The 72089-nt window shown below is 36.9% G+C and overlaps 1 protein-coding gene, 1 long non-coding RNA gene, 1 other non-coding gene and 1 pseudogene across 3 annotated transcripts; 2 read left to right on the forward strand and 2 right to left on the reverse strand.

Moving 5' to 3' along the window:
* Nucleotides 1-2516: 2516 nt before the first annotated feature.
* Nucleotides 2517-6532, reverse strand: LOC145565057 (hexokinase-3-like; annotated as a pseudogene).
* An 11909-nt stretch (nucleotides 6533-18441) lies between these two features.
* On the reverse strand, nucleotides 18442-19315 carry LOC145563808 (uncharacterized). The gene is made up of 3 exons (XR_014094614.1): nucleotides 19025-19315; nucleotides 18693-18783; nucleotides 18442-18575 (listed from the first exon to the last, which is right to left on the reverse strand). It is a non-coding gene; the product is annotated as an uncharacterized LOC145563808 (long non-coding RNA).
* Nucleotides 19316-27603: 8288 nt separating this feature from the next.
* LOC145565058 (uncharacterized) lies at nucleotides 27604-30591 on the forward strand. Its single transcript, XM_081625168.1, has 7 exons — nucleotides 27604-28013; nucleotides 28119-28189; nucleotides 28447-28593; nucleotides 28687-28887; nucleotides 29040-29148; nucleotides 29667-29965; nucleotides 30377-30591. Exons 1-7 carry the CDS (start codon nucleotides 27604-27606, stop codon nucleotides 30589-30591), a joined length of 1452 nt encoding a protein of 483 aa, XP_081481294.1.
* Nucleotides 30592-50148: 19557 nt separating this feature from the next.
* Nucleotides 50149-50254, forward strand: LOC145565910 (small nucleolar RNA R71). Its single transcript, XR_014095264.1, has one exon. It is a non-coding gene; the product is annotated as a small nucleolar RNA R71 (small nucleolar RNA).
* The last annotated feature ends 21835 nt before the right edge of the window (nucleotides 50255-72089 follow it).

Consider the following 72089-nt stretch of genomic DNA (forward strand, 5'->3'; position numbering starts at 1 on the left):
CTTGTCTTTCCTTAAGTGACAATGCCCATATAATCTTTGTCCTCCAATTTGGGTCATTCTTTATCATTTCCTAAGCGTAGGGAAAAACAAAATTGTGTGGAAGTTTGGCAGAAATAAAGAACAATTTTGAGGCCTTTTGAATTCGATCAACTTCCTTGAAACCACTTCCGGTTAATGAGCTTCATCGTAGCAACTTGTCCATAGAAATACATCTGCCGCCATCCTTCTCCAACGGTTCTCTAAGCTCTTCGCATTTCTTGGTGGTAGTATTTCTGGCTTCTTAGCTTGAACTATGTCATATGCCGTAGAAATTTGTCGCCAAAGTTCAGCTGCTTTCATGCTCGTACCCGTTATTGCATTTTCACTATATTTTAAATGTAGCCAAATAAGAGCTTCATCTTCTGCTACTGACCAAATATGAATAGCTTTAGTGAGTCGTTGGTTAGAGGTCACTAACATTCTTTGAGTCAACCAGGGGTATTCAGGTGTCTCCGGCACATTTTCTTCTTGGCTATCATTGTATTGAGGATTACTTCCTTGGTAAACAGGATGTGATTGCTCATAGTAAGTGTTTTGTTGATGTATTTGTTGTTTAGGAGGATTTTGCAAAGAGGTGTTGCTCATTTTTGTAGGATGAGTTGAAATTGAGGTTGATTGATGAAATTTTCATCAAAATCATTACAATTTTGAGTAAGTAAAGAGTAAAAGAGGTTATTGGGATCCATCTCTAATTTTTAATTATTTTTTCAAACAAAAAAAATTATGAAAATTGGATGATTAAGTAGAAATTGAGAGAATAGGAAATATAACAAAATCATGTGAATTGTGGAAATTATAAAAATATAACAAAATGGGTCTCTATTTATAGAGAAAAATTAATTTATAGTAATTGATATTATTTTTAATTTTTTTATAAGTTTTAAATCCTAAAAAGACCGTTGTAAAACTATTACTGTTACAATTTTCAACCTTATTTTCATTGGTGGTTGGTGACAGGGCCACGTATCAGTCCGTCATTGGCTAACTTGACGCGTCCAGTCAGCAAGTTTCAATAATTTTTGTTGTTGTTTTAAGTTAAACAAAGTGATGAGTTTTGAGAAGGGAGTGCGTTTGCCTTTCCTCAAAACGCATCACTGTGATGTTTTCCCAGTCAAATATTAAGCCATGTGGGGTACAATAAGTGGGGCTACAAGTTGTTTGTCATGAACTTTATTGTGCCCAAAGTATGAGGAGGAAAAAAAAAATACCCATGGGCATTTTAACTATTCCCCATTGATGTAGACCTTGGGCATTTTTTTTAAACCCAAATTTTCCCTATAGGCAAAAAAATGTCCACTAGTGAGAATGCTCTAGAAATTTTTTCACTTAATATGCATATTTTTTCACTAAATGTGCAAAATTGATTTCTAAACTAATATTTAATTTTCCGAAAAATCAGAAATTATGCACATTAATACATTATGCTCAAAATTTATGCACATCGAATTCTGGTCAAAATTTCTTTTACACATTTAGTTCAAAAAAATACTAAATGTGCAAAATTGATTATTTTTGAAATAATATTTAATTTTCCGAAAAATTAGAAATTGTGCACATTAATACATTATGCTCAAAATTAATGCACAACGAATTCGGGTCAAAATTTCTTTTGCACATTTAGTTCAAAAAATACTAAATGTGCAAAACTGATTTTGAACTAATATTTAATTTTCTGAAAAATCAGAAATTGTGCACATTATGTTCAAATTTATGCATATCGAATTTGGGTTAAATTTTCCTTTCCACATTTAGTTCAAAAAATATGTAAGTTTAGTACAAAAAATATGCACAAATCCTTCTATATTAAGGACCTTCTCATTTAATCCTAAATAAGGTTCGGATCCAATGAGAAGGATGAGAAGAAATCTTGACCATGTAATTTAATCCAATGATCAAATTTCATCTTTGTAAAATTATGCACATTTAGTACAAAAAATCTGCAAAATTAGTTTGAAAATTATGTACATTTACTTTCCAGTTTTATATTAACTTTATCTCCTCCTTGACATTTCTCTTTAATAGATTAATCTTCATTCTTTTATCTTCTTCTCTCCCTCCTAAAAATTATGCAGAGAGAGTGAAGAAAAAGGAGAAGAGAGTGAAGAAAGGATAATAAGGGTAGTTATGTATTTTAATTAATACCCCAAAATAATCCTAACCCATACCAAACAAGAAAATAAAGAGTACAATATTTTTATTCTTATTTCACATTCTCACCTATTAATTCCACCTTGTTATCCCAATTGATCTCATTCCTTATACCAAATGCCTCGTAAAAGTTTGCTATAAAACTGGGAATCATTTTGAAAAATTAGGGGAATAAACACCATTAATGAGCATGGGGAACACCTTATATTATCATAATGATCTATAGGCCTGCCCTAATTAGTTTATAGTTCTCGTTTTAGCCTTAGGTTCTCACCACACATGATGTCAATTCCATATACTATGTATATATAATTGTTAGCCAAAAATAATTAACAAAAGATACCATACATGCCTCTTGACAACATTAGAAAACCTTGAGACTTTATGATTGTATTTGCCCACTCAAAATAACAGGAATTAGTTATGGTCCCGATGATTACTGCAGCAACCGTGTCCTTGTCATTATAATTTTCAAGTGCCAAAGTTCCCATTGTATCATTTACCTAATTAACAACAAATTAAAAAAAAATATAATCTTCAATACATATCTAGGAAAACATCACTGAAGCACATGGTGTGAAAGTTGAAGACCTATATTCTAAACGACGAGTAGCTTAGAAAATTAAACAAATACATGAGCCATAAAAGATAAGCTTACCAAGACATCAATATGCATATCTAGGCCCTGTCTAGACATTGCTTGATACAAAAATTCATAGACATCGTTCCCAACCTGGGAGATACAACAAGCAATTACAAAGACAGTATAAAATATAAAAGAACATTTCATTAACCATAACCTAAGTACAAAAAAAGAAAGATGTCCATTATTTACAACCAAACTTTAATCTTTTATATTGACATTATAGTTACAGAGGTGGCAAATTAATGTATAGGCCTCCCAAAATTTTATACACTGGTAAAAATTAGACTCCTTACAATAAGTACGCTTTAACATTCACTTTATAGTGCTTTATTTAAGTCAAGACAAGCATAGCACAAACACACAAAGAATAAAAACGATTACAAAAATCTATCACTTCATCTGGAAAAGAAACTAGCTATATAAAGCAAACAATGCACGCTCACACAGAGTCACTGACCATGTCATGAATGGAAAACACTTTCGTCCAATTCATCAAAGTTCTAGAAGACATTGAAGTTTTCTTCAGAGGAAAAGAAAAGGTAAAGCCAAGTTCCCTTCTTGAGGTAGGAAAAATATCTAAATCCTTCTCACTCTCTTGATCGAAAAATTTCTTTAGAATAGTCGCAATGAAATCAAACAGATCTTGTCATAAAAACAATCAAATTTTAAATACGACTTAACTCTATAAAAACAATCAGATAAGAGTACACTACAAAGAAAGAAAGTGAGCAATCTCACTGAAGCTAGTCATTAAATGCTCAGGGATTGACTTACTTTCAACATCTTGTCTAATGATATCGGATCTTTGTCCTCCTAGCTGAACCCGCAAGACCCTTAAATTATTGCCTCCAAGATCTAGTGCATAATACATTCCCTTCTCACTCCTAAGGAAAAAATTGCTAGTAATCTATTGAGTGTATAAGACAGTAACAAAAAGACAATTACAACTTTTTACTTTTTGTCAAAATTTAAGTGGATAAAGTTTTTTTATTTGAAAAATCAAACCTAGGTAGTAGCTACATCAATGTTTTCACTCCAATGATAAGAGCATGCACAATGGTTGTGCATAAGGACTCGATAGCAATTTCTAAATTATTGCTAGCTACATGCTAGCCATTGTGGAGGTACAACCTCTTGTAGCTAAGCCAAACTACATAGCTCTATAGAGCTATGTAGTTTCGCTCCACCCAATGCTATTATATTTATTTGTTTAATATATTTTATGTATTTGTTAATATATTTATTTATTTTATGTCATCATGTGGGACATAATAAAATTACAAAAAAAAAGTAGCTTGTCATTGTAGAGGATGTAGCTTAAATCATGTAGCTTGAGAAATAATAATGTGGCAACCCTTAGCTACATGTATATGTAGTTAAGTTGTTAATTTAAGATTATTATAGAAACTCTCCCCACAAAAACCCAAAAGCTCTGTTCTCTCTCCTCAACCCCTTAAAACCCTACCCCTGCTAACCCTAGGAACTCGCCGGAGTTCCGGGGTCGCGGCCGGACTCCAGCGAGCCTCCTCCTCTATTTCTCTTTTTCTCTTCTTCTTGTCCTTTCTTCTCCCTTTACCCCTCCTCCTTCGAGCTTCTTCATTAGTTAACCACCTTATCGCTCCCGCCATCCATCTCGGCCTGCTACTGTCGCCAGAGTTTGGTCATGACTTCGGCGAGCCTCCTCCTCTTTTTCTCTTCTTCTTGTCCTTACTTCTCCCTTTTCCCTCCTCTATTAAGCGTCTTTAATTTCTCACATTATAAAAGTCGACGCCCTCACCTTCTCAAGTTTAATTCTTCTAGTTTGAAGGTGTTTGTGTGAGCTATCCCTATTAAAGAAGTTTCGAGGTGAGTAATTCCGAACGTCGGACTCCGTCACCTTCCCCACCTTAGCGTGCATGGAAGGATATCATTTAAAGGGTCTCTCAGCCGGCAAAACAAGTCCTAAGGACTAGGCCTAACGCTGCCGTCATAGGTCATTAGTAAGTTTGACCGTGACGGAAACGGTAAAGTTAGGGATAGGGTTTCGTGGGTCCTTGCACTGGAGGGCTAGGCGTAACGCCGCCGTCAAGAGAAGTTCGTGACGGAAATGGTGAAGTTAGGGCTTTGGTTTCAAGGTTCCTTGTGTTCGTGGGTTCTTGTTCTTGTGTTCGTGGTTTCGGGTTTTCGGTTTGGACGGTGCTCTCCTCTGGTTTGTTCTCTTTCCTAAGTATGTTTTTTGTTGCTAATTATCAGAGTTTACTTGTCTTAGTTTGTTTTATGTTATTTTTTAGCCCCCTTTGGTTGTTTTCCGGGCTATTGAGTTGTTTTGGCTATAGTATTTTGGATGGTTGTGTGTGCAGAGGGAGTTAGGATCCTTTGTTAAGGATTTTTGTGTGGTTAGAGCAATAAGAGAGTTTACAGGTATGGTTGTTGGGGGTTTGAACAAGAAGTTGGCCTTGGCTAAGGTGAAGTGTGTATTTTGTTGGAGTGGCATTGGTTTGGTTTCTTTTCCCTTGGCTGTAATGATTCTTGGGATCATTACTCTTGAAATTTATTATCTGAAGCAGTCGCACAAATTTTATTTTGGGGTTTCTCGAGCCTCAACGTTGTCAAAGCTTTCTTGCCAACAAGGAAAGCTATTGATTGGGAGGTCACTAGTTCAAGTGACCCGTTTGATGACCTTACTTGGTGATGTATTGATCCCGCCAGGTAAGGATAAGCTAGCCATGGTCCAATAGTTTTGATTCTCTCTATTGCTCTCTTTATGGTGTGTAGTATGTTTTTGCTCCTTAGTTTGTAAGGAGTCACTAATCTGCGACTTGTCCGGCCAATTCAAGTTTAATTTTATTTTTAATGTCAAAAGTTGTTGTAAAGGCTTAAGTGTTCAAAGCCATGCTTTAAGTTTTAGTTCTTGTTCTGTATTTTGTAAACTCTGATTTTATAAATACATTTGCTATTGTCAAAAAAAAAAAAAAAAAAAAAAAAAAAAAAAAAAAAGATATTGTAGCTGAAATCATGTAGCTTGGGGATTAATGATGTGGCAAATTAAAGCTACATGTACATGTAGCTAGCCATTATAGATGCGTACCGTACACCCAACTAACCTAAGGTTAGTTTTTCTCTTCATTTCATGATTAAATGAAAAACTATCATCAAAATGAGAAAAAAATACTCATAGGTGCCCCGGTGTATATAACAACCTGTCCAAAAAATTCATTTTCAAACAAAAACATCAAATTAATTAACCAACCCTGTTAAAATAAGTAAAATTAACAACACATTTCATAAAAAAAAAAATAAAAACACAAAAATTGAAACTAAATACTTTTGACTTTTAAATATGTGCAATAAAGAAATATCTATGTTAAATAAAACTTTTTTGTTGCATATAATAATTAGAAATGTAAATAGTGCTTGTCTAAAAAAAGAAATAAGAAACGTAGATAGTATGTATGATTGATTGATACTCAATGGGAAGTTTATTAACAAATGTGAGCCATATTTCGAGCCTAGAGCCACCTTAGAGACTAAACCACCTCGCATCTCAACAACCATAGCATCAACAACTTGCTTTAGTCTACTAACAGGGGTCCCACAAGCCTCTTCTAATTCCTTCAAAACACCAGCAACTCTCTTCTACTTTCTCCAATATCTTACCTGCTTCCCGACCACCGCCGCCACCGCCATTCCCGCGGCCAAGCTAAACCCCACCTTTCCCATTACTCTCTTACTCTCTCCTCTTTATTACTCGTAATACCTTTTTTTTTATATCCCAATTTAAAGAAGCCTTCTTTCTCAATTTTCCACCTCCCAAAAGGCTCAAACGACGTCGTTTTTTAACTGAGTCGACCTAAAACACGTCGTTTCGAAGTGGTATTAGTTTTCTTTAAAGGGGAAAAAATGTTCGTATTAGTTAGTTTTCATTGGATTCGCCGTTAAGATGCACACCACCTTCTCGACAAAATGTTCAATAGAGAGAAAATTAAAATAAATTGGAGATAGAAATAAAGAGAAAGAAAAAAAAGCGTTTACTCTTTTTTTTTCTTTTTTTTTTGAAGAAACAAAAGCGCTTACTCTTCTATACACTACATTTTGCATATTTTATTGTCAACCAAGTCAAGTAAATGAAGGCTTGGCAGATGATAGCAGAGTAGGCATTGTAGCACCCTTTAAAGAAGGAAAAGAAATGGAAAAATGGGGAAAGAACACGTGTATCAAACTATCAACACCTTTCATTTTTCATCATTTAGGCGAGGGCTATTAATGAGCCGATCCTTCTCGGTCAAAGCTCTGCTTGAGTTTGGATTCGGGTCGAAATTAAACAATACGATACACGAGTAAGATCGGCTATAAATACTTCGTGTGGTATACTCCCTCTGTATTTTAATTAAGTGTTACATTTACCAAATGCGCCCGTGTTTTAGTAAGTGTTATACTTCCTTTTATGGCAAAAAAATAAATTTTAATATTATATCTCTCTCCTCTTTTGGTCCCTACTCAAATCCGCTACTTTTTTTTTTTGTTTCTTTCCTTTCACATTCATTACTTTTCAGTAAATTATTAACCCCACTATCTTTCTTTTACAATTTTTTATTACTCCTATTACCCCACTTACCTCCTATTTTATTTAAGTCAATGAAATTTTCTAAAATTATGTGTCTGTCAAACTGTAACACTTATTAAAACACGGAGGGAGTATGTTTTTACACAATTAAATAAAGTGAGTTAAGCATATAACAAGTGATCAAGTTTTTGTAATTTTCACCCTTTGGTGATCAAGTTTTTTTTGTCACTGCAGACGTCGTTTGAAATGCGCCTACGTAAACATGTGAATATGCTTGGCACTCATAGGAAGTGGGAATTGACATTATATGATTAGGGACAAAGCAAAGTAGGGAGCCGCCAACAAGTTTTTAAGGAACTTGTAAACCGTTCACGGATCATAAAAGGCAACCACGAATAAAGGGAAAACGAAAGGCAACAACGATTGACCCGTGAAGGTTACACCCCATTCATAATCCATGAGATTACTAACTCCATATGGCTCGGAACCACGAAAGGAGGATCGGGGATGATGGTACGAAATGAGTCATGGAGCCACATTCGCTCGTATTGGCCTCTACTTGATTTTTATTGTGAAAAGTATTTCTAGCGATCTCAAAGGCATGCAAAAAAAGATTCAATTTGCTCCAAAATAACATTAGGCTAAATTGGTTGAATATTAATACAACATATAATTCTAAAATATCGTGATCCCTTGATTAAACAACAAGATTAAAAAGGATTCTAAATCGGTTGTCCAAATTATCTTATTAGTTGTGATTTTCAATTACATATTCCCTTACATGTAATATGGTGATCATAATAACAATAGAATAAACATTAATATTGGAAGCAATTCAACAATAATATTGTTAGTCGAATCAAATAATAATAAACCTTATCATGATACTAGCAACAAGAATAATAATAAGAGTAATTAAGTGATTAATTATTCACTTTCCGTGTTTCCTTGAATTGCTACATCATGAATAAACTGTTGGTAACTTCAATAAAAATATAAATCAAATTAAAACAATTAAATAAAAAGAGAGTTGATTTGGTACAAACCCTCTATTAATTATACATTTCATGCCATGGTTTAAGTATAGAATTTCGGGTATTGTAAGGACTCCTTGGAGTGCTTAGGGGAAGTATTATGGAAGAATATGGAGGCTAGTGTTTAGGCTAAAAAGGGAAGAGAATGATTTTGTGATCAAGATTGTTGATGATTGAAAAAGGGGTGATATGACTTCTATTTATAAAGAAAAAACAAGAGTCGAAGAATTAAGATAAAATCCAAATTCGAATCGGAATAAAACTCTTGATAGGCAGCAGTTTTTGCGGTTTTTGTTTTTATCATATCTTTTGATCCAGAAATTGGAATAAGATAAATAATATTTCGTTGGAAAGCTCTTGAAGTCTACTTTCTAACCCAATTGAAATCAGATTAAAATAGTTTGTAGAATAAACGATATGACCGAAATAGTGGGACGGTGTTAATTATGGATAGAGTTTCGTATTTCTTTTATATCTTTTTCGTTATGGCTCGGAATTAATATTATAATATATCATTAAAAAGATAATTTCAATAGCTATCCAACCATATAAGATTTAGATAAAAAAAATATGAGGCATGAAAATCATATCTGACTATCTTTGAACGTCTTTTAATTCGGATACAATTAGGATTTTCAAAAAGAGGAGTTTTATTCAATTTCAAACTCTTTAATTTTATCTTTTAAAAAAGGATAATTAAGATATTTTAGAAACTTATAGAAGCTTCTAATTAATCCTAAAGAACCATCCAACTATTCAATCATTGGACCCATATTATGGACTAAAATAAACTGATCTAAACATTTTTATGAAAAGACATGAAATGAATGATTTTAAGGGACACGAAATGAATTATTTTGGGTTTAAAGGCACAAAAAGAGGAAAATAAGTTATGGTTTGGAGAAATAGGATAGGAATTGGGTTGGTTTATGAAATGTATTGGGATTGAATATGGATTTAAGAACTCTAAGATTAAATACTCAACCCGACCAATAATGGCGGTGAAAGGTTGTTTATCATCGGGTTTGGTTTTGGGGAAACATTTTTAGGTGTCTACAGAAGCCTCCACTTTGACTGAGTTTGTAAAAACGTCAGTTTTGAAAAAGATAGTCAAAGTAGTTGATTAGGACGGAGAATGAATTAAGACGTTCTGCGATCCTAAATCACTCTATATACGCCGATACCTGCAGAAAAATTTTAGTTCTACAAATAAAAAGAGAAGGGATATAATGCTTATCTGACACTGTAGGAGTCGTTTGAAGCGCGCCTATGTTAAAGCATGTTGTGAATATGCTTGACACTCTTAGGAAGTGAGAATTAACATATAAAATTAGGAACAAGGAAAGTAGAGAGCCGTCAATAAGTTTTTAAGGAACTTGTAAACCGTTCACGGATCATTAAAAGGCAACCACGAATAAAGAGACAACGATAGGCAACAACGATTAACCCGTGAAGGTTACACCCCATTCATAATCCATTAGATTACTTACTCCATATGGTTCGGAACCACAAAAAGAGGATCGGGGATGATGGTACGAAGTGAGTCATGGAGTCACATTCGCCCGTATTGGCCTCTAATCGATTCTTATATTGAAAAATATTTCCTGCGATCTCAAAGGCATGCAACAAAGATTCAATTCGCTCCATACTATTATTAAGCTAAATTGGTTGAATATTAATGCAACACATAATTCTAAAATACTAGTGATCACTTTAATTAATAACAAGATTAAAAAGGAACCTAAACCGGTTGTCCAAATTATCTTATTACGCGTGATATTCAATTACATATTCCCTTTAAACATGCAATATGGTGATCAATAAATATAATAAAATTAACATTAATATTGGAAGCAATTTAACAATAATAATGTTAGTCAAATCAAATAATAATAAACCTAATCATGATACTAGCAATAATGAATAAAATAAGTAATTAAATTAATTAATTACTCACATTCTGCGCGTTCCTTTAAATTGCTACATCATGATTAAATTGTTAGTAAATTTAATAAAAATATAAATCGAATGGAAATTAAATTAAATAAAAGTAGAGTTGATGTGGTCGAATCCTTAGTTAATTCTACCTTTTACACCTTGGTGTAAGGACAGAACCTCAAGTCAAGAATGGACTCCTTGGAGTGCCTAGGGTGTATTATGGAAGAATAGGGGAGGCTAGTGTTTAGGCTAAAGAGGAGAAGAGAATAATTTTGTGATCAAGCTTGTTGATGATCGAGAAAGGGGTGATATGACTCCTATTTATAAAGAAAAAAGAAGGGTCGAAGAATTAAGATAAAATCTGAATTCGAATCGGAATAAAACTCTTGCGATAGGCAACAGTTTTTGCGGTTTTTGTTTTTATCATATGTTTTGATCTAGAAATCAGAATAAGATAAATAATATGTCGTTGGAAAGAACTTGAAGTCTACTTTCTAACCCAATTGAAATTAGATTAAAATAGTTTGTGGAATAAAATATATGGCCGAAATAGTGGGACGGTGTCAGTTTTGGATAGAGTTTTGTATTTCTTTTATATCTTGTTCGTTCTAGCTCGGAATTAATATTATAATATATCATTGAAAATATAATTCCAAGGGATATCCAACCATATACGATTTATATAAAAACTATGAGGCACGAAATTCATATATGACTATCTTTGAATGTCTTTCAATTCGAATAGAATTAGGACTTTCAAAAAGAGGAGTTTTATTCAATTTTAAACTCTTTAATCTTATCTTTTCATAAAGGATAATTAAGAAATTTTAGAAACTTATAGAAGCTTCCTATTAATCCTAATTGGTTTAGGAATAGGATTAAATCCTTTGGACCCTCCAAATGATCTGTGAGTTGTAGGTAAGGTGAACTTAGGTTCGTTTTAGGCTCAGTTTAGTATTTTGGCCATAACTTATTCGTTATAACTCGGATTTGGGCTTATAATATATCGTTGGAAATCCCTTTTAAAACCCTATCAAACTATTCAATCATTTGACCCAGACTATGGATCAAAATAAACTGGTCTAAACATTTTTATAAAAAGGACACGAAATGAATGATTTTTAGAGACACAAAATGAATGATTTTAAGAGACACGAAATGAATTATTTTAGGTTTAAAGGCACGAAAAGAAGGAAAATAAGTTATGGTTTGGGGAAACGGGATAGGAATTGGGTTGGTTCATGAAATATATTGGGATTGAATATGAATTTAAGCACTCCAAGATTAAATACTCAACCCGACCAATAATGGCGATGAAAGGTTTTTCATCATCGGGTTTGGTTTTGGGGAGACATTTTTATGTGTCTACAGAAGCCCCCACTTTGACTGGGTTTGTAGAAACATCAGTTTTTAAAACGATAGTCAATGTAGTCGATAGGGAAGGAGAATGATTCTGCGATCCTAAATCACACTTTATATGCCGATACCTGCAGAAAACGTTAGTAGCACAGATAAAAGAGTAAGATAGAATGCTTATCTATCACTAGTGTATCGGTGGCAAATATGTTCGATAGCATCTAACACCAATGTATCGGTGGCAAATGAATTTGGTAGCTTCTAACACCAGTGTATCGATGGAAAATGAGTTCGGTAGCTTTATATGCTTGAAGAAATCCACCAGATGAAGATTGTTGTGTTATAATCGCTGACTTCTTCGCCTTGAGAGATGGCAGCGACCGACAATTTTCCATGCTTGAGGAAAAACTTGTCTGATGATGAGATTGCAAGTTTCTGTTCATCGAGAACCTTACGTCGTGAATCGTCTTCGCTTGGGAGATGATCATTAAACATGATGATGGTTCGATTGTCCCCGAACGTGGCCTGTAGATGGTTAGATTGTCCCCGAACGTGGGTTGTAGATGGTTCGCTTGTCCCCGAATGTGGGCTGTATATGGTTCGCTTGTCCCCGAACATGGGCTGTAGATGGTTTGATTGTCCCCGAATGTGGGTTGTAGATTGTTCGCTTGTACCCAAACGTAGGTTGTAGATGGTTCGATTGTCCCCGAATGTGGGTTGTAGATGGTTCGCTTGTCCCCGAACGTGGGTTGTAAATTGTTCGCTTATCCCCGAACATGGGATGTAATTGGTTCGCTTGTCCCCAAACGTAGGCTGTAAATGAGACCTGTAAAATGAAATTTGCCAAGGGCCTTGTATAGACTGTGATTGACTTGGCCAACTGACTTAACCAAACTTGACTTGACATGACATGACATGTGTATGAGTTGTGATTGTGTGTGTATGTGTATGATTTGAGTGTGTGCAGACACAAGCAACTGACAATGCAAAAAGCAAAAAATTTCCGTTATTTTTGTCATGAGTGGAGGGTACCGACTTTCTCCCGAAAAAGAAATACGTGAAAAATAAGTTTTGTTTTTGAACTTCCCTCAATGAGAAAATTTTGAAAATGTTTTTGAACTTCCCCAAAAGAAAAGACATGAAAAAGGGAAGAAGTTTTAAACTTCCTTGTCAAGCTAATAGAGAAAAGCAAGGTAAATCGCATGAATATTCTATTTGTCGAATTGAATTGCTTTTCTTGAATATAATGTATGCATGATGAATGTTCTTAGGCCAGGAGGCTAAGGAAAATTACATTATGTGACACAATAGATGAATGAACTTAGGTCATGAAGCTAAGCATCATATATAGTGTAAAGAAACAATCTTGAACGTCACTTAGGTCTGGAAACTAAGCACGTATATAGATGAAGTGATTATTGCATAAAAAAAGTTTCTTAGGTCGAGGAGCTAAGCACGATATGATTTGTATGATGACAAATCATTGATATATAAATGCTGTTAAGCTCATTATGCGATGTGTGAAATAATGAACATTGCTCAGGTCAGGAAACTAAGCAAGTATACAATGTTTCTTCTAATGAATGTTGTCTTACAAGATGATGAAGCATGCATGGTAGGGAAGCAAGATTTCATGTTAAAGGTTCCAAAGGAAGGACGATATGGCTATGTATGTGTGAATGTGATACTAAGGCTTGCTGCAAAGGTTGTGGTGATGGAAATAGATTTGAGAAGAGTCAAACATGATGACTCTTTAGGTTGGGTGAGCTAAGTGATGTGGGTTCAATCCCCTAAGTCTAGCTCTATATGGGTAAGGATAGTCATTGGAAATGACTCGATCATGTGTAGATATGAATATGAATGTGGCCGCACCTCGATGTGAAGTTGCCTACATATCCGTTAGGAATCAGGCCGAACGTAGCTCTAACCGAACTTTGCACAAGTTTATGTACACCTCAAAGAGGTCTTTCAAGGGTTGTAATGTGGTTAAGCTGATGGTTTAAGGAAGAAAGGGGTAAAAGGCTCAATTGTGTATTTGAAAATTTGAATTTTGCAAGTTTATTTTCAACATTTTTTTTTAATTTTTTTTTATTCTTTTGATTCAATGTGGGCAATCTCAGATCATGCGTTCCATCACTCACTTAGAATTCATGTTTCTCAGGCACAGTATCAAGCACTCGATGAGAGACACAATTTGAGACGTGTTCATATCAAAGACATTGGAACACTTGCCCTTAGACATTGTTTTATTATTGCTTTGCTGCTTTTTTTTTTTTTAAATGCTACACAAATTTCACACTTTTCCATCCCAGGGTTAGGTGAATGTGGGTTGAATAAATAAGGTCAATCGTTAGACGAGGCTCAAAGAAGTTGATGAAGAAATGGATATGTGATTGAATGGTTAATGGGGAATGACAAGGTTGCAAAGGTGCCTCAAATCATTGATGTACCTTATGTTTAGTTCGATAATTGATTTTTTTTAGAAAGACATGATCGATATATAAAGGAACAATACTCATAATATTTATGAAAATGGTGAATAAGCAAACACAATGATCAAATTACAGAAAGGGAAATCTATGCTAAACTTGAACTAGGGAAAGGGAAACTAATAAAAAGAAGAAATCATGAGATCTCGCGCGAAGGGCTCGCTGTGCGCCTTGTCTTCATTGCTGCTTGTCACTTCTTACCACCTTGAGGGACGAGAAGTTTGTTGGCATCTACTAAGTCTTGAATGGCGTCCTTCAAATTCCAGCATTGTTCGGTAGAGTGACCCCTTCCTTAATGGTACTTGCAATTGGCATTGGGATTCCATTTGGCGCTCCTTTCTTCAGGTTTTGGCTCTGGAAATGGGCCAATAGGTGTGATCAAGCCTTGACCGTAGAGGCGATCAAAGGTCGCATCATAAGTCATTCCTAAAGGAGTGTAAGTTCTCCTTTTCTTGGGCAATGGAGCATCAAGAGCTAACACTTCATTGATATCAACTTGGCTTATATTTTTGGCAGTATTTTCGTGCTTAGAAGACAAAGAAGAAGGAAGGTCGTTCTTCTTGTTTCCAAGTGTTGTTATTGTTACTACCAGCAGTCTTTATTAGCTCATCTTCGATGTTGATGCCGATATCATATACCGCTTAAAAAGTGTTCAATGGCAAAAATTTGAGATGTTGTCTGTACTTGTAAGTTACGTTCTGGATGAAGAGGCGAACCATCTCTCTTTCTTTGGGGGGATCTACCAAGAGTGCATTCGTTTCCCTCCACCTGTTCAAATAAGCGGTGAAGCCTTCATTCTCTTTTTGTTTGAGAATGGAGAGTTCACGTTCAGATGTTCTAGTTTGAATGTTACACTTATAATGATTCATGAAACTATCGGTGACATCTTGCCAAGTTGCAGTATGGTTGGCATCTAGGGAATAAAACCATTGTTGGTAAGCATGCTCTAAGGAGAGAGAGAACACCGTAGGGAAGAGTGTTAAGTCCAATCCCTTGAGAGTCATGGTTGTAGAGAACGCCTTCAAATGGAATATTGGATTGTCAGTAGGCTTGAACTTTGGAATATCAGCAGTGGAGAACTTTTCAAGGACCTTATCCTTCATATCCAAAGGAGTGGGAGGCAGTTCCACATAGGTGAAATCCTCAAAAATCTTGCTCACCTGCTCTTTCAATTTATCAAGGGTAGCAATAGTGACCTTGTTTTGCTCCATGGTGATGACCCTAGTGGTAAAGGTTTGCATCATGGTAGACAGTGCCTCAATGGATTTGTTGATGTTCTCAATATCTTCCTTAGTTGTCATTGGAACGAACTAAAAGTAGTTTGAAGGTGATAAGTAATGTGGAGATGGCGAGGTTCTCTTTGAACGCCTCTTAGATCTAAGAGATTGTTGCGGTAATGACTCGAATTGTATTAATCTACCCCTGCTCCTTGATTAAGTACTATTAAATAAAATAATTCGCTTAATTGTTTGACTCATTGCTCAAGATAGGAAAGGAAGGGGAAAAACTAGACATTTGAAAGCAGGTGAGAAGAACTCCAATCATTTTGATTATTATGACGAAAAAGGGGGTGCATGAACCTAGTATACGATCATAAACGACATGGTGCATGACTCGATTCGGAAAATAAAGAAAGTGTGTGGACTTGACTCGCGAGTGATTAAGTGATGTTATAAGACTCGTGGTATGAACGTAAGGCTAGACATGTGAATAGTAACCAAAATGACTGACGTGAGGACCAAATTAGCACGGAAGACTAAAAAAAAAGCTGACTGGACTAACACGGTGCCACTGTCGTGACACGGCGAACTGTACCGCGCCGCGGTACAAGCTGCCGTGACACAACACTAATTGCCGTGACGCGGCATTTCTGCCGTGGCGCGGTGATCAATTCCAGGTATTTTTGTGTGTTTTTTTCTAGTTTTTGTCAATTTTAGAGTTTGCGCTAATTACTAAGTGAGTACGGTCCATTGGCATTCGTTAGTCATAAAGTAAACCGCCATAGACAAAGAAAACTCGTTAAGGTTAAGATCAAAACGATCACACATAGGGCACGTAGGCACAATGATGCAAAGAAGAGTTCACAACCTAATGTCAAGTTCTATGTTCCACTATGGTCAAGTTTATTTAGTGTCAAAAGGATACCATGGTTAAGAGTTTAGATGCGTTAGCAAGGCAGCCTCCCTTGAGGGTGTATGCCAACGGGCGGCTCTGCAAGTTCGTGATTAAATCGAACTCGACTCCATGGTTTGGGTGATTTTAATAACTCGGATGAACCCTTATTGCCATGAGCGTTTTTAGGTCGACAGAGCTTAAATTCACCGGGGCTAAGACGTATGCAGAACACACACGTTTTTTCAGAAAAATCGAAGGAAGCTGACTATGATAAAAAAAAAAAAAAAAGCCACTGGAAAGATTTCGGGACTGCCGCGACACGGCAGGAAACACCATGTAACGGTACAGAACGCCGCATCACGGCATTTTGCACCGTGACACGGCAGTCAGGAAATGTGACTGGTGCCTCTGTTTTCTTCTTTCGCAATCAGGTTATTCAATTTTTCATATGGACGAACCTAAAAATGACGTTAAAACGTCTATGAAAATGCAAAAATGCCAATTTAATCACAAGAATACGATTCAAGAATCTTTCAAGTCTCATCTAGTCATCTTAATTAAATACCGATCACTCAAATCGATAAATAACCAAGAATCCTCTCCAGTGGAGTCGCCAAATTGTAGGCGTCGTTTGAAGTGCGCCTACGTAAGCATGTTTGTAAATATGCTTGGCACTCAGAGGAAGTAGGAATTGATATTATACGATTAGGGACAAAGCAAAGTAGGGAGCTGCCAACAAGTTTTTAAGGAACTTGTAAACCGTTCACGGATCATAAAAGGCAACCACGAATAAAGGGAAAACGAAAGGCCAACGATTGACCCGTGAAGGTTACACCCCATTCATAATCCATGAGATTACTAACTCCATATGGTTCGGAACCACGAAAGGAGGATCGGGGATGAGGGTACGAAATGAGTCATGGAGCCACATTCGCTCGTATTGGCCTCTACTCGATTCTTATTGTAAAAAATATTTCCTGCGATCTCAAAGACATGCAAACAAAGATTCAATTTGCTCCAAACAAACATTAGGCTAAATTGGTTGAATATTAATGTAACATATAATTCTAAAATATCATGATCACTTGATTAAACAACAAGATTAAAGAGGATCCTAAACCAGTTGTCCAAATTATCTTATTAGTCGTGATTTTCAATTACATATTCCCTTTAACATGCAATATGGTGAACATAATAACAATAGAATAAACATTAATATTGGAAGCAATTCAACAATAATATTGTTAGTCAAATCAAATAATAATAAACCTAATCATGATACTAGCAACAAGAATAAAAATAAGAGTAATTAAGTGATTAATTACTCACTTTCCGCATTTCCTTGAATTGCTACATCATGAATAAACTGTTAGTAACTTCAATAACAATATAAATCAAATTGAAACAATTAAAGAAAAATAGAGTTGATTTGGTCCAAACCCTCAGTCAATTATACCTTTCACGCCTTGGTTTAATTATAGAACTTCGGGTATTATATGGACTCCTTGGAGTGCTTAGGGGAAGTATTATGAAAGAATAGGAAGGCTAATGTTTAGGCTAAAGAGGGAGAAGAGAATGATTTTGTGATCAAGTTTGTTGATGATTGAAAAAAGGTTGATATGACTTCTATTTATAAAGAAAAAAGAAGGGTCGAAGAATTAAGATAAAATCCGAATTCGAATCGGAATAAAACTCTTGCGATAGGCAGCAATTTTTGCGATTTTTGTTTTTTTCATATCTTTTGATCCAGAAATTGGAATAAGATAAATAATATGTCGGTTGAAAATTATTGAAGTCTACTTTCTAAACCTATTGAAAATATATTAAAAATACTAGGTATTACAATATATCTATCTATCTATCTATATATATATATATATATATATATATATATATATATATATATATATATATATATATATATATATATTAAAACATGGGGAAAATTATAATGTAATAAAGTACGATGTAGCATGTAAGACAATGTTTACAAAAAAAGGATAACATGACTTTGTTTATAACAAAAAGTTCACAAATACTGAAATACTACGTACTTCATATATATACTAAAGAGTACTAACACCGTACTACTTGTTTGTTACCCATATAATTTCAATTTTTTTTGATACTTCTTATAATTGAAAAATTTTACACTAAAAAAATTAAAATTATTTTGTTTTAATATTAGTTGAATAAAATCTGTAAATTTTCTTACCTTTTAAACTGTTTAAAGAGGTGTTCCATCGGCCATTGAGTTGCTCCAATGCCTATAACATAAAATTAAGATAGATAAAATAAAGATATTTTTAAGGTTCATATATACTAACAGTGAAATAATTTACAACATAAAAAAAAGGAGAAAATAAGACATTCAGAGATGATACCTTAGTTGTTGACTTGTTGATGAGGAAAAAAATCATAGCCCGTTAGGAAATAGGAAAGGAAACTTTAAATTCGAAAATGAGATAATTCAAACTGAAAGAAAAAAAAAATCATGTAGAACAATAAATATAAATTAAAAGTTGTCAAAAAGAGAAATTAATTTAGAAAATAGAACAATTAAATCAAAATTCAATCGAAACCATCAAGATCGATTAATTTACAAAGTAAAACCAAATCTATATGACAAAATTAAATCAAATTGAATTGCAAATTGAAATCAAATGAAAACAATATATAATTGAAACTGGGAAGCAAAAATTAGAGTGCAACCCACCATTCTCATAGCAATCGCGAGCAAAATAGCGGTTATATAGGGGGATTTTGATTGAGAAAATTAAAAATCAATAGAAAGCTTACCTCTGATAAGCTAACCTTTTAGATGAACAAGAAATTGAGAAAAAATTAGTATGTTTTTCTCCATGTGTAGATAGAGAATTAAAGAAAATGTTTTTAGAAAAGTGGGTTTGGATAATTAAGAGTTGGTGGTTATTTTCTTTTCATCTTTATCCTTTTTTCATTGAAAGAAGTTGGACTTGTAATTTATTGGAGACGTGGGTTGTGTAGCGGTCAAATATACCCCTTATAACAACAGTTTATTGACAAACGTTGTTTTTTTTTTTTTTTTTGACAACATTGACAAACGTTGTTGAATTTCTTTATAATTTCTAAAAAATCTATTCACAATGGTTCCTTCTTAGACCGTTGTAACTAGAAGTTGGATTTTGTAAGTTTTGTAGTAGTGCTTGTTGCACCTCCCATTCCCCGAAGCCATGAAAGTTGCTCTCAATAGTGTTGTGCATGCCTGATTTGCCTTATTCGAAAATGGGGCTTAGTAAAACTTCTATAACTTTTGATTCTGAACTCAAAAGGAGGAAAATAAGAAACCTTTGGAAACCTCTTGATGTCTACTTTCCAAATAAATTAGAATTACACGAATTTGAGATATGGCTAATTTAGTGAAAGGGTATCGACTTTAGGCTTGGTTTAGTGTTTTGATCATATCTTTTTCGTTATTTGTTGGAATTGAGCCCAAAATATATCGTCAAAAAGCGCTTTAGAAGTGATGTCCACACGTATACGTCTTGCACGAAATTTATGATGTTTGGTTAATTGTTTGGCTTGGTTTTCAACAATGTAAGGCCCATTAGACCTAGCTAAGAACTATATTTGACGCGTTTAGTCCGTTATTAATCAAGATTATATGGGTATTTTATGCCTAATTAGTAAGTGGATTGAACTCTAAAAGGATTTGGTCTAAAAAATTACTTCATATGACATTTCAAAGTCCATTAACACTTCAACTTTGATTTAGCTTGAATAACGGTTTTTTGTATCTCATTGCACTTCCTTTTGGGACAAGAGGAAAAGTGTAGGTGTCTACAACTGGACACCTATAGGTTGTAGGTACAATAGCTTGTTTATAGTCTTAAAGCGGATACCCTCCAAAGGTTGTATTATTCAACTCAAATATTGACTTATTTTCAGCGGATGAACCAAATGTTATATTCTTTTTGACAATTTTTCCTTTCAGTAATAGATCAATCGATGACAATTAATGGTGATCAAAGTTTTAAAAGTTTGACTCTAATATTAGCAACGAGGCGAATATTTAGGGACGGAAGGAGTACTCTTTTTGTCCTTTATTGTTTGCACCATCAATAACTATATACTAAAATAGAGACTATAAGTGACACATGTCATCTGATGGTTAAAAGTTTTTCTGCCAAAATATATTCTTTTAATTTTTTTGCCAAATCTTATAAAAATTATTTTATAATCTAAAATAATTTTTTCATGTTTAATCATCAATTCATCATATTAATTCTACATACATTATTTTTTTATATCTTCTACTTTATATATTATTTATATTAAGTAGATGTAAAAAATGATAAATTTAAACAAGAAAATATATCAAAATAATATTATTACCAGTTAGTCCTATAATATTACCCGCTGACTTTATTCTCAGCTCATACCTTAATCTATTTATATACTTTAATTTTAAAATAGTAAAATCATATTTCTAATTAACAATATTATATAGCATCACCACTTTATTTTCAACTTACAAATATTTAGAATACTAATAGTTTAGTTCTCGGGTGATGCATGATTTTAAACAAATATATTATGCGATTTGTTTATAATACGGAAAAAGAAAGTTTTCTGCTTCGTTAATTTTTTGTGTACATGGTAAGTAATTTCTACTATAGCATAATATTTGTAAAATATTAAAAAATAAATTTCACAATGAACACTTTTGTACATTGAAATATTGACATACTAATAAAAAAAGAAATCAGTGGGGACAAAGGATAAAGCATATAAAATGTTTACTGTATTAAATTAAAAAAAACAGAACCCAAGGCAAAGTAAAAAAAAAAAAAAAAAAATTAATGACATCGTCAAAACAAATTGGCGGGAAAAAAATTTATGTCAAAATGACATGTGTACAATTTGGAAAAGGCATGATGTCAGCAACGTTTTGTTTTAGCTTTAGTTAATAGATTACAAATTCGTTATAACTTTGCCATTTCATATGTTATAGTGTTTTGTTATCCGTCAAATCTACATATGTTGTAAAGTTTTTTGTTGCGAACTATTCAATAACTTCATAGAAAAATAATAATATAAGAAGGTTCAACTAATTTTTACCCTTAATGATGCATCTTTTTAATTAAAAAATGTACACCAAATTCTCCAATATAATATGTAATCTTAACTAATTAATTTAAGAATTATTTCACCAATGCAATAAATAATTCAATATGCATGAAATTATTTCAAATAAATTCAATAAATCATTTAATATGCATAAAAATTATTTTAAAGAAATTTCAATTTTTTTGTTTATAATAATATGAATCTTTGAATTTTAGATTAAAATACTCACCACCTACAATAATAATAAAAAATAATAATCCTCACTACTATGGAGTATTCGATAAAAACAAAATAAAATTTTAATTTTATTATTGTCTAAAATATAATGATTAATGCTAATCATATTTTGTCAACCAAATATGGTATGCTGGGTATGGCTCGGGTACCAACCTTTATATCTTTGTTATAGTATAAGTATAATATTTAATTTAAATATAAGTATAATATAAGTATAATATTTAAGTATAATATTTATATCTTTGTTATAGTATAATATAAGTATAATATTTAATTATTAATATTCATCAATATAATCATTTTTTTTAATTATTGTAGAACTCACTGAGGTTGTAATTCAACATAAAGTTCTTTAACGCACGAGACTTAAGCTAGTTTCACTTAAAAGGGAGTAAGTAGTTGTTGAATTTAATTAATATTAGTGAGGCGAAATATCAAGTTTTTATAATTTTTAATAATATATAATTAAAAAATACTTCTTTCGTTTTTTACTGTATCATGAGTGATATCACGCTTATCAATACATTAATTTGGCTATTAATATCTTTAATTGCACTTATGGTCAAAGAGGATTCCATATGAATGTTTTTCTTCACGTACAAATCACAATTAAATTATGGTCGAAGAAGATTAAGGGAATAGTGTAAAAGTCTTTATGATGCAATAGAGGTGTCAATTCTAGTGTCCAGATCGCAATGGCAGAGTCGGGATTTTTAATCCGAGGGGACAAATTTCGGAGGTTTTATGTTTTGACAAAAATCTCAAGAAAAAAAATTGATCACATAAATTGATTTATATTTATCCGAAATCACATTGACAATCATTCCGGCAAAAGAGGAGTAAAACAAATTTCATTATATATTAAGAAAATTATCCAACAAATGAATGAATTCATGTTTGTAAACCTAATTCCAAGTTATATATGTAATTCAATAATTGATAAATATGAATCAATGCAATTACCTTAGGATCAAGTTAATTACATAGTTAAAAATAAACGCAACTTTGTCAAACCAATCTTATCATTTCAAATGTACTACTCCCTCCATTCCTGAAAGTTTGATTCACTTTGCATTTGCACGATGTTTAATGAATATCTTTGACCATTAATAATTTCGGCTATGTATAAGTAAAATTTTTATAATGTTGTTATTTGAAAATTTTATCATAAGGGGAATCTAATAAGATCAACCTTATTAATTTATTTTGATTGTATAAATCATAAAATGTGGTCAAAGTTATTTTATTTTGACCACATGAATAGTAAGTGAGTCGAATTTTTAGGAACGGAGTATAGGTAAATAAAATTTAAAACTTAGTTACAAACAATTATTTAATCGTAATCTATTAATTAGAAATGTAAAAACTGGAATTTAAGCACCTTTAGTTAAAGAGAATATTAAAAAATATAGAGATATGTATGTATTCATTAATAAATTGTATAAAGTAACCCATTGATAATCACTATATATCAACGGTTCAACAAAGTAGTACTTAATAAAAATTATAAACTATAAAAGGAAATCCAACAACGAGAAATGGGAAAAAAAAAAAAATCCTAAAACAAGAAATAGGGAAAAAAAATTAAATTTAAAAAAAAGGTGTTGAACACTAGAGTAATCCAAAAAGAAAGGAAATAGGGAAAAAAAATTAAATTTAAAAAAAAAAAAAAAAAAAAAAAAAAAAAAAAAAAAAACTTGTTGAACACTAGAGTAATCCAAAAAGAAGATTTCGAGAAAAAAAAATCTAAAAAGAAGAGGAAAAAAAGGTGTAAAACGTTAGAGAAGGTTTTGAACCTAAGACCAAGGCTTATTCCCAAGGCAACCACTATACCATAAAACATCATTGTGATATTTATTGTAAGCGTTTTTATTTATACCGTTTTACTATATATTTTTAAAATAAAAAAAAATAAAAAAAAAAACTTTTTCCTTGGAAAATGGAGGGACAACTATCCCCCTATGTTCTAACGTAGCTTCACCACTGCTAGATTGGGTTCAGTAAAGTCACGTCAGGTTGGGTCTATTTAAAAATTGAGTCATGAAAACTTATTATGTTTATGCAAGTCGAAATCTAAATCAGAAATTTTCGGATCGATTTCAGATCAGGTGAGTTAGGTCAAGTTTTGACACCTCTATGATTCAATAAAATAAGAACGAAAGAGTAACTACAAAACACTACTACAAAGAACGACGAAAGGGACTACTCAACCCTAGGTCTATGATGGAGCGTATCAAAAATAATTGTTCTCTTCCTTGCATTATGTTTGGGGATTTTAATGAAATTATAAACCAGAATGAAAAGAGGATGGTGTTCCCCAGAGTGAAAGGCTTATGGATGCCTTCAGAGCTGCAATTGATAATTGTATTTTACTTAATTTGGGCTATCATGGTAGTATTTTCACATGGCACAGGGGTACAAATCCTATTATATATGTACGCGAAAGATTGGATCAATTCATGGTTGATACGGGGTGGATTTCTTTATTCCCAAATTATAATGTGCTCCGTTTTCCTATGTACCACTCGGATCACGCTCCCATCTCCTTGTCTACTTGTGTAATCCCCCATATTTTTAAATATTTTTATAAATGAAATTTATTTTTATTTATAATTTTATTTATATTTTTTTCCGAAATTTAATTTCAAAAGTTTCAAATTATTAATTTAGGTTGAAAATTATTTTAGCACAAATTATTTATAAGCATTCATTTTACAATTTATGTCAATACAAATAAAGCCTAGTCCATTTCATTCATTTGGCCCATTATTTTATGAGGCTCAATATTCCTACTTACCCTACAATTCTTTCTCCTATAAATAACCCATAAATCTTCAAGATTTTCCCCACACAAAAGATTAGTCTTATTTTCTTTCTCCTTATTTTTATTTTTATTTATTTTATTTTTGTTTTCCTTTTTCCTTTATTTTTTTCTTTTTTTATTCTTTCTTTCTCCTCCCTTCCTACGTGAGTTAGTACTCACTGTTGCTGCCACCAACTTCACCGGATTCCGGCGCCGCCGACCACTTGACGCCGTCGCCGGGGACCTCCAGCCTAGCCGTGGCTGCCTTCTTCCTCCTCCTTTGTTTTCTTTTTATTTTTGCTTAGAATTAATTTAATTGTTTTGGGTTTTATTTTATTGTTTGAAATTAGTTTATTTAGTATCAAAATCATGTTTTTGATAATTTAAGTTATAATTTCAGATTATATAATGGTTTTAATTTTTCAGATTTTATATATTATAAACTTAGGGTTTTAATTTATTTAAATTGGGATTTTAGGGTTCTCATGAGTAATTAAATTGGGGCTTTTATTTCTATTGAATTTCAATTGATTAATTAAGCATAAAAACATGTTTTAAAGGAAGTTTTAAGGAGTTTTTAATCTAATTATATTGCTGGAAATTTGTTTAAGTATTAATTTATGATTGTTGGTTGTTTTCTAGGAAGTGATTATTCCCTAGGAGACTTTTAAGTGATTAAAAGTGGCACAAAGGATTTTTTATACGATCGTACATGTCTGCTTCGTTGTAAGTAGTATCATGTTTAGGTACCAAAAGGAAAGAACTTAGTTTTATGTTTAGAGAACACTTGGATGGAAATTGTTTGGTTATACATTTAATTAATTCATGTGCTTATGTTTATGAGACATGTTTTGGTGAATTGATTATGTTTGTATGGATTTATGGATGCAAGCATGTTGAATTATATTGGATTAATTGTTTATATGAAATGTTGATACAAGCATATTTTTATTGGATTGGTGTGTTAACCATATTTTGATTATTGAAGGATTGGAATCAAATGGTTTAAGTGGAATGAATTTATTAATTATTCCACAAGGTTATTATTATTTTATTTATTACTCAAGCATGACTTGTTAGTATATTGAGTAAAAGTGGATTAAGCCGAAATGGCTTGGTGGGTTGACTATGTTCAACAATTTTGGATAATTTGGAATTTAAAGGAATTAAAGGTCAATTTGTGATGTGATCACCATTGTCCTAAATAAGATTAAAAGTGAATTGATGTATGATTGTTATGTATGGTCTACTTGAATGAGTCAGCTATTAATTAAATTTGTTATCACATAAAGTGAAGCATGGATGAGCAATAAAACTCTAGAAAGTGTGCACTTCTGTAATATTGACAATCATGGGTTGGGGTACACGGTGGTAGCCCGTGGATTTCCGAGGCTTGTTTGATCAAAATGTCCTCTTCTCTTTTGGTAATTACATTTTATTTATAATGAAAGTTAGATGAAATCCTAGACTAACTTTGTGAGAATGGAGTCATGCCTATTCTTGCATTGTGCTAAACTTTTATTTAAATGGTCTTTTGGGACCAAAATGGTTTGGTGGGTTGGACAACCTCGTCTATTGCTTACTCCAAATTAAATTAATCAAATTAAATATAAAGAGTCAAGTGTTTGGAATTAGTTAGTAAGTATCTTGAGTCAACTGAATTGTCTAAGTGTGGAGTCTTGATTAATGAATTCGTGTTGTATGTTTATTTACTTAATTAATTGAGCATGCTAGGTTTGGTACGTTGTAGCTTGTATCTACTCAGCTTTGCTGATTGCGTGCTTTTGTGTGTGTTTCTTTTGGTCATGACCTTTGCCTTCAATGACCCTGTGATGATCCAATTATTACACCTGTATTATTGGGGAGCAGTATCGCACAAGTAGCTTGATGATGTGAAGTTCGGGGATTTGACATACGCATTGTCAAGGGATTGGTGTGATTGAGAGTATTTGTTCTTTGTGTTGAACTTATTTATGTTTTACTATTTCATTTATGTTTTAGGATTTTGAATATTGGTTTGGTTTTAATAAGGGCTTTTATGGTTCCAGTTTGTAAGGTTTGACTTACTGGTTTTCTAAATTATATTATTTCAAGATTTAAGTTGGATTTTCCGTTGTGATACTTTGATAAAGCCTTAACATTTTAACACGTGGTGATAATATGTCAATGGTTCTCCTCTATTTTTATTTAAAGTAAGGGAGAATTATTGGGGTGTTACAAGTGGTATTTGGGAGCTATGGTTAGATTTTTATTACCACTAAAGCCAATTTTTAAATTTTTAGGCGCCTAACGTTTTAAATCTAATGAGTTTATTTTTAACTACTCATTTAAAGTTTAATCTAAATTTTCAAAAATTATTTTATTTTAATAATTTGATTCAGTATTATTTATTTAAAGTATTTGTTTATTTTATCTAATATTCGAATTATTTATTTATTTTGAAATAAATAAATCTAATTATTTATTTTATTTTCTTAACTTGCGTGCTTATTTTATTTTATCGGTGAGATTTGGGTAGCATTAGGAAGGGCGTATATGATAGATTATTTCTTTCTATATGCATTGTAATTAAATATTTTGTGCTTTTATTAATAAATATATGAAGTGATTATGCAAGTTATTTAATTGTGTATGTTTTATGTAATTGTGCAAGCTTGAGTGTGATCACTTAGTATCATGTTTAAGGTTTAAAGCATGTAATATGGAATGATTATGATGATTGTGCTATGTGATATGTTTAAATGATCATTATGTGAAGCATGTAATTATGTGACTAATAATATATGTTTATTTAATTATATTATTTACTTAATGCTTGGATTTTGGTGGGGATTGTAACATCAAGGGAATTATTTTATTTATTTTCTTATGCGTAGGAATAATTAAAATTTAATAATCACTTCCTTTAAAAGTGACTTATTAGGGGCGATCGTGTGGCTTTGCCCACCTTTCTACCTTAATATATTTTCTGAATGTGATGTGTTATGCAAGTAGAGTTCTTTTGTGTGGACGTTGGCCTAAGAGTGCATTATACTTCCAAGCGAAGAAGGAGGATGGCTAACAACGATGCTTTAGCTGATGCTATTAGGCTTCTAGCTGAGAACTTGAACTAAAACCGCAATGATAATCCCGATCCTAAAGGTGAGATGTTTAAGAAGCTTGCTCAGGTCAAACCACCATACTTTAAGGGAGGTGGAGACCTAACTTTTTTGGAGAATTGGATTAGGGAGTTTGATAAGATCTTTGCTGCTTTGAATTTCCCTGTGAATATGAGAGTGGATCAAGTTGCCATGTATTTGAAGGAAGAGGCAGATATTTTGTGGAGGGATAATGGAAATGTGCTTCGTGCTGAGGCTAATTTTGGTTGGGATACTTTCAAAACTAAACTTAGGGAGAATTTTTATCCACCATTCTTAAGGAAACAAAAGGCTCAAGAGTTCATCAATCTGCAAATGAACAATATGTCGATTATTAAGTACTATAAAAAGTTTATGAACTTGTTGAGGTTTGTTCCTGAAGTAGTGCCTACTGAGGAGTTGAAGGCTCAAAGATTTCAGTAAGGTTTGACTAAGCAGTTATAGAAGGACTTGGCTGGAAAGACATTTAAGACTCTTGATAAGGTTTATGGGAGAGCAGCGCACCTGTACAGTCTGAATGTCAGGAGTGCGCCTGAGAGTGGAAGTGGAAGTGTTGGAGAAAAACTTAAGGATTTTGGAAATTCGAGTAACCAAGGTAACTTCAAGAAGTCAAGGAACAAGAATTTCCAGAATAGGAATGTTTAGAACAATGGAGGATCTTCTAGACCTAATGGCCAAGCTGAAAGGCATACAACTGCAAGAGATGTGGCAAGGATCATCCTGGAAAAGATTATGATGGGAACTTGGTTGTGTGTAGGTTCTGTAACAAGAAGGGTCATATGGAGTTTGAGTGTTTCTCCAAACTGAAGCAACAAGGAAATGGGAACAAGTTTACTCTAACAAGCAATTAAGGAAGGAATTCGAATGGTCAAAATGGGAATGCAAAGAACGAAAATGTTGGCAACAACAACTCCGGGAATCAAGAAAAGAATGTCACTCCAGGTTGTTTGTTTGTGATGAGCAAGAAGGAAGCTGAAAGGTCTTCTGATGTTGTCACTGGTAACTTTTCTATTCATTCTATTTCTGTTAAAACTTTATTTGATTCTGAAGCCACCTATTCTTTTATTTCTGATTCTATTGTGAAATAATTAGGACTAGTTGAACTGAACCCAATTAACTTGCCTATTAGTTTGCCAACTGGTGAAGTTGTGAGGTGCACTAAGATGCATAAGGTTTTGCCTTTGAGGATTGGAAAGACTGATTTTCCATCAGATCTTATAGAATTTGAGTTGGGTGACCTTGATGTTATTTTGGGATTTGATTTGTTGGCCACTTATAAAGCTAAGATTGATTGTGAGATATAGAAGGTTCATTTGAAGAGTCCTTTGGGAAAAAATGTACTTACAGACATTTTGGAAAACCAAAAGGTAATGGATTATTTCTACAATGAAGTTGTCGAAACTTGTAAGTGAGGGGGCATCCTTTGTTCTTTTGTTGTGTGCAAGACTTGGAAAAGAGTAATAAGGTGAATGTGGAATATGTGCCAATTGTGAATGAGCTTTTAGATGTATTTCCTGAAGAGATTATTGGAATGCCACCAAAGAGAGAATTAGAGTTTACAATAGATTTGGTTATGGAACGACACCAATTCCTAAGACACCATATAGAATGGCACCTGCTGAGATGGGGGAGTTGAAAATGCAATTGCAAGAATTGTTTGATAAAAGATTTATTAGTCCAAGTGCATCTCCTTGGGGAGCACCTGTTTTATTTGTGAAGAAGAAAGATGGGAGCATGAGGTTGTGCATTGATTATAGGGAGTTGAATAATGTGACGATAAAGAATAAGCACCCACTGCCTAGGATCGATGATTTGTTTGATCAATTGAAGGGAGCTAGTATGTTTTCCAAGATTGAATAACATTCGGGGTACCATCAACTAAGTGTTGCCGATAAGGATATTCCTAAGACTTCTTTTAGGACCAGATATGGGCACTATGAGTTTACAGTCATGCTTTTTGGGTTGACCAATGCACCTACAATTTTTATGGATTTGATGAATCGAGTATTCCATGAGTATTTGGATAAGTTTGTTGTTGTTTTTATTGATGATATTTTGGTATACTCGAAAAGTGAGGAAGAATATAAGGATCACTTGAGGACTGTGCTGAGAACTCTTAGAGACAATAAGTTATACGCTAAGTTTTTGAAGTGCGAATTTTGGTTAGAGAAGGTTGCATTTTTGGGACATTATGTTCCCAAAGAAGGTGTTTCTGTGGATCCAGCAAAGGTTCAAGCAGTGAGTGAATGGCCTACGCCTAAGAATGTATCTAACATAAGGAGTTTCTTGGGACTAACTAGCTACTACAGAAGGTTTGTGAAGGATTTTTCAAAGATTGCTAGACCTTTAACTACCTTGATGAAGAAGGAAAGTAAGTTTGAATGGGATGAAAAGTGTGAACAAGCCTTTTAAACTCTTAAAAAGCATTTAACCACCACACCTATTTTAGCCTTACCTAATGAAAGTGATGGATTTGAGGTATATAGTGACGCTTCAAAGAATGGATTAGGGTGTGTGTTGCAACAAAATGGGAAGGTGATAGCTTATGCTTCTCGCTAACTCAAATCTCATGAAGTTAATTACCCTACACATGATCTTGAGCTTGCGACTGTAGTATTTGCATTGAACATTTGGAGTCATTATTTGTATGGAGTAAGGTGTAAGATCTTTACTGATCACAAGAGCCTCAAGTATATTTTCACTCAAACAAATCTCAATATGAGACAAAGGCGTAGGTTGGAGTTTTTCAATGACTATAACGTAAACATACAATGCCATGAAGGGAAAGCAAATGTTGTTGCGGATGCCTTGAGTAGGAAATCAAGTCATGGTGTGAATGCTTTAATCGTGCCTGACAAGTTATGTGAAGATATGAAGCGTTTGAACTTAGAGGTTGTGAACTATGGTGAAGTAGAAGCAAGGTTGAGTGCTATTTCACTAGGGAATTCATTGTTAGATGAAATAAAAGAGAGTCAGAAAGGTGATGAAGGAATCTAATTGATTAAGGAGAAAATGAGCCAAGGGAAAAATGTAGATTTCAAGATCCATGATGATGGAAGTTTGAGTTACAAAGAAAGATGGTGTATACCAGAAAAGTGTGAGGATTTAAAGAGAAAAATCATGGAATAAATCAACAATACTCCATATTTAGTGCACCCAGGAGGGGATAAGTTGTACAAGGACTTGAAAATGTTATGTTGGTGGCCAAATATGAAAAGAGAAGTAGCTGAGTTTGTGAGTAAATGCTTGACTTGTCAAAAGGTCAAGATTGATCAAAAGAGACCTATGGGAAAGGTTCAACCTTTGGAGATTCCATGTTGGAAATGGGATTCGATATCCATGGATTTTGTCACAGGATCGCCTAGAACCAAAAGTGGCAATGACACTATTTGGGTGATTGTAGATCGACTTACAAAGTCTGCGATATTTATTCCAATAAAGGAAACTTGGAAAAAGAAACAACTGGTAATGGTCTATGTGAAGAATGTAATTCGACTACACGGAGTGCCTAAGGACATCATCTCCGATCGAGATTCAAGGTTCCTGTCCAAATTTTGGCAAAAGGTTCAAGCCAACTTGGGAAAAACACTGAAAATGAGTACTGCGTTCCACTCAGCAACGGATGGACAGACCGAAAGAACCAATCTAACCATGGAAGATATGTTAAGGGCATATGCCTTGGATTTTCAAGGTACTTTGGAGGATCATTTGGATTTGATTGAGTTTTCTTACAATAATAGCTACCATGCTAGCATCGGCATGGCACCTTTCGAAGCATTATATGGTCGTAAGTGTAGAACTCTTGTATGTTGGAATGACTATAGTGAGAATCTTGTTCTAAGTACAGAGTATATTGAGGAAATGGTGAATAAAGTGAAGTTGGTTCGTTCAAGAATCCAGGCTGCACAAGATAGGCAGAAAAGTTATGCCGATTTGAAAAGGCGAGATGATGAGTTCAATGTGGGTGATAAAGTCTTTTTGAAGGTCTCACCTACAAAAGGAGAGATGAGATTTGGAAAGAAAGACAAATTGAGTGCCAAGTATGTAGGTCCCTATGAAATTTTAGAACGTGTAGGCAAGGTTGCTTATTGTAGACACCTGATTGTGTCTCCCAAAAAACCAAACCCAGTGATGAATATCTTTCACGTCATTTGATTATCAAACGAGGTGAAATGTGAAAGAGTCTCGTGATGCACCTAAAAATGTTTCTTTCTGTTTTCGAAAATATTTCTTTTTGTACCTTATTTGTGGAAAACGTCTAGTTCAATTTAGTTTGGTCCATGATATGGGTCCAATAATAGTGTAGTTGGATACGGTTTGAAAAGAGCTTTCTAACGATATATTATAAGCCCAATTCCGATGAATAATGAGGAAGTTATGGCCAAAATACTAAATTGGGTTCAAAAAGATTATATATGGCCCAATGATCAAGTGGAGGGCCCATTAATTATTATTCCTAAATTTATTAGGATTGACTTTAATTTTCTACAATAATCTAGAATATTATTTTAAATTCTAATAGAGTTAGGATAAATAATTATATTTTTATATTATTTAGAAAAGATAAGGAATTTAATTTGGAATAAAACAAGTGTTTTAAAAGATAAAGCTGATTTTAATTAAGATAATTTCGGATTCTAATTACCTAATTATATTGGGAAAAGGACTCCGTACAGGATTTTTATCTTGATCGCGCCATCGCGCTGTGGAGAGCCTATTGCGTCGCGATAGGGTCTATTTTACTTCGAGTCAACTTCTGACTCTTTTCGAAGCGTTCCGGATGTTTTCTCTATAGATAGGGGCATTATTTCCCTGTTTTCAATCATCAACAATCATCTAATTTTATGCTCTTCTCTCTCTCAAAGATAGAAGCTTGTTCTTTCTCCCTCTTTCTAAGACTTCCCTTTTCAAAATACAATACCGCATTCACGAGTCTTAGACACACCTAACCAAGCTCGAAGTTGCCTTCGCCCTAGACGTGAAAGGTGATAATTTTTGAGGGTCTGGTCCCAAATCCCTATTTCAATTATTTAAATTAATTGTTTGTTTTAATATTTTCATTGAAGTTACTAACGTGTATATTGTTTTGAAAGAAAGAGATATGAGGGAACAAAGTGAGTATTTTTATTGCTATATATCTTTAGAAAGCATGCTTAGATTATTTTAATTCCTAATATCATGTTAGGATGTTATTTATTGCTTTCTAGTATCATGTTTAGGTTGCTTCCTATTTCTTTTATCATGTTAGTATCATGTTAGGGTTAAAGCTTTGATTTTTATTGCTTAGTGACATGCTAGGATTTGTTATTAATCATATTAGTATCATGCCTAGGATCTTGCTAATATTATTATGCTTTGATGAGGTTGAATATTATTATTATTATTATGATTGTTGTTAATATGTTGCCTGATATATTATTGTTATTGCTTGATCACGCCCTCTCTTGTCGGATTAAGGGAATTTGTACTTGAAATCACGCTTAATAAGATAATTAATAATTTTATTTAGGCTAATATAGTTTTAATTCAAGTGATCGCCAATAATAGATTTGTTTGTGCATTAATATTCAACCAACATAGATTAAGCAGGTTTAGGATTAGTATATTGATTGTATGTTAGTCAGAAAGTGCACATGAATATGGAAAGAATAAAGTAGAGGCCTATTTAGGGTAGGTTCAATCTCTTTTAGGTTGGATTTGTACCTTCATCCCCGAATATCCAGTCATGGTTCAGGACCACTATGTAGTTAGCGATCTCATGGATCGTGAAGGGGTGTAACCTTCACCCTGTGAACGGTTTACAAGTTCCTAAAACTTGTTGGCGACTATTTTGCTCTAGTTTCCTTCCCTTTGGACGCCACCATGCTTAAGTGTATGATCATAGTGGGGCTCAAGTGTGGGATGCTTGAAATATTCCCTACAGTTTTTGACGACTCTATTGGGGAAGATTTCTATTTTAATTCCTAAATTATTTTGGCAATAATTTAGAATGAGTGGATGAGACTCGAAAAGTTCTAAGTATTCATATGCGTAATTTTGATTGACATTATTGGCATAAGCATAAAAAGATCTGCATTGGACAGACCATCTGTAATGCGTAAAAAACATAGGCTTTTTACACGTAGGAAATTTGGGAAATATCTTTCACAACTAGAATCGAAAAAACGCGCGAAAACTGGAAAATTCTAAGAACAAAGAGAGCTGTTGAGGCATGTAGGAACTGGCGCTGAGTAAACAGTGTCCATCGCAGTGCGATGGCTCTATCGCGACGCGATAGCAATATCGTGGCGTGACAGGGCTATCGTCTCGCGATGGTCCCTATTGTCTCGCGCTACGTTATTGCAATACTGAGCCAGAAATCTGCGTTCTTGCTTTTACCGGTTCTAATACTGTTTGCTCGGTTTTACTTCCTGATTGAGTTTTTCTGAATTTTTTGAACCCATATGTGTTCTACATATGTCCATAACCATCTGGGAAAACACGCTCCATCTACCCAATCGAACGCTCATTGCAACGAAGGGTACATCCGAGTTTGTGAATTCACCAAACCATGGAAATAAGTTTAACTTGTGGGGTCAAATCCATACGCGTCAACCCTTCCAAAGGTAAGGCTTCTGTGCGATGCATCCAGACTCATAACCATGGACCCTCTTGGACTAACCCTTATCCTTGAACTTTAGAGAACTAGAGCCATGGTTAGGTTGCAAACTCATTGCATCATATTGTGCTTACTTGACTATTTGTGCATTCTTGCTTGTGCATAATCTATTTATGTTTATACTAACCGTTTGTTTGACTTTTGTATAAGTCTAAATAAACTAATTAATGACTATATAGGACTTTGCTTAATTAATTAATTCATTAATTAATTAATATGGTTAATTAAAGCCTAATAAATTGACTACATCTGACTTAATACGACTATAGGCTTGACCTTTAAGGTAGAACACTAGAAACAGACCCAGAATGACGCGAAGGTTTGACCTGTGGTGCGACACGGAAGTGTCCATCGCGACGCGATAACCATATCGCGTCGCGATGGCCCCTGGCGTTTTGCGACAGTTCCGTTGCTTCAGCGATGGTTCAGTTTTCTGCCTGAGTCCTGACGCCGAGTCTAATTAATAAATTTATTAATAATTAAAGCTTTATTTAGTCCTTAGTTGAGTCTAGGCACATAGTCCCATGGTCTTACACAAGTGTCAAAGCATGCCACTTTCACTCACTTTTTTAAGCACACACTTTGTATATATGTTCACCATGACCATGTCTAGAGAGTCTTGTGTGCGCGTGTTTTCCGTCATTTTTTAGGGGGGTAAGTCAAATAAATCCTCCCAACATAACCATGTTGCTTGAACCCTATACTTGATTCCCAAAAATATGCACCCTATTTTTGCTTTTGCTTTTTAAACCCAATAAAGTCAAAGTCAGTTTGAGTCAAGTCATTAAATCAAAATGGTTTAATAATTATAGCGCTTGGTCAAGAAAGGAAGGGCGACTAATCAAAGACAACACTTTCGTCCAAGTCTTACTTTTTGATAAACCGTTTCGACAAAGAAGAAAGGCTAAGAAGAAAATGGCAACCGTAGAAGAAGTTACTGAACTAAGACAGAACATTGCTAGCTTGACCGAGATGTTCAAAACTCTCGTTCTTCAAGTTAATGACCCTACAAAACAACAACAACTTGAGCGAATGGAAGAAAGCTTGAGCAAAATCTCTAATGACTACAAGTTCCAAGGGATTAGCTCACAAGGGATCTCTTTGGACAATGAACTTCTTCCGCAAAAGTTCAATGCCAAAGACATCCCTAAGTTCAAGCCAACTGATAACCCTTACTTTCATTTAAGAGCTTTTGAAACAATGATAAACATTAAGGGAATTGATAAGAAAGCTTTCCATTCGTTGTTCTCTTTATCTTTAGAAACCATTTGTCAACAATGGTTTTTCTCCCTTGACAAGGAGAAAATCTCCTCTTGGGATTCTTTAACAAACTCTTTCATTGATAGATACAAATGCAACATTCAAGTTGAAACTAACCATAGGGAACTTGAGATGTTAAAACAAAAAGAGAACGAAGGGTTCACTTCCTTTTTCAATAAGTGGAGGGAAACTTTCGCTAAAATGGTTAAGGGTCCCACTGAAAAGGAATATGTGAGGTTTTTCATCAAGAACCTCCAAGAAAAGTATTCAACGCATCTAAAATACCAAAGTAACTTGAATACTTTCAAGGCCATCTATGACATAGGAATTGATATTGAAGACGACCTTGCAAAACAAAAAGCTGCTAGCAACTCTAACAGTGGCTAGAAAGGAAAGAAGAACGACAATCCTTCTTCTTCCAAAACCACCCACTCAAACAATGTTAGCACTGTTAACTTAAACGAGGTCCTAGCCATGAACAATCAAGGACAAAAGAAGCCATTTAGGAAAAAATTCACGCCTATTGGCATAAGTTATGACACCGCATTCGATCACCTTCATGCTAAAGGTCTCATAACTCCTATTGGATCGTTTGGAGATCCACTAGTCGAAAAGAGGACGGCTATTTGGAACCCTAATGCAAATTGCAAGTACATCAAGGTAGGGGCCATCTCATTGAGAGCTGTTGGAAGTTGAAGGAAGCTATTCAAGACTTAATTGATAGCAATAAACTCCCATTACCTCCTGCAAGTAAGAAGCCAAGTATCAATAGTGCTCCACTTTCAGACTCCTTGGCAATTTCTGATGAGGAAGGCCACGCGGACCCATCACTCCTCATTAAACCAATTGAAGAAACTCATGCTATCAAAGAAGAGGAGGAAACCTTTTTTGATTCCATGAGCGATTCTCCCACAGGAGAACAACCGGCCACTAAAATAGAAGTATGGCTTCTCATAAATACAATGAGGGAAGCAATAGACAAGTGTCGTGAGGCCCTCGACCATGCAAAGTTGCTACAAAGTAAGTGTGCCACTGAAAAAATGATGCCCACAAAAGGAGTAACAAGGTATACACACCTATTGGGACTTCTTATGCGAACATGTTTCAAATGCTCTTCGAGAATGGGAAGATTAAACCTCTCGAGCCAAGACCATTTGAATCGCTGAAAAGGATAAATAGGTTCTACTGTCCATATCATCAATCAAGAGGGCATACCATAGAGAACTATTTTAAATTCAAGGGCCTAATCCAAGGATTAGTTGACAGTAAGAAATTGGTTTAAGTTCAACCAAAAAAAGATGTTAGAATCAATGGAGTGTGGGACAGTGATGATGAGGACATTTTCCTCAAAGATATAGAAGAAACCCCACTCTCCTCAATTTATCCAGTTGATGATATTTGGGATGAAGAAGATTCCCCTATCGATGTCCTCACAAGATCAGGGAGAATGCAACCTCCCATCACAACACAACCTATTCCTACCACTCAATAAGTTCCCATACCAATCATAGACGACAACGATGTTGTCAAACAACTAAAAATACTAAGTTCGAGATGAACGTATGGAAACTCTTAGCTACATCTCATGACAATAGGCTCGCAGTAATGGATGCTTTAGCTAAAGTAGGAATAGACTCAGAAACCACTCATGAGGGGTTAGCTAACTTTCTCACGAGTGACCTTCTTAGCCCCATCAATCTAATCACCTTTTCTGACAAGGATTTACCTCCTAAAGGTGATAAACATAATAAAGCCTTGAACCTCACATTGGTGTGCAAACGAATGAATGTCCCAATGACCCTTGTGGATAATGGGTCGGCAATAAATGTTTGTCCACTTAGAACTGCGAGGATGTTAGGAATAAATGGTGAAGACTTTTCCCCATCAACACAAGGCATAAGAGCTTATGACAATACTCGTCGCCAAGCTCTTGGAACTATTACTATGAATGTTATAACAGGGGTTATGGAGCATGCTACTACTTTTCAAGTGGTAGACATCAAAGCCTCCTTCAATCTATTGTTGGGACGCCCTTGGCTTCACGACCTTAAGGCCGTCCCTACATCCCTTCATCAACAAGTTAAGGTAATAGTTCGAGGACTCCCTATCACGATTGACGCTTCTCCTATGAGGATCAAGGCAATTGATAAGCCTCTCATAAATGTGGAGCATGATGAGAATGATGAAGATTTATGGGGCTTCAATGCCGAAGAGGTCTCTTTCACCGAGGAAGATGAGAAGACCCCTCTTCGCTACGACCTCCATTCGAACATGATAGTCAATGGCATTCTCTGAAAACAAGGGCTTTTTCCTGGAATGACTCTAGGAAAGAAAAAGGGAGTAGCAACACAAATGGGATTGCCTATCCTTCCTAAATTAGATACTTTCAGACTTGGTTTCGAACCAACTCCGAAAGACTATAAGCGAGCCCGGGAAAAGTCCAATGCACGGAGGAATGCTCGTACCCAAAAGAATCCTAATGGATCGTTACCCTCTCACTTTAAATGGACAATTCATAAAAGAGGGAGAGGATTATCCATGCTATGAATTTCCTGAACCCTTTGTCTAAGATGGGGTGAGACAACCGGGGTTCGAAATCTTTTTGGATTGCAACTTCATATATGAGATCCCAATTCCCATTCACAAAGAGAAAGCACCCCCATGCTTTGACTCTAATGTCATGGGACTCCTCTTTGGCTACGAGAAGAATGAGCCTAAGCGTATCGACGATAACTCTGCGCTTATCCAAACAGTCTTGCAAAGTGAAAACTTTGATCCCACAAAGCTTATTACTCCGGCAGAAGGATTAGTTCGAGGATGGCAAAAGACTGTGAAGATGACTATGCCAAGTGGAAGAAAGATCTCTATAACAATAGGATAAGAACCAATGTTCGATGACTCTGAATTGTTTGAGTCTGAGTCTGAATTCAAGTCTTCTGTAGTCGAGTTCTCTAAACCTTCTATAGTTGCATCTCCTTTTGTCCCTTCTAGTTCAAAATCTACTCCTAGGATAGTTAGTAGTCAAGTCCCAACAGACATTTCTTTATTTGATGTAATGGTTTCCGAATTTAATAACATGTCTTCATTTGCTTACTCCTCGTGTCATTCTCTTACTCAAGATGACGAGCATTGCTTAACTAACAATGAAAGTGACAAAGAAATAATTAAAGCAGTGGAAACACTTGAAAATAAAACACCAGTAATTGAAGACACCGAAACAGTTGATATCTCAAAGGATCCCACTATTAAAAGAAAGGTTAAATTTGGTTTAACTCTTAACAAAGAAGAAAGAACCGATTTAATTAATCTACTAAAAGAATTCATTGATGTGTTTGCTTGTTCATATGAAGATATGCCAAGAATAAATAGAGAAATAGCTCAACACACAATACCACTAATTCCAGGAATGAAACCTATAAAACAAAAGTTACGTCGAATGAAACCCGACGTAGCTCTTAAGATAAAAGAAGTTCAAAAACAAATAATTGCAGGTTTTATCAAGGTATCTAAATACCCCGATTGGGTCGCAAATGTAGTACCAGTTCCTAAAAAGGATGGAAGGGTAAGAATGTGTGTCAATACAGAGATCTAAATAAGGAAAGTCCAAAGGACGACTTCCCTTTACCACACATCGACATTTTAGTAGATAACACAACAAATCACGCACTCCTCTCGTTCATGGATGGGTACGCAGGGTACAACCAGATTCTCATGGTTGAAGAAGACATGGAAAAGACTACATTCATAACACCTTGGGGTACTTACTGTTACACGGTGATGAAATTCGGGTTGAAAAACGTGGGTGCCACTTATCAAAGAGCAGTGACTGCCTTACTCCACGACATGATGTACAAAGAAGTTGAAGTGTATGTGGATGATATAATTGTAAAATCAAAAGACCGTCCAGGTCATTAAATGGCCTTAAGAAAATTCTTTGAAAGACTAAGGAAATACAACATGAGGTTAAATCCAGCTAAGTGTGCTTTTGGAGTCAACTCAGGAAAACTCTTAGGATATGTCATTAGCTCTAGAGGAATAGAGATAGATCCAACCAAGATCAAAGCAATCATGTCAATTCCACCGCCCAAGATCGAGAAACAGATTCGAGGATTTATTGGGCAATTGCAATATATAAGTAGGTTCATATCTAAGCTAACCACAATATGTGAACCAATATTTAAGAAGCTCAACAAGAATGTGCCAATAAAATGAGACAATAAGTGCCAAAAAGCCTTTGATAAGATCAAAGCCTATCTTGCTAATCCTCTTGTATTAGCACCAGCCCTTCCAAGAATCCCTCTTCGATTGTACTTAACGGTCACTAAAGAAACAATGGGAGCCATGCTTGCACAAGAAGTAGAAGGAAAAGAAAACGTCATCTACTACTTAATTAAGAAGATGCTCAAGTATGAAGTACGCTACACACCAATTGAGAAACTATGCCTCGCATTGGTGTGGGCCACAACCAAGCTAAGAAACTACATGCTCGTCCATAAGGTGTATGTAGTATCTCGAATGGATCTACTTAAGTATCTATTTGAGAAATCTACACTCAACGGGCGAATATCTAGATGGATAATCAACTTAGCCTAATTCGATGTAAGATTCATGTCTCAAAAGGCCATTAAAGGATCAGTGGTCTCAAACTTCTTGACAGATTTTCCAATAGAAGATTCGACACCAATACATGAGAATGATTTTTCAGATGAAGAGTTGATGGTTACAGAAGATGATACTTGGACATTATACTTCAACGGAGCTTCCAAACAAAAAGGATGTGGTGTAGGAGTATTATTAGTATCACCGAAAGAAGAGCACGTCCCAATCTCAATAAAGTTAGATTTCGACGTTACCAACAATGCTGCTGAATATGAAGGAAGCATGCGTGGTAGGCCTCAAAACAGCTTTGGCATTGGGATAAAAGAGACTTCGAATATTCGGAGATTCTTCCTTAATCATCAACCAAATTTCCAAAAGATGGAAAGTAAGGAGTGAAAGCTTAGCTCCTTATCAAACATATCTGGAAACTCTTACGATCAACTCGAAAAGGTAGAATACACATATCTACCAAGAGAAGAAAATCAATTTGCTGATGCCTTGGCAAGACTAGCCTCGATGGTTAGAATTCCTCATGAAATTGAGAAAATGCCTTTAACAATAGAAAAAAGGCATAAATCGGCTTACATCCAAGCCATAAAAGATGACGAGATAATTCAAGAAGAAGAAGAGGAGGAAGAACCTTGGTACACTGACATCCTCAACTATTTCACCAAAGGAGAATATCCACTCCTCGCTGACAAGAGAGCAAAACGAGCACTAAGACTTTTGGCTTCCCAATATATGCTCATAAATGACGAGCTACATAAAAGAGTACCTAAAGGTAGCGCTCTCCTATGTGTAGGCAAAAAGGAAGCTCAAAGGGCAATGAGAATAATCCACAAAGGAGTATGTGGAACTCATATGAATGGCAAAATGCTAGCTCAAAAAGTAATGCGCCAAGGATATTATTAGACTACCATGAATAGGAATTGCCATCAATATGTAAAAAGATACCCTAAATGCCAAATATACGCTAACTTGCAACATGTTCCTCCATCGCTTCTCTATACTTATACATCACCATGGCCCTTCTCAACATGGGGAATAGGCATTATTGGAAAAATCACCCCTCCTAGAACAGGAGGCCATGAATACATCCTTGTGGCAATTGATTATTTCACGAAATAGGTTGAAGCAGCATCATATGCAAAACTTACCGCAAAACATGTAGCACTCTCTATCGAAAGAAACATTATATGTCGATATAAAGTCCCACATGAAATGATAAGTGACAATGAAACTCACTTTCAAGCGGAATGTGAAGAGTTACTTCAAAATATGGCATTCAACATCATCACTCTTCCCCATATAGGCCCTAAGCAAATCGTGCAGTAGAAGCAGCCAACAAAAACTTGAAAACTATCATCGAAAAAATGAAAGAAAACTACAAGGACTAGCCTGACAAACTCCATTTCGCTCTTTGGGGTTACGCACATTAATCCGTTCATCCACAGGAAATACGTTGTTTTCCTTAGTCTATGGAATGGATGTCGTACAACCTGTAGAACTAGAAATACTTCCTTACGCATCGCTTTGGAAAGTAAACTCAATGAAGTATAATGGACTAGAGCGAGATATGAAGAGCTGATTCTACTTGATGAAAAACGACTAGAAGCTCTACATCATACTCAATGCTACCAAACTCGCTTGGCTAGACAATTTAACAAGAAGGTCAAGACAAGAAACATCAAAGTAGGAGACTTGGTGTTAAAAGCATTAAGGAAAATTGTTCTGGACCCAAGAGGCAAATTTAGGCCTAATTGGTCTGGACCATACATCGTCAAAACTATCCTATCAGGAGGTGCAGCAAAACTAACTAACATGGATGGTAATGAGTTCTCAAACATGACGAACCTTGACCAACTTAAGAAGTTCTACCCATAAAAACTTGAGTAGTATACTCAAAAGAGCTACGTTTGGCCTGATTCATATGGAAAGGATACGTAGGCAACCCTTTACGGGGCGCGACCACTTTAATTTTTACAAATCTCGCACACCAGCATCAATCCGCCAAACCAGAAAGAGCGACGCATGAAAATCAAGACCAACACGCCACGACAAGGCCTGTCAAGCCACGACAGAGTTGTCGCGCCATGATAAGCACAAAATCTCAGCGCCAGTACATTTTCGTCGATCTGGGCAAATTTTGGTGTATTTCGAGAATTTTTGACTTTCGTACTCGAACTATTTTCGAGATTTATTCAAGTCATTTTCATTGCTTTGATAAAATAAATTTTTATTTTCAATATAAAAGAGTTAATTTAATTTTAAAAGCTGAAAAATTGCATTAATAATTAATAAAATAAAATTACATTATTGATGAAATTAAAAAGCTTAAAAAAAAAATTGACTTAAAGATAAAATAAATGTCTAATAAATTGAAAGTAAAGAAATGCTCTAATCGGTCTTCACTTTTCTAGCCCTCTTCCAATTTTTGTTTGCTTCCTCTTCATCATCCATCTCTTGCACCAATAGGAATCCCTTAGATGATCTGCATACAATTTTTGTAGAGACAGTTTCTCCTTTAGCCATCACACCATGCTTCTTTTCAACCCATACTTTCTTTTCCGTAGAGTCAGCTTTCCTTTTCTCTTTATCTTTTGCAACACACTTTTTCTTAGGCATAATAGGAGTCTTGAATTCAACTCTTGCACCTAGGCGATCTTTAGGAGGATTTTTCTTATCTCATAGGTGATGGGCGTTAGAACGTCGCACATTCCACACTCAATCAAACACATTTATAAAAAACATCCTACAAACCAAGCACAATGATAAGTAAGAGTTCAGTCCACAAGGAACGGGATATGGTTGCTAAGGATCTTAACACTTAAGCTAATTCAAAGTTTTTAGTGATTTGGGGGTTCGTCAAGTAGACAAACAAACTACAGTTCTAATTCAATGGATTAAAGACACTAGGGAATGGGATCCACTCAACCAAGGTAATTAGGCAAATAGGGAGTAAAATAGACAAGAGATAGCAAGGACTATATGTAAGATCAACCTCATGCAATTAGGAAACACCTCACACTACTAAACTTAGATTCCTCATTAGTTTAGCAATAGAAGATACATAATCAAATTGCAATAAGTATTGACATACTCAATTCACATTTCCATGTCAAACTAAGCATACCATGCTATCAAGCTCCTAAATCAAGGGTAGCTAATCCTATCATGAAGAACTAACAAGAAATCTCATACAATCAATTTAATTGCAATACAAACATCAATACTTCTCCCACATTTACATGACTAACCAATAGGTTGAGTTTCACCCAATCTCTAGCAAAGAAGACTACTCACAACTCATCTTAATCAACATGCAAACAAGGATTAGGGTTCTAACTACTTTAATAATTGGGGAAAAGTGATTAACTATTGAATAAACTATCATCCAACAACAAATTATCAAGAACTAAAGAGATTCAAGTGACATGAAAAGACAAAATAAAATCAGAAATTAAATGGATGAAGGTGGAAGAAATTACTAATTAAAGCTTCAAGTGTTGAATACAAAGTGCCAAATCCTGAGGATAATCCTTAAAACTCACTGTTACAGTGATTGATTTGATGAAAACTAAACTAGATTACTAAAGTGGAATGTTTCAAACTAAGAGGAACTACTAAAAACTAGGCTACTACTGTCTCCTCTCTAAATGAACTAAAGGGGAAGTATTTATACTCCCCAAATTACATAGGTTAATCCGTCAAAATAAAACGTATTTCCAGCAAGGAGCGCCCACTCCTGGTTCTTGCGCGCGTGCTCCTTCAGCAACAGAAGAAGGCAGAATCCAAATTATCACGGAGAAGCGCCCGCTCTTGAGAGTGTGCGCGCCCGCTCCCCTGTTCCTCAGCATAGGTCAGAATTAGCTTGAAGGGGGAGGAGCTCCCGTTCTTGATTGGGTGTATGCCCGCTCCTAGCAGGCTTAGAACTTGGCAGAAAGTTGTTTATGATGAAGGAGCGCCCGCTCCTGATAGTGTGCACGCCCGCTCCGCCAAGAGCGGGTTCTCCTTTCTTTGATTTCAAGCCTTGCTATCTCTTTCACGCTTTGAATGCTTGTCAAATTTAGTCATAACACCTGTAAAACATGGACAAACACAAACAAAGAGGGGGTAAGGCCGAGGCACATCTTTTATATACAAAACGGGTTAGAAAGAGGGGAAAGGATAGCAAAACCAGGTTAAAATCACCACAATAAGTGGTCGAATAAAACACTTATCAAATCCCCCCAAGCTACCCAAATTATTGTCCTCAAGCAATTCACATTGCCCAAAAACAAATCAAAAGATTGATTTGCTCAAAGAAAAGCACATGCATAGATACAAGAATCCTAAAGCAATAAAACGTGAGTATGAGATATATGCCTAAGATTAACCACGGCCATGACTAGCTAAGGCCTAGCTAACCTCCCCAAAAATACTCAACTTAGGCCTATTCAACACATCTTACCGCGTCCCCATCACAAAGTTCAAATCCCCCCTAATGGTAGTGTCTCGTGACTCCTCGAAGGAGCCGAAAAAACATAGATAAAGCAGGTTTTAAAGCACTCGACATCTCAATGAAAAAGTACCTTCTCCATATGCTTGTGAATCAACTCCCTCCACCGACAATGGGTTCTTCTACTCTACTAACATTACAAAACTCAAGGATTTCGGCACAAAGTTAAGTCATAGAGAAAACTAGATGTGTCATGCAATTAAAGTCAAGATAAGATGTATATCACTAAGAACAAACCTAAAGAAGTTTCTAATCTTTGACCCAAATTACATACTATGAATATACTCGAAATAAAAACGCACCCCCAAGCTTGTTTGATTGCTAGGGTGGTGGTTATTCATCACTTGTTTTCTTTCCTTCTTTCTTCTTTTTATTTTCTTTTCTTTTCATCATTTCCAATTTTTTTTTTAAAGACATTTACATTACAAACTACTAATTACAATAGACTAAAGATTAAACTAAGGGAATAAAAATGATATGCCTTAACCTTTTGTGAATAAATAATACATAACAACCTTTATCAACACTAAGAGTAGTTTAGGCCGCGATCTTGGGAGTTGAGACTCAAGTTCTCGATCTAGGTACTAAATCAAAGAGGATCCTTGCCACTCATACAAAATATAATGTAGTAGGCTTGAAAAATATTAAAACCTCACTTTTTGGGACAATCTGGGATCAAATACTACCTTTTGGGGTTCAAATTCCTTTGAGATAGGCGACACCATCTTACCACAAACCTAGACTTTAAGTCTTGTACATTCGGTAAGGTTATTCTCACACTAGCCTAAACTAGCCAATTCTATGTTCAACCAAGGGCATCTAAACCATGCTCGAAATTTTATTACAAAAAGAAAACAAGTATCCACCACATACAATTCAATATCATCATCGCAAATCGATCAAAGGCAAAACAAACTCTCTCTCTTTTTTTTTTTTTTTCTTTTTGTAAGAAAGTTGATAATGGGGGATAAGAAAACTAATTAAAGAATTTGGATATTAGGGGTTTGGATGTTAGGGAATTTGGATATTAGAGGGGTAAGAAGATAAGAAGAACGAAATTTGGATATTAGGGAAAAACCAACATCATCAATCATCACAAATCATCATCAAAGCATCATCAAAGAGACCAAGAGCGAACCAATCATACCATGCATTCAATCATCACACTAGCTAACCAATAAATATATACCAAAGCTATTCATAGAAATAAGATGCTCCAAAGCATACATATAATGGAGAAGTGAGACAAAAACATCAATATGCAATCGTTCTAGCCTAGACATTCCATATCATTGTGAATAGAACAAAAACCAACCTAAAATAGGCATGCAATCTAAAACATAATACAACATGAATACTACCACAAGTCCCAAAGGCTAAGCTAAGCCTTTTATGCCAAACATTCCACATACAAACTCAAACTTCTCCATACATTTCACAAAAGTATCACATGAAAGCACATATCCTATCAAACCAAAAACTACCTTATACACAAGGACCTCAAGACCTCCCTAACCTAGATATTTGATTATCGTTCCCACAAAAAGTGAATACAATGAGAAGCATCTCCCCCCCCCCCAAGCTAAAACTCGACACCGGCCTCGATGTTGCAAATGATGGGAAGGAATAGAAGGGAACGGTAAAAACAAATGTCTAATGGCTACTCCCAATCATCCTCTCTAGGTGGCGATGGCATGTAATTATAGTTTGGGTCTACATCGCCGGAATAGGAGGGTTGATCCACGTATGGAGGAAGATCATAGTTAGGGTTACTTTAGTAGTGACCGAAGTCCGGTGCACTACTAGTGCCCCAACCACCATCATACTCGGGTGGAAACCCGAAGTATCCTCTCAAGGGATGGTTATCAATCTCCTCGGGAGCTATATTACCACATGTCTCGGGGACGTGGTAATAAGAAGGGTCCCCCCTAAAATCACAACCCCCAGTTTGTGTTTAATTGTAGGGAGGGAAGGATCGTAACTACGAAATGGAGTTACGAGGTCCTTGCCAATAAGTGTAGGTGGGTTGGTTATTGTTCCAACTCGCAACCGGCGCCTCTTGGACGGGGCGGTGAGGATAGTTGACATAAAGGAGAAAGTCTTCCCTCTCAACTTGGTTTTGATAGGACATTTGGGAGACATAGCTTTGGTATTCATTTTCTTGAAAAATTCTTTGGTTGGTTAGATTGAGACGGTGAAAGGCTGATTCAAGGTTGAAGGAGGAAGAAGAGGAGGAGGGGCCGCCCATAAAGCTAGGAACGGTGGAGATGCTATGGCGGAGGGGTTGAGATGGTTGGTCAAGGTCGGGAACATTCCCGGGGAGTGGCTCAACTGGCACTTGCCAAGTGGTCCCCACGGTGTTCATTACTGTCGCATTAGGGAGAATGCAATGGTGCTTACCCTTGACCAACCAAGAGTAGGTGGTCACATTACCCCGGAGTTCCACAAGCATGTGCATTGAGGCAAGTACGGGAATGTCAAGGACATTGGACCCGTTCACCGGGGTCAATAGGTCAACGTAATTGGTGAAGCCCAAAGCCTTGGAAATTATTGTGATCATCCCACCACATTTTATTTCCCCTTTCAACTCCGTACTCCTCTTTATTTCTAGGCACCGTTTGATAAACATGTACCCCATGTTCACGTTATACTCAAGATCCCCCTCAAATCGGGAAGCTATTAAGAGGCATTTTATCTCCTCTTTGGTTAGCTTTTCGAGGTCTTGCTTCGAGAATCAAGCATACCCCATAATTCTCATGAATATACAGAGTACGGGGTGGATAATGTGGCTAGCATGGCTAGACTAGGTTGTGAAATTGGGGTACCCCGCGATAGTGTTCCACCAATTATACTCCTCGTATCTAGAGAGGTAGAAACTATCGCGGTCTTCAATTTAATTATACACGGGCCACTCGAAAATCTCATTGAGGCGAGTTAAGCTTAAAGTTTTATCTTAATTGAACATTTTAAACTTAATCTCGCACTCAATAGGCTCTCCCTCACCATTGATTCGGCGTATGGTAAGGGTGGAAAGGAACTCGAGAGTGAGCGATTCATAGTTTAGCTCCCTCTTTTTGAGGAAGTTTAACCATCCAACATTATCGGCCACTCGCCGAATTCCGTCATCTATACCTAAGAGTTGGCAGGCTTCTTGGTCATAGAATCTTATTGGACGGATTTTTCGTTTTGAAAGCTCTTTGTGATATCCTTTGAATTTCTCGGGAATTTTAATTGAAGGAGGAGCATTGTTTTGATTTTGTGTTTGGCTTGGGTTTTGGTTTTGGTTTTGGTTTTCGGTGGAACGGTTTTCGGTTATTTGGATGCTAGAAGTCTTTCTCTTATTTTCTCCCGCACCTTCAAATAATCGAAGAACCATTTGACTAATTTGAGAATAGGTTTCACTCAATACACCTAACACAAACACCAAAACACACCACACACAACCTCCTTAACTTCAAACCCCCAATTAAATCCAAGTACCTGTTTAAGAAATTCCAAATATTTATATTCCAACACGACCAACAAATATTTTTCCAATACACAAATTCACAATCCAAATCAAATTCACACCAATTTCATGCACAAATACACCAAACTCATGCAAGTATTCAATCACAATTCACTACTTCAACAATCAATCACAAATTTCCACCAATCAATTCTCAAGAGCAAATAAATTTGTTTTAATTTACCTAATCATGCAACTAATTACACAACATTCATGAAATAAACAAATTTAAGAAATTTGAAGAGTGAAATTAAAGAAGAGAAGATTATACCAATTAGAGTATGAAAATACTCTAAACTCCTTCAAAATTACTCAAATTAGCTTCTCCTCTACCAAGCTTCAACCTTTTGCTCTTTTTTCATCAATTTTAAATTCGTGGGTCTTCGAATTTTTGCTCAAATTTGTGAAAAATTATGATTTTGGAGAGAGAATTTGATGGAGATAAAGAATTTATAAATTTTGAGTGAAGAAAGTTAAGATTTGATGATGGAATTTAATAGAGAAGTTTGAAAATAAGGGGGGTTTTTAGAGAGAAAAGGAGATGGGTAAGAGGAGAAAAAGTGTAAATGTTGAATGAATGGTGAGAAATGGGGGGAAAGAGGTAAAAAGAGATAAGAGAACCTCTTTTTTTTTTTACCCAGATAGCCAGGAGTGGGCGTGTAGTGGGGTAGGAGCGTCCGCTCCAGGCCTTTGAAAACTACACTGTTTCGTAGATCCAGCTCGGAGCGGTGTGCACTTGTGCTGGAGTGCCAGCTCCAAATATGTAATTTGCTACGGCATTGGCTGAGCGGGCGTACTATGGTTATGGAGCGCCTGCTCCAATAGTTGAACTTGTTTTCTATTTCGGCTTCCCAGAACGTAGCGGGCGTGCATCTATGTTGGAGTGCCCGCTTCGAAACTAAATTAGAGTTCCTGCTTCCCATTTGCACAGTTTGGAGTGGGCGTCCAATCGGTAAGGAGCGCCCGCTCCAAACATTGAATTTGAAATTGACTAGCCAACCCAGAATGGAGCGGGCGTGCTGATGCTTTGGAGCGCCCGCTCCAAGTCTTCTCAAAAGTCCCTGCCTCTTTTTTCATCATTTGGAGCGGGCGTGCATACCACCTGGAGTGCCCGCTCCTAACTTCAAGTTTAGCTACAGCATTGCTAAGAACGAGCGTGCTCAAGGGTTGGAGCGCCCGCTCCATCTTTGATTCTTGGGTTCTGTTTTTGGAGCCCAGAATGGAGCGAATGTGCAGCTCAAGAGGAGCACCCACTATAGCATGCTTTGAAGCCCTCTATTTTCTATTCCAACAAGGAGCGGTGGTGTAGCTCAAGAGGAGCGCCCGCTCCTTCAGGTACCTGAAGCTTCTGTTTTGTATGGAGCAGCATGGAGCGGGCGTGCAAGTTACTTGGAGTGCCCGCTCCAACCTGTTGACAGCTTCACTTACTCCTTTTCTTGCTTATTTTTGCTCCAAATGCCTATAACAAGCCACAAGAACATAAATTCAACCAAATTGTTAGCCGAGACATAAGTAAAATATTCTCTTCTTCATTATCTCATTCACTCAATTTGTTTATTTCTCTCTTTTTTTTTTTTACTCGGGTTGCCTCCTAGAAGCGCTTCTTTAACGTCAATAGCTTGACGACCTCCACACTCAGGAGGTAAGATTACATTGTAAGGATTCAACCAAACCGAAATGAGCACCCTCATAGTTCTCCCCTTAGATTGGGAGGGATGCTCTTGGTGTGAAGTGGAGGTCTCAAGTTTTTCCTTGATAGATGTCATCTCCTTGCCAAGGTTGGCGATTTGAGATGTCAAATTATTGATGGCGTTGAGGTGATCCACGGAGTAAACCGCACTTCCTCCTTTTCTTAGAGACTTCCTCTCTCCTTCTTGCCAATCCATGTGGTGCCTCACCACATCCTCAATTATCTCAATGAATTTCTCCTCCGTCTTATTCATAATCGGGCCACCCGCTCCCGCATCCAAGCTAGTCTTTCCTTGTAGGCTCAATCCTCCATAGAAAATTTGAAGCACTTGGTATGTCAGAATGCCATGATGAGTACACTCCCTTTGATATTCTTTATATCTTTCCCATGCCTAGTATATGGTTTCACTAGCTTTTTGACGGAAACCTTGTATCAATGCCCTTGCCTCGCTCATCTTCTTTTGAGAGTAAAATCTCCCTAAGAAAGCCATGGTGACCTCGTCCCAAGTTCTCAAGGAGTTAGGTCTCACCTCCTTCTCAAGCCATTCAAGAGCCCTTCCTATCAAGGAGAAAGAAAATAGCTTTAGTCTCACAAATTCTTGAGTGACCCCATTTACCTTGATCGTGTTACAATACTTTTCGAACTCATTCAAGTGTGCAAGAGGGCTCTCATGTTTCGCTCCACTAAATTGCCTCCTTTCAATCAAATTTATCATCGCGGGCCGAATCTCAAAATCATTGGCTTGAGTAACGGGGGGGAGCAATGCTACGTGAAGCTCTATAAGCTCTCGGAGTTCCCAACTCCTTCAAAGGTCTTTGAGGTGGTGGATCCGCATCACCCATTTGATCTTGTTACTCCTCGGAATTAAACTCTCTAGTTGGGGAAGTAGTTAACGGCCTAGAACCGGCTTTCCTTCTCCTTCTATAAGTTTGCTCAATCTCGGGATTATAAGGCACCAAAATCCTGTTATGAGTTCTGCGCATACACTCTCAACAATTGCAATTAGTAACAAGGCCACAAGTGTAGCCAAAAAGAAACACAGTCTTTTTGAATTTTGTTGTTTTATGGTGAACTAGACTCAAGTAATCAATTACCAATCAACAATACCGCTCCCCGGCAACGGCGCCATTTTGATGGGCATTAGAACGTCGCACATTCCACACTCAATCAAACACATTTATAAACAAACATCCTACAAACCAAGCACAATGATAAGTAAGAGTTCGGTCCACAAGGAACGGGATATGGTTGCTAAGGATCTTAACACTTAAGCTAATTCGAAGTCTTTAGTGATTTGGGGTTTGTCAAGTAGATAAACAAACTATAGTTCTAATTCAATGGATTAAAGACACTAGGGAATGGGATCCACTCAACCAAGGTAATTAGGCAAATAGGGAGTAAAATCGACAAGAGATAGCAAGGACTATATGTAAGATCAACCTCATGCAATTAGGAAATAACTCACACTACTAAACTTAGATTCCTCATTAGTTTAGCAATAGAAGATACATAATCAAATTGCAATAAGTAATGACATACTCAATTCACATTTCCATGTCAAACTAAGCATACCATGCTATCTAGCTCCTAAATCAAGGGTAGCTAATCCTATTATGAAGAACTAACAAGAAATCTCATACAATCAATTTAATTGCAATAGAAACATTAATACTTCTCCCACATTTACATCACTAACCAATAGGTTGAGCTTCACCCAACCCCTAGCAAAGAAGACTACTCACAAATCATCTTAATCAACATGCAAACAAGGATTAGGGTTCTAACTACTTCAATAATTGGGGATAAGTGATTAACTATTGAATAAACTATCATCCAACAACAAATTATCAAGAACTAAAGAGATTCAAGTGACATGCAAATACAAAATAAAATCAGAAATTAAATGGATGAAGGTGGAAGAAATTACTAATTAAAGCTTCATGTGTTGAATACAAAGTGCCAAATCCTGAGAATAATCCTTAAAACTCACTATTACAATGATTGATTTGATGAAAAGTAAACTAGATTACCAAAGTAGAATGTTTCAAACTAAGAGGAACTACTAAAAATTAGGCTACTGTTGTCTCCCCTCTAAATGAACTAAAGGGGAAGTATTTATACTCCCCGAATTATATAGATTAATCTGTTAAAATAAAATAGATTTCCAGTGAGGAGCGCCTCCTCTATAATGAGGAGCGCCCGCTCCTGGTTCTTGCGCGCCCGCTCCTTCAACAACAGAAGAAGGCAAAATCCAAATCGTTACGGAGGAGCGCCCGCTCCTGAGAGTGTGCACGCCCGCTCCCCTGTTCCTAAGCATAGGTCAAGATTAGCTTGTAGGGGGAGGAGCGCCTGCTCTTGATTAGGTGCATGCCTGCTCCTAGCAGGCTCAGAACTTGGGCAAGAAGTTGTTAATAATGAAGGAGCGCCCACTCTTGAAAGTGTGCACGCTTGCCCCACCAAGAGCGGGCTCTCCTTTTCTTTGATTTTAGGCCTTGCTATCTCTTCCACGCTTTGAATGCTTGTCAAATTTAGTCATAACACCTGCAAAACATGGACAAACACAAACAAAGAGGGGTCAAGGCCAAGACATATCTTTTATATACAAAATGGTTTTAAAGAGGGGAAAGGATAGCAAAATCGGGTTAAATCGCCACAATAAGTGTTTAAATAAACCACTTATCACTAGGCGATCTTTAACACTAGTTTTATACATGTTCCGGACTTTGTTCTTGTCCTTTTGACATCTACCAAGTAGCCACTGTTTCACATCTCTAAACAAAGGAGGAGGAACTTTATGGGCAACAACTTCCCACAAAGGTCTAGCATGAAAGGAATGGTGTCTTTCAAACAAGTGTATTATTCCGATGAAGGGTTCGGAGCTATCGGAAAGCTATTTATTCAGTAAGTTCAAGTGATCGGAATGCCTAGGTGGAGGCCGCTTCCGATCAGTAATATTAATGCATAATTAATATTACAGCTTAATCTTGACCGAATCCTTTGGGTCACACCCAAGCAACTAACGATCCGACACGACGAATTAATTTGGAAGGAATTAATGAGTCGCTCAAGTAATAAATATTTAGACGTCAGAAATCGAGCTAGGAGCGTTGAAACTGAGAGTCGCAAGTCGAGTCGAATTAACAAAAGACGAGACGGTAAAATCCAACAAATTAATCGATAATTACCAAAATACCCTAGCATCGGAATGCCCCAAGCAAACCGAGTGCTAGGGGCAAATGGTGCTAAGTGCACATGGCTAGCTCGCACCAGCCGCGCACATAGCAGCAGCAGCCCGCACATGCGTGTGTGGCTTGCTGCGCGCATGTGCGGGCAGGTGTGCTAGGCCATCGCTGCTGGCACGCAAAGCACAATGCACCCAGCAGCAGCCAGCTAGCATGCGTGGTGTGCTGGGCTACGTGTGCTAGCACAGGCGCAGCAGCAAGCCTCGGCTAGCAGCCCGCATATGTGCGTGGCTTGCTGGGCTGAGGCAGCGCACACCCCGCACGAAGCAGCCAAGGCCCAAGGCCGCTAGCTGGGCGCGCCTTGGTTCCCAAGGCGGCTGCCACGTAGCGCGCGGGGAGTGTGGCCATGTGGGGAGTATTGGCCGGTTTTCTTGGGAGCCTTGGGGATCAAGTATTGGTCCCCCCCCCCCCCTTGTGGTCCTTACCTAACCCCTCCTCTTAGAATGCCACTTGTTGAGTAATTAATTGTTGGTTATTTTCTTTTGTTTTTAATTTAAAAATAAAAGGAGAAAATTGATTTTACTAACTCTCCTACATTGATGGGAGAATGGATTTCTCACTTGAGTTTCCCTATAAATATCCCACTTGGGTATTGGGAAAACTCACTTGAGTAATAGCTCAATTAGGCATCTCTACTTGAGAGAAAACCTATAAGCTCAATAATTACTCGGGTAGTCTTTTTTTTCAGACTTGGCTAACCTCCAAGTAGTAGACCGGTCGGGTCGCGTTGTGGGTGGACTCCGTCTGAGGTCATCGCCCTTTGTGAGACTTGTCTTTCTCAAGTAAGAGCTCCATTTGGTCGAGCGATGCACCCTACAAGGTTAATTTAAACTTTTCTCTAATCTTGTTATTTATGCCTTTAGTTATATTATTTGTGAGTTTTTTCCTTGGGCTCGGGTTTTATTTTCCGCGGTGAGTCGGACTCATCGAAACCGAACAGCGGTATTAGAGTCTTGCTCATTTATTTTTATAACTAAAAATTTTCAAGGTGTTTTTATGATTTTATTTTTCAGGTTTATGTTACTAATTAGATTAGTAGCTCGGTTTTAGTAATTTTAATCCTGTTTTAATCTAATTTTGGCCCCGAACTTAGATTTTTGCCCAAAAGTAGTGAATTTTGGGTGTAAACAGCGTTATGGAAAGTTTTCAACCCTTTAAGGACTGTGAAAAAGCCAAAATCCGACCAAAAATGCCTTTTTTGAGGGTTTTTTGTTTTTGGCGAAAAATTTTAAATCTTTTAACCTTGAATCTTAATGGCATATTTATGGTGATTATGTATTCGGTTCTTTCTTTAATGTTTCTGCATTTTTTGACCTCTTTAAGCATGGTTATTTTGTAGTAATTAGTGCTTGAAAGATTGGTTAAATTTTCACATAATTGCAAATCCATTGCATTAAGTGTGAAAAATTTATTATTTGAGGCTTCTAAGTACTAAAGATCTAAGTACTAAAGATCCAATCTTTAATTGTTTTAAGTGGTTGGAACGTTGAGTTACTAAATTCCATGATTTTTGTTGAACTTTTTGATTTAATCATTTTATTAGTTGGTTGGAATCATAAAGTTTCAATCTTGTGATAGAAATTTCATTTATCTTCATATTGGAAGATATAATTTTTCAAGGATTCACAAGTTAAAGTTGGAATCTTTATTTGAATTTTTATGTTCATAATTCTAATTCCCCTTTATTTTGTCAAATCTCATGATTAATTTAAGTTAATTAAATTAATAGTGAGAATAGCCTTATTCATTTTATTGCATCAAGTTGAACCAATTTTATTAAAGAATAGTTCTTGGAAATAATTTTGGTTTTGTGCACTTGGATGAATTTATTTAAGTGACTTGTTATAATTTTCATTTTGCCCATTAAATTAATTCTAAAATTAATTTTGAATAAATTAATTAACTCACGCAAAATTCGGTTTTCTATGTTGGACTTGTTATAATTTTCTATGTTGGCACGAAAACCAAGGCAAAACCATCCTTGGCTAGCCGGGCTGCACAGCAGCCCGCATTTGGCTAGCCGGGCTGCACAGCAACCCGCATGTGGCTGCCATAGGGTGGCTGCCTAGTGCGTGAAGCCATGCGTGACTGCTGCCTGCTGACCAGCAGCATGGCGCGCCATGGACCAGCAAGCAAGCAGCGGCATGGCGCAGCAACAGCAACTAGCTGTGCGCGCCATGCACGCTGCTGTGCGTGTGTGTGGTATGCGTGGCGTGTGCGGCTGGTGAAAGCGTGAGCTTGTGCGTGTGATGCTTGGTGCATAAGGGAGTCTAGCCGAAGCTTGGTGCCTAGCAAACCAAGCATTGTTGGTGCATAACGAAAGCGTTGGGCTTCATTTTGCGTATTGGCCGTTTTATTTATTTTAATTATTTTAATTATGAATATTAATTTTAATTAAAATTTTAGAGGCTAGCCTCGGTTTTGAGCGGCACTTGCAAAATTTTATTTTGGCAAAATTTTGGGTTTACCGGCTTAATTAATTAGATTAATTAAGATGGAAGCGGAATTTTGTGGGAGCTTCAAATTTAATTGCGCTAAATTACATAATCGGTTAAACAACTTTGACTAGTTTTAATTTGGCGCATTAATCAGATTAACCACCTAAATTAGTTACGCGTGTTTGTGCATTGTTACTTGTTTGTTGTTGTAAAATGCATGGGTCATTCACAAATAGTGAATGGGTGAATGGAATGTATATTCTCTCACAGGTTTTATAAAAATGGCAACTAGTGGGGCCCGATTAGAATAGAAAATACGAACTGCGTTCCGTCATGTGGTTTTGTAAATCTAAATACGGTCTGCGAACCGTTGAGTATTTTTGTACCTTAATATTTAGATTAGTCCTAATCGTAGATACTATTATTTGCATCATTTTGGTCATGTCTTGAAGACGGAGGTTCTTGGAAGACGAAGCCATGAAGTTGCAAATGAAGACCCTTGAAGACTTGAATACTCAAGGGGTCATGCTAGTTGCCAAATGCATCATTTATTTATGTTTTCAATATATATTTATGATTATATATATGAATTATGTTAGATGCATGTTTAGGATTTCGAATGTTGCGATGATTAATGAAGTTCACTTAAATCAGCCAACATAGAAACCCTAGGTCTCTAAAATATTCAGTAAAATTTGCCATTCCAAAACAACACTTCTCGACTTATTGAGAGTAGTGATGGGCTACGCCAAAGCGTGGCATCACTATTTTTCCCTAGGATACGTAAGACATACCGAGTATGCATGTTGGTTTTGGTTATACTCAACGATATGAGTGATGGAGTCCTAACATGTCGTGGAAAAGTAGATAAGTTGTTAAGAGAGCATTAGATTCGACGATTTATCTAACCAAGAGTGGCTTGGAGCCATTAGCAAAGAATTGCTTACCTTAGACTATTGAGTGTTGAAACAAGCCAAAGCATGCTTAACTACTCATTGATTCTTTGGATCTTAGAATCGACTTATTCTCACCAAATGGGGACAATTTAATGTGTGAATAAGACGTTTAAATAAGTTTGATTAATATGCATGATTTCAATCTTATTTAAGTATTATGAATGGTTTTTCATTTCAAATTCTTTTAATTGTAGAATCATGTCTTCAACTAACAACGACAACAACCTAATGTGCCCGAAACTTTCCGAAAAGTTACCATTTTGCTTGAACTTGGTGAACTTTAAGGAGTGGGAAGAAGAACTCCGAAAGACCCTTCGAAATTGCTACCTAGAGCACATTCTTGACATACCTATCCCGAGTTTTTACTCAAAAGGGGTTAGGAGCGATAAGGCTCACGAGGAATGGAGTTGGGATTGCAAAAGAGTCTCACGACTTATGGAAAACTCCATCCCGAAACAATGGAAGGGGAAGTTCTCCAACTATTTTCCGGACATGCTCCTCAAAGCTCTAGAGGATATATTCAATTTAAGGGGCACCAAGAGCATCAAAGGTAACTATGATGGTCTCGTGGAGGAAGTGACTAGATCACTCTCCAAACATGAAGATCAAGCCACCGCAAAAGGAGTGCCTTGCTAAGGAGAGGCAAGAGGTATGGGAACAAGTCTAAAATGCTATACTAAGACCAGGAATGTCACTTCGAGCCCACGTGCTTCAAATGACAAGGTTATTCACTCACTTGGCGCTCATTGGCAAGCCGGTGGAGGATCAGCAAAATGCTCACATGCTATTGATTTCTCTCCACTCGGGCTATATCGCACTGAAGATGCGGCTAACTGCCAATCGAGACAAACTCTCTTTAATGGAGGTTTTCAATGAGCTTCAATGGGCCGACCCTTGCGGAAGTGATAGACTCAAGCTTGCTCTAAAGGCAAAGAAAAAGGAGTTCAAGAACAAGGAAAGGATGTTATGCTTTTACTGTAGTCGACGGGGCCACTACAAGAGAGAATGCAACATGTACCTGAGAAATGAGGCAAAGGGAAAAGAAATCTCCACCTTAGGTATCTTCTTTATAAACCACACTTAAATACAAGAAATTCATAAGGTATTAGATACCATTAATGACTCACTATATGCTCCTATTTCAGGAACCAAGTGAGAAGGGCTTACCAAGTAGATGTGGATATACAAGCGGAAAAAGAAGATAATCATTCAGGAAGGCTTGTAATCACGTAGTTTGTCTTGACATAGAACTTGTTTAACTTTTTGTTATCAACCATACATTGATCTTTTGACGTTGGACGTCATGTTTGTTATGATCACAAGACTATTGTTTAAAAGTCTTGTTTATATGTTTATGGTATGACACGTTTATCCAAAATGTGTGCTTTCATTAGACAAACACGTTTATAATGTTAATAATATCACCAAGAAAGCTAAGACAATTGTGTCAAATCAGACGTACTTGTGGCATTGTCGTCTTGGCCACATTAACAACGCATCAAGAAACTTGTACAGGAAGGTGTTCTTGACTCATTCAATTTATAATCATTTGAGAATTGCAAAGGATGTTTATTAGGCAAGATGATAAAGCATCCATTCTCCAAATTGGGAGAAAGGGCAGGTGACTTGTTGGGCCTAAAACACACCGATGTATGTGGACTAATGAGCTCCACCACAAGAAACGGCCATTGATATTTTATCACCTTCACAGACGACTATAGTAGATATGGCTATGTCTACCTTATGTCGCACAAATCTAAATCATTTGAAAAGTTCAAATAATTTCACAGTGAAGTTGAAAATCAGCTTGGCAAGAAAATCAAAGCCCTTCGATCGGATCGAGGTGGTGAATACATGAGCCAAGAATTCGATGATCATCTGAAAGAAAAGGGTATACTTTCAGAATTGATACCTCAAGGAACTCCACAATAGAACGGAGTATCCGAAAGGAGAAATCGAACCTTGCTGGACATGGTACGATCAACAATGGGTCTTAGTGATCTTCCTATCTCTTTCTGAGGACACGCACTTCTAACTGCGGCACTAACACTAAACCGTGCTCCATCAAAAGCTGTAGAAAAGACTCCATACGAGCTATGGACGAAGAAACCTCCTAGGTTGTCTTTTCTAAAGATATGGGGATGCAAAGCATATGTCAAGAAATTAATTTCTGATAAACTTCACCCCAAATCTGACAAGGTTTTCTTTGTGGGCTACCCAAAAGAAACCAAAGGGTATTACTTCTAAAATAAATCCATGAACAAAGTGCTTGTTGCTCGAGATGATGTCTTTTTGGAGAAGGAACACCTTTCCAAAATGACAAGTGGGAGGAAAATCGAATTCGATGAAGTTCGAGAGGATGAGCAACAAAATCAGATTGACAGTCAACGTGCTCAAACAGCATCTGTTGACGCTGGTCAAAATGTGCAAAGTCAAACCGACAATGCAAATGCTCAGTCCATTACCATACGTAGGTCGCAGAGGCTGAGGTCTCAACCAAATAGGTATCTTGGTGTTGTATTAACCGAGAATCAGGACATCCTGGTAAGGGATGGAGACGAACCGGCAACCAACAAACAAGCGATGGCGAGCACCTACTCTGCTAAATGGAAAGAGGCCATGAGATCTGAAATGGATTCCATGTTTGAAAATCAAGTCTAGAACTTGGTTGACTTACCCGAGGGTTACACACCTATCGGATGTAAGTGGATTTTCAAATTGAAAACCGACAAAGACGGAAATGTATTCATTTACAAAGCTAGACTGGTAGCAAAAGGTTACAGGCAAATACATGGTATTGATCACAATGAAACGTTTTCTCCGGTCGTAATGCTTAAATCCGTTTGGATCCTCCTAGAGATTGCTGCATATTACAACTATGAAATATAGCAGATGGACGTCAAAACCGCCTTCCTCGATGGAATTTTGGAAGAAACTGTGTATATGACACAAACTAAAGGTTTTGTTGACCAAAACAATGCTGGGAAAGTGTGTAAGCTTAAAAAGTCCATTTATGAGCTAAAGCAAGCTAGCAAAAGTTGGAATCTGGGATTTGATGAAGCCATCAGTAAGTTTGGTTTTATTAAGAATCCAGATGAATCTTGTGTTTACAAGAAGGTCAATGGGAGTGACATCGCCTTCCTCGTCTTATATGTTGATGACATATTGCTCATTGGAAATAGCATTCCGATGTCAGAGTCTATAAAGGCCTGGCTTGGAAAATGTTTTTCAATGAAAGATTTAGGAGAGGCACAGTACATATTGGGTATCAAGATCTACAGGGATAGATCAAAGAGGATGATTGGATTGAGCCAAAGTACTTACATCGATAAGGTACTAGCACGATTCAAGATGGAAGGGGCTAAGAGAGGTCACTTACCCATGTCATATGGCATAACCTTGAGCAAGAAGCAGTGTCCAAAGACGCCTGATGAGCGAGAAAGGATGAATGAGATCCCATATGCTTCGCTAACTGGATCGATCATGTATGACATGATATGTACTAGGCCAAATGTATCGTATGCCTTGAGTGTTACGAGCCGATACCAATCAAACCCAGGAGAGGCGCATTGGACTGCGGCCAAGAATATCCTAAAGTACCTGAAAAAGAACAAGGATAAATTTCTGGTATATAATGGCTCAGACGAATTAGTTGTTGAAGGTTATACCAACGCAAGCTTCCAAACAGACAGAGATGATTTCAAATCCTAGTCTAGATATGTGTTTTGTCTAAATCGAGGAGCGTTTATTTGGAAGAGTGCCAAGCAGAGCACAACTGCAGATTCTACAACTAAAGCCGAATACTTGGCAGCTGCTTAAGCGGCTAAGGAGGCAATTTGGATTCGTAAGTTCGTTTGTGAACTTGATGTTGTACCCTCCATCAAGGGTCCAATAGCCCTCTATTATGACAACAATGGAGCTATTACTCAGGCTAGAGAGCCAAGGGAACATCAGAAGGTCAAACATGTCAAGCGGCAATTTCACATGATAAGAGAATGGAAATCAGAGGGTGAAATCAGAATTTGTAAAGTTGGAACGGATGAAAATGTAGCCGATCCACTTACTAAACCTCTGCCTCAAATGAAGCACAACATCCACGTTGAGGCAATGGGAATCAGGCACGTTAGAGATTGGCTTTGATTTCCTTGTTTAGTGTTTTAATTAATTTTTGAACATTTTAATGTAAGACACTAAGATGAACCATTCATGTTTTTGAGTAATTTAATTTCATGCAATTTTATCACTCCGTTTCTATTTAATTGTGGTTTAGAAATATTAAGTCCATTCGATTATGAGAATATTCAAAATAGGGTATCAAGACCAGTCTTAGATAAAGAAACACCTATTAAGTGAACATTGAATATTATAATTGAAAATTATCCCTAATCGAGGTCATTTGAATGATGGACGATTAATGACCGCTTGAGATTAGTGTGTAGTTTGATTTATAGCACCGTTTCTTGTGCTACAAGGACATGATTGTCATAAATCATTTGCACAGGTATTGGTTTAGAACCATACTGGATAGACCTATGAGAATACTTTAGAAGATTTAAAAATCGTCATAAGTATACTTCTCATTATGGCTATCGGAACCTCTTCCCTCGACCATGCATGAGTATTGTGAGTTCTCTTGTTTGAGCACTAGTCCGTTTTGATGTTAGTTAAACGTCTGTCGTACATGGAGATTATAACGGCAACACTCGGACGGCTAGGTCCTCTTAGTATGAGAAGCTGACATTACAAGACTGGGAATGTCCCCCTACTAATAATAGGGAACATGTCTTTGTTTTTTACAAGGCCTCTCGAAGAGAGAGACTGTGAAAATGCATGGTTGTGCTCGGATGGATTTTAGAAATCATCTGTTTATTGACAGTCAAACTCAAATTTCGAGAAACACTTCTGGATGTAATAAGGATGACGAATAATCTTACCTTATAGCTCATAAAGAGACATTAAGTGACATAGGAAAAAGGCTATACACTAAAAGCACACTTGTCCGGAAGGACAAATGGGAGATTGAAAGGAATGGTGTCCTTCGAACAAGTGTATTATTCTGATAGAGGGTTCGGAGCTATTTATTCCGTAAGTTCAAGTGATCGGAATTCCTAGGTGGAGGCCGCTTCCGATCAGTGGCATAATTAATATTACAGCTTAATCTTGACTGAACCCTTCGAGTCACACCCAAGCAACTAACGATCCGACATGACAAATTAATTCGGAAGGAATTAATGAGTCGCTCGAGTAATAAATATTTAGACGTCGGAAATCGAGCTAGGAGCATCGAAACTAGGGGTGTGCAGAAATGGACTTGGACCGGAAAACCGCCCGGGACCGGACCGGCCTGGACCAGTTGATTCCGGTCCGGTCTTTGGTCCTCACAAATTGGGGATTCCTGGTTTCCGAACCGGAAAGTGTATTTTTGTAATTTTTTAGGTGAAAATTTTAAATTTTATGTTTAAATTTCTAAAAAATTTAGGTATAAAACTTGTAATTTATAAATTCTAGGTGCAAAATAGGAAAGCACGCAAACAAAAACAACACGTTAAAAATGTATGTATATATTAAGATACTAAAATGAAAAAAAATGTAACCGGTCCATTTCGGTCAAAAACCGGACCGGACCGGAATAAACAGGTCTGGACCGAAACCCGGACCGGTTGATTACGATCCGGTCCCGATCCCCAAAAAAATTCGATTCCGGGTTCTGATCCATTCCAGTTCAATCCAGTTTTGTATCAGTGCACAGCCCTAGTCGAAACCGAGCGTCGCAAATCGAGTCGAATTAATAAAAGACGAGACGGTAAAATCAAACTAATTAATCGACAATTACCAAAATACCCTAGCATCAAAATGCCCCGAGCAAACCGAGTGCTAAGGGAAAATGGTGGTAAGTGCACATGGCTAGCACACACCAGCCGCGCACATAGAAACAGCAGCCCGCATATGCGTGTGTGGCTTGCTGCGAGTATGTGCGGGTAGATGTGCTAGGCCATCACTATTGGCGCGCCAAGCAACAGCCAGCTAGCATGCCTGGCGTGCTAGGCTGCATGTGCTAACACAGGCCAGTAGCAAGCCTCGGCCAGCAGCCCGCATATGTGCATGGCTTGCTGGGCCGAGGCAGCGCACACCCCACACCAAGCAGCCTCGGAAGGCCTAGCCAAGGCCCAAGGCCGCCAGCTGGGAGCGCCTTGGTGCCCAAGGCGGCTGCCACGTAGCGCGCGAGGAATGTGGCCATGTGGGGAGTATTCGCCGGTTTTCTTGGGAGCCTTGGGGATCAAGTATTGGTCCCCCCCTCCTCCCTTCTGGTTCTTACCTAACCCCTCCTCTTAGAATACCACTTGTTGATTAATTAATTGTTGGCTATTTTCTTTTGTTTTTGATTTAAAAATAAAAGGAGAAAATTAATTTTACCAACTCTCCCACATTGATGGGAGAATGGATTTCTCACTTGAGTTTCCCTATAAATATCCCACTTGGGAATCGGGAAAACTCACTTGAGTAAGAGCTCAATTAGGCATCTCCACTTGAGAGAAAACCTATAAGCTCAATAATTACTCGAGTATTCTTTTTTGTCAGACTTGGCTAACCTCCAACTAGTAAACCGGTCGGGTCACGTTGTGGGTGGACTCCGTCGGAGGTCATCGCCCTTTGTGAGACTTGGCTTCCTCAAGTAAGAGCTCCATTTGGTAGAGCGAAGCACGCTACAAAGGTAATTTAGTCTTTTCTCTAATCTTGTTATTTATGTCTTTAGTTATATTAATTGTGAGTTTTTTCCTTGGGCTTGGGTTTTATTTTCCGCGGTGAGTCAGACTCATCGAAACCCAACATAGCACACAAATTGTTGTCAAATTTTTCTACATCTTGTGAACACAGGAAATTCATAAGGACGACGAAGATCCCCGGAAGGAATGGTTTGAGAAAGGTCATATTGTCTCATTACTCTACAAGGATAATAGAAAGTCAACTTGGACAAGCTTGGAAGACGTCAAGAGGGTTGGGTATTGACATTGATCGTCTTCTCAATTTTCCACCAAGGAACAACCCATTTAATAGAGAAGTCGCGAGTTTCAAAGACTCTACTCCACTCCCGACGGCCCATCTTTATGGAAAAACGTTTCTTTCTTCTTACAAAACAATTTGGTGTATACTTTTCAATGTTGTCAGGAGGGTTAATTGATTCAAGCCTTTCCATTAGCCAAATCTGCAAATAATTAGTATTACTATACAAAATTAAACTTTTTTATTTTTGTAATTAAAAATATTGATTTTCTACTTGTAATAAAATTGGAGAACCTCGAAGAAGTTCTTTAGGGTCCTTCTTTAATTCATCCAAACTAAGCATAGTTTCTCCAACAATTAATGACATTAGATTTCACCCTGAGTCAACTTGCTCCATTTCAGATACCAAAATTGCTTGACCCTCATGAATGTTTCCACTAGTAAGGAGATATTGGCTAAACATGCAAAAGAGGAAAGCCCTCCTCTTATAAACATGAAAAGACTCAGATCGTGGTCTATCAAAATAAAAACGTGCAAATTCTTTCAAATTGATCACATTCCCATGCACTATGTCCTTCAATTCCCTATCCCTAAGGGTGAGGAAACGCTCAAAATCTTTATAATAACACTCGCTCACTTAGGAATTACCGCAAGATCTAAAGAAGGAAAACCAAGAATGGCATCAAATTCTTCCGGTAAAGAGAAAATTTCATCATAACCTAGTCTAAAGCAATGGGTATTTGAGTCCCAATATTCTAAGGCGGTATGAATAAAGTCTATATCAAGATCTACCCCCTTAATACCATATAAACCCCCCAAGTGGAAAAAGTCAAGCTCTTTCCTCTCCTTAGCAGTCAAAGACCGGCACCACTCACGAGTAAAGTCGCTAAAAGTCTTAGTCATGACTACTTGATTGAAAACTAATAAGCTAAGTATTTTTAATCTGCTCGAATTATGCTGAAATCGGCAGATTTGGGGGCTATTTATACACAGGGAATGATGCAAACCAAATCTTGAACGAATTCGGGAATATAAAATTATCGCGACGTGATAAAGATATTGCGCCGCGATAGCCTGCTCTTGCCTGCGACAGCGTCACGCACTATGATGGCCGCATTTTTCTTCAACATTGACTCGATTTTTACTTTGACTTTACGGTTTTTAATCCTTTCAAAGCCTTATCCAATTCTATTTTTAGCAACTTTCCTTCAAATACATATGCCATATTGATTATTTTTAAGTTTAATCAATTAAGCTTATTTTTAATCAAACTTCATTTTATTTTTTCATTTTTTCTTTTTGGAGAAAGTCGGATACCCTCCATTAGTAATAAAAATGACGGAAATTTTTGCGCGAAAATTTGTCATACTTTTTTCACACACTCACATGCACATAAAATAATAAATAAAAAATAATAAAATGCAAAAAATTAGAATAGACATAATATAAAAGTATGTATATACAATATCTCTAAACATAAGTGTCATACCAAAGTCCTATACATGTCAAACAAAAAAAATGAACACAAGCACTTCTATGATCCCTGAGGCCGAATCCCGAAGGTGTCGTAAAATCGCAAAGATCGAGGAGTCACATCCTTCCTAGTATCAGTCTCTCCAGTCGGAGGAAAAGAAAGAGTAGGGTCGGTCCAACCGGGCTCACCCTCCTGGGGGTCCTGATAAGGCGGTTGCTGCGACTACGAGCTGACCTCGTACGTCCCACCAGCCGCAAAAGGAATCAACACCGAAGCATCCTGACCAGGAGGCTGCCTCACCTCTTCCTCAATAAAGGAACTAGAACCCTCTATGACGACAGTGCGGTCCGACCCCTCTCGTTTGCCCTGATCCTCAGCCAAGGTGCGGCGACGTCTCGATCTAGAGCTAGACCTCTCTCTCCTACTCTTAGGTCTCGTGCGAGTACGCGTCGGAGGGACAGGCTAAAACAAAAAAGTAAGCAAAGTTAAATAGAGAAATAAAACAAAAATAATCAAATGCAAGCAAAGAGACATACCTCTGCCACATCGTCGTCACGATGACACGATACCTAGTGGCTCAGCCTCACAAGCTGGTAACGGAAGGCGTCCATAGCTCTCGCCATCCTCATCACCACCTCGCGAGAAAACTACAAAAGTAAAAGAGGTTAAAGCAGTCGAAAGAATGAATATAGACAAGAATCAGAGATAGCTTATCGAAGTCTGACGGCGAGGAATCGATCTCTCCACCAGATGCCACTCCTCGGGGACTGGAGGTATCATCTCCTCTATGGGCCCAAACGACCCCTGGTAGGTGATAGACATAGGGGGAGGTACAAACTCCGCAGCAGCCACCTCCTGCGGAAATAAACTCTAACGGTTAAGGTCGTTAATGGCTACTAAAAGATAAACAAATCAAAGAAATAAAGCATACCTCCTCCTCCTCCAAAACATAAGGCGGTGGAGCCAATCGCGACAAGAGCTTCCTAGCATAATACTGGGACGGATGGGTATGTCTCTGCCAACCATCACCAGCCGTAGATCTCTCCATATGAGTTCGAAGAGCCTCCTGATCCATCGTATGTGGTGGAGGACGTCACGGAACTACGAAAAACTCCGTAGAGTGCTGAATCGCGACTCTCTCCCCCAAGTACACCACGGCGTCATACGTCCCCCGAAAATAACGACGCTGAGCTGAATACGCGACAGCTCGCGCTGGAACGTCCAACTCAGCCCATGGACGGAAAAGAGGCTCAGGCTCCTGTAAAAGAGATAGCCATGAGTTAGAATCATGTTGAACAAAGCAAACAGAAATGACAGCAACAATGCATACCGAGAGAAGTGCCTCTCAAACAAGTCTGGCAGTAGTCAAGCCAGGATAACAACCTCCCCAACTAGCAGTAACGGGGAGCCCTCGTGGCGAAGGCTTGGCTGGCGACAAAGATGGAAGATACTCATAGAACCACACTTGTAACGACAGAGGAAGGGTCAGCAAAAGTTAAAAATGCGTCAAAAGAAAGCTTATTAAAGCAGAATATACCTCTACGATCTTCCAGAAGCTGGAAACGGTGACCTCCTCCTTATAGTCGTGATGGCAGGCAAGTCGCAGTCCAAGAAGGAAGTCAGCATAGGCTAAGCTGGCCCAGTCAAAAGTCCCGACCACTTGTAGTTTGCGAAGAGCCAGAAGATAGTAGAGTAGCGCTCAGCTACCCTTGTCAGGAGAAAAAGACCCTAACAGCGGAATCAGAACAAAGATGCGCACCCGCTGCTCAGGGGTGGTCACATCATCTCGAAAGGCCTCTACAAACAGAGACCGGCGGATGGACTGGCCGCTCATCTGCAGTGATCGCAACTCGGCACGGGCCCAAATGGAAATAGGACCCAGCAGCTCGTCCACCTATGGTGACAAAAGGGTAATATCCTTACCCAAAGGAACCGCGGTCGATTGGAACTTCAGTCTAGTAATCACAGAGAAGTCGAGGGGAGTGACAGTCATCTCACCCCAGGGAAAATGGAACGTGTTGGTGGTGTCCCAAAAGAACTCCACTAAGCCACGTACGATGAAGAGGCTCGACCGTAGGGAGTAGAGGGCCCGAGTGGCCTGTAGCAAAGGAGTCAAGCCGCATGACTCCCACAACGCGCACAGCTCCGCGTTGTTGATGAAGTAAGTCTCGTACAAATGGCTGATGGTATTTTTGCCCAACCCGTGGCAACGAACCCGCTCATCGATCATACCGAGCCGAACGCACTCTGAAATGTGGAATGTGGGCGCGAAATACAGGGTCTGCCCATCCCACTCAGGGAACTCCCCAAGGCTAGTGGAAATCCCCTCGCCTGCGTCGACAGGCTCGTCCTCCCGTTGAGCCCCACGAGAACGTGAGTCGGAACCTCAACGACGAGTCATGCTAATCATGTTCAAGAACATAAAAAACAGTAAATTGATGGTTTTATAGTATCTAAAGTTCGCCTAGCCGCATGATACTATGTTCATAAAAATAAAAAAAGTACGTAGTACTAAAACAAAGCATGATTTTGATTCGACAATAACAAGAATTTTCGAGCAATCAAACAATTTCTTGCAATATTATGGCAAATGTTGTGACAAATTAAGAATGAAAAGCAAGCAAAAACATGAAAAACAAGCCACATTATGTTCACGAACTCAAGGTGTTCATTAATGGCAACTTGCTCGTTTCTCCACCAAATTGAGCCAAACAAGTCTCAAAATACTCCCAAGGAAATATACAAACATAAACAAGTGGTTTCATGGCAAGAAATTTGACGAACAAAGCAAAACAAGCAAAATTGATTTCGAAATTTTCGAAAATCCACAAATAAAAACACACCAAATTCGCCAAAAATAGAGTGAGTTTGAGCAAAACTTACATAGATCGGAAAACTAGAGATCACAAGCTTCGATTTGCAAAAAACTTGAGCGAATTTTGTTGAGAATTGAAGGAGAACGAGCCAAGAGAAGTTTTCAAGCAAAAACGAAAGAAAATGAGGTGCAGCGGCGAAAAGGAGAAGAAAGGGGTTTAAATCCGGAAAACCCAACTCCACCGCGCCACGATAAGGCTGTCGTGATGTGATAAGCCTAACACGTCGCGATGGCATGTGGCAGCAAGCGATTGCCTCCTTTCCTCAGCGACACAATTCCTTAGGCTCTATATTGGTTTATGTGGACCTTATACAAAAATTGGGTTCCTTGGTACGCCATTTAGCCGCTATAAGCAAGTTGACATGATTAGTAGTCGGCTCGATTACAATCGCAGTAAGTGATCAACCTGATGATGATCGTCTCACTTAGCTTAAGCGCCTAACATTGGCTCATTGCAAGCACCAAGGTATTGGTTCATAGCAAAATACAGCAAAGCAACAGTACAACAGACATTCAAGCAAAGCATAGGCAAACTGAGGATCGTTACAAGCAGAATGATCTTTGACGATGTTTCCTAAGATGTGGAGGGTTGTCACAAACAATTGAAAATGACTACAAGCAGAGTCACCTTCGACAATGTTCCCTAGCTTGTGGATAATTGTCACGAAAACGGGAGATGGCTAAAAGCGGAGTTATCTCCAATTATCTTCCCTAGCTCGTGGAAGATGGTCATAAAACATCAGAAGATCGCTACAAGCAGAGCAATCTTCGATGGTGTTCCCTAGCTTGCGGAGGACTGTCACAGAAAAAAGTGAAGACAGCTACAAGCGGAGCGGTCTTCGGTGATATCCCCTAGCTTGAGGAAGGTCGTCACAAATGCAGCAAAAAATCGGTTACTTCAGAGTCGTGTGCTCGACGGTCCAAGATACGCACTTCTTAACTCTTTTATCTGTTTAACTTACGCTAGTTTGCAGGTATCGGCATTATAAGAATGATTTAGGATCGCAGAACGTTCTGAATCATTCTTCGTCCCTATCGTTACTTTGACTTTTGTTTTCGAAACTTACGTTTCTCCAAACTCAGTCAAAGTGGGGGCTTCTGTAGACACCTGATTGTGTCCCCCCAAAAACCAAACCCAGTGATGAATATCTTTCACGTCATTTGATTATCGAACGAGGTGAAATGTGAAAGAGTCTCGTGATGCACCTAAAAATGTTTCTTTCTATTTTCGAAAATATTTCTTTTCGTACCTTATTGTGAAAAACGTCCAGTCCAATTTAGTTTGGTCCATGATATGGGTCCAATAATAGTGTAGTTGGATAGGGCTTGAAAATATCTTTCCAACGATATATTATAAGCCCAATTCCTATGAATAATGAGGAAGTTATGGCTAAAATACTAAATTGGGCTCAAAAAAAATTTATATGGCCCAATGATCGGAGGGCCCATTAATTATTATTCTAAAGTTATTAGGATTGACTTTAATTTTCTAGAATAATCTAGAAATATTCTAATAGAGTTAGGATTAATAATTATATTTTTATATTATTTAGAAAAGATAAGTAATTTAATTTGGAATAAAACAAGTGTTTTAAAAGATAAAGCTGATTTTTATTAAATTAATTACGGATTCTAATTACCTAATTATATTGGGAAAAGGACTCCGTACAGGATTTTTATCCTGATCATGTCATCGCGCTGCGGAGAGCCTATCGCGCCGCGATAGGGTCTGTCGCGTCGCGATAGAGTCTGTTTTACTTCGAGTCAAATTTTGACTCTTTTCGAAGCTTTCCGGATGTTTTCTCTATAAATAGTGGCGTTATTTCCCCGTTTTCAATCATCAACAATCATCTAATTCTATTCTCTCCTCTCTCTCAAAGCTAGAAGCTTGTTCTTTCTCCCTCTTTATAAGCCTTCTGTAGGCGTCGCTCAAAATGCGCCTACGTTAAAGCATGTGGTGAATATGCTTGGCACTCATAGGAAGTGGGAATTGACATATTATGATTAGGGACAAGGAAAGTAGGGAGCCGCCAACAAGTTTTTAAGGAACTTGTAAACCGTTCACGGATCATAAAAGACTACCACGACTAAGGGACAGCGAAGGCAACAACGATTGACCCGTGAAGGTTACACCTCATTCATAATCCATGAGATTACTAACTCTATATGGTTCAGAACCACGAAAGGAGGATCGGGAATAATGGTATGAAGTGAGTCATGGAGTCACATTCGCCCGAATTGGCCTCTACTCGATTCTTATAGTGAAAAGTGATTCCTGGGATCTCAAAGGCATGAAAACAAAGATTCAATTTTCTCCAAATTATTATTAAGCTAAATTGGTTGAATATTAATGCAGCATATAATTCTAAAATATTAGTGATCACTTGATTAAACAACAAGATTAAAAATGAACCTAAACCGGTTGTCCAAATTATCTTATTAGGCGTGATTTTCAATTACATATTCCCTTTAACATGCAATATGGTGATCAATAAATAAATAATAAGCATTAATATTGGAAGCAATTTAATTAACAATAAATCCAACAATATAAAATTGTTAGAAAAATAGAAATAAAAGGAACATAATTCTTACTTTGATTCTGTTTGCTTGCAACTATAAAATAATAAACGAGTTAGTAACTTCAAGGAAAATTAATCAAACAATAATTAAATTAAATTAAATTAAATAGAGTTGATTTAGGGCCAAACCCTCAAACAGTTCTACCTTTCACGCCTTGGTTTAAGGACAGATCCTCGAGTAAAGTATGGACTCCTTGGAGTGCTTGAAGAGGGAATTTTGAAAGAAGAAAGGTAGGCTATATTTAGGCTAGAGCATAGAAGAGAGAAAAAGAGAATTAATTGATGCCCCGTACATCAGAAATGAGGGGGTATTTATAGAAAAAATGAGTAGAGGGTACACACGGAACCCTAAAAAGATAAAAACCCTAAAAAATAACACCGCGACACGGCAGAGGACACCGTCAGACGGGGAAAAATCCCGTGACACGAGGTAAAACTGAGTGACGCGGGAAATATTTAGGTTACGGGAGATGAAACGCGTGAAGGGTTTACGCGGAAAGGACACGAAATTGCCCCGTGACACAGCACAGGCACCGTGTCACGGGAATGCGCACCGTGGCGCGGCACTGAGCCCCGTGACGCGGTGCTTTTTGCCGTGACACGGGAAACTGTACGTCCATTTTTTCGTCTAAATTCATTTTTACCCTAATTTCGTTCAGCCTTTTTAAGTGCCGATTGATAATTTAGGGCCATTTCTGATTTATTATTTATTAATCGGGCCAAAATATTAAAATAAAAAAGGTTTGGGCCAAAATAATAAATAAAATAAGGTTTGGGCTAAAATTAAAAATAAACTATGCTTTGACTAAACATCAAGACTGATCCATGGATTATTAGAACTGATTTTAATTAAATACGATCTTTTAAGCACTCCCCGGATTAAATACTGAACACGACCAATAATGGCAGTGAAAGATTGTTCATCATCGGGTTTGGTTTCGGGGAGACATTTTTAGGTGTCTACACCTTCCCTTTTCAAAATACAATACCACATTCACGAGTCTTAGATGCACCTAAACAAGCTCGAAGTTGTCTTCGCCTCAAACGTGAAAGGTTGATAATTTCTGAGGGTCTGGTCCCAAATCCCTATTTCAATTATTTAAATTAATTGTTTGTTTTAATATTTTCATTGAAGTTATTAACGTGTGTATTGTTTTGATAGAAAGAGATACGAGGAAACAAAGTGAGTATTTTTATTGCTACATATCTTTAGAAAGCATGCTTAGATTATTGGCAAAATTGGCCTCAACAGCATGAACTATTAACAAGTTGCATTCAACAGCACAAACTTTGACTAGTAGCTCAAACAGCACGACCTATAACATAAGGTGCACTAAACATCATGAATGAATTTTGCCACCTGAGATTCTCTCGGAAACCGCCATACTTATTATTTTTTTTTGTTAATTAATTTTTAAATGCAATTTAGTTAGGCTTAAAAATATATTTTGAAATGCAATTTAGTTAGGCATCAAGAACCATACTAATTACTTGTACATTGTATTTTTTTTTAAGGTGATGTTCACTGTCTAATTAGCCCAATATTTTTAAATTATTAAAAAAACAAAAAATAAAAAAAAAAAAAAAAACCCAAACCTGCTGCTCCCTTGAATGATAACCATTCCCCCGCCCCTGTTGCCATCCTTGCCTAAATGGCGACCACCCTAGGCAAGGGTTCGCCCCTACTTACCCCCTTCCTTGCCGGAGTAGCCT

This window comes from Chenopodium album, chromosome 10, assembly GCF_948465745.1.
Source record: "Chenopodium album chromosome 10, dcCheAlbu1.1, whole genome shotgun sequence".
NCBI classification, from domain to species: Eukaryota; Viridiplantae; Streptophyta; class Magnoliopsida; order Caryophyllales; family Amaranthaceae; genus Chenopodium; species Chenopodium album.

Excerpts from the sequence above, each read along its gene's own strand:
- LOC145565058 (XM_081625168.1), top strand. The coding sequence starts at position 27,604 with ATGTTTAAGAAGCTTGCTCAGGTCAAACCACCATACTTTAAGGGAGGT. Across the intron at positions 28,190-28,446 it reads TGGAAATTCGAGTAACCAAG|GAAGGAATTCGAATGGTCAA; the intron begins GTAACTTCAAGA and ends CAAGCAATTAAG. Across the intron at positions 29,149-29,666 it reads CCACCAAAGAGAGAATTAGA|TGAGGAAGAATATAAGGATC; the intron begins GTTTACAATAGA and ends ATACTCGAAAAG.